This window comes from Schistocerca americana, chromosome 1 (assembly GCF_021461395.2).
Source record: "Schistocerca americana isolate TAMUIC-IGC-003095 chromosome 1, iqSchAmer2.1, whole genome shotgun sequence".
Classification (NCBI taxonomy): Eukaryota; Metazoa; Arthropoda; class Insecta; order Orthoptera; family Acrididae; genus Schistocerca; species Schistocerca americana.
In genome coordinates, this window is record NC_060119.1 from 791,931,805 (window position 1) to 792,003,893 (window position 72,089).

Here is a 72,089-nt window from a genome sequence, read left to right on the forward strand (position 1 = left end):
CATGCAGTCCAGCTTAGAGCCACTGTCACATCCGAGTGCCCCACAAATCTGGATATTTCGCGATTCGACCAGATGGCCAAAGGCAGGCACACAATGAGGCGTCTTTGAAAATATTTCAGGTGCTGATGACACTATCTCACACGAGCCCTGGCATCTCCTTATCCTTCGGTGTGTGTTTATTCAATATCCGAGTGTCTTCACGCTCCTAATTTACCTACCGGGCCTGGAAACATCATCAAACACGATCATGACTTAGCACTCTGGCGGACGTTCTACCTGTCACATAGGATTGCAGCTCTAGTCATTTACAGAGGCGCCGGTGGCGTGTACGTGTATGAAATCACTTCTTCATCCGACCAGGTCTTCCGGGTTCGTTACACGTCTTGTACTACAGAAATACAAAGCAGTACTGACGGAATTGCGCAAGACACCAAGATCAAGAAAGGCGAAAGTCTGCGTCTCTCACTGTCAGCAATAACGGTTAATTTGTGAAAAAGTCAGCTTGCTGATGGGGAAGCAGAAGTCGTGGAATGACAGCAGTTGTTGAGTCGCGCACTTTCTGATACGCAACATGGGGTAGTTGATAGCCACAATACGCACGTAAGCTACCGCGTATCATGTGGACAAGGTAGAGGGCTAAATGTTGAACTTGGAGAAGAGGCTCTTGATGAGGTGGACAAATTTGATGCCTCAGAAATGTAACAGTTGATGAAAGGAGACGCTAGAAGGACGTAGTAGCAAGGATTACAAATGGACTTTCTATAAAAAGGAAGAGCAACTAACGGCCAAAAATAAATGAGACCACAAAAAATTTAGTGGATAGATACGTTTGGGTCTGAACTTTGCGTCGGTGCAAAAGATGCAGAATGAGGAATACACTTGAATAATGATAAGCGAAATCAACAGCTGTATTGTAATCCACCATCGTTCATTCAAAACATGCTACCAGTTTCGACGCCACAAAACGTAATCTTCAAGCCTCTGTATGTGGAAACATCCATAGCATGATAATAAAGCATGAGAGTACAGACTACAAATATCACATTTTATAACTAAAATGTGGAGAATTCAGATCATAAAATTGCATTACGGAAATAAACCATCGTTATCCATCAAAACGAAATTCAGCATCTAACTGTTTTTTAATCCAATAATCATATACTCCAATCACGTAACGTACTTTAGGGGACCTGTGTGTACAACGAATTACACCAGCAAAGCAATCGAAGCCACATATATCTCAAACCGCAACACCTAATGTGGGATATACCGATCGAAAAAAACCTAAACAAAATAATAACATAATGCCAAACGGTTCGAATAAACAAATGCAACAAAAACCTAATGAACAAACGTTCATTGGGTAATGCAAACGAAATTAAATAATAACATATACTCTAATGGCCTCAAATACGTAAACAAAATAAAAAGTTCTAAAAACTAGCATACAATTAGCGTTGAGGTCACAAAAAACACATGCTCCATTATATTACTATAAAACAGCCCAGTCGTATGCCTAAGGTCCACGACCACACTAGCATACAAAAGAAATGTGTACCTTGTGTAAGTAAAAACCCTAAATGCAGTGTTTCCAAAGTAACAACGAAACAAGTCACCAATGTTTCTACTTATTCCTGGAAATTTATTGGACGTAAAACAATATTGTCAAGGCAGACTGAAGGGACTAAAAAGCTCCGCAGTGCGAAGCTACATGAGACCGTTGGCTATCACATAGATTGAACGAGTTAGGACTGAAGAAGTGCTGAAAGTCTGACAGGAGTCTACAGGTAAATATGGCTAATAAATAACGTAATGAATGGGAGAGATAGAATGAATGAGCGCGTATTGCAACGTGTATCGTTCTGGAAACTGTACAGAAGGGGCGATCAGAGAGAAGAATCGCATTGGAGGTCTACGAATGACTGTTCAAGGCGAGCCGTCAGTGATGTGGGATGCTAGAATGAAGGCAATGGCTGGTAAGTGATGGGGAAGCAAAGCTGCATTATGCCAACCTTAGGTGCGAGGAGCAAAACATCTGATTTTGTCCATTATAATTTGTGAAAGTCTTTGACTGTGAAAACAATGTGTTTGTTTATAAATAAATTTTCTGCTACTATTCACGATTTTCTTCTATTTATATTTTACACGTCGCCTTCCGGGAAATGATTCCCATTATCAAGTGCGTTTTCTCTTTGTGCTGTGCCATTTTTACGTAATATTTTCGATGTGTGAGGTTCTGCTATGTTTTGTTGACTTTAATGCAGTAAATAAAAACACGCAATTTTTAGTTAATTATCAATTTATATGTGTAGTCGGTAGCGAAGTTAGGAAGAATTTGTACTTACAGTTTTCTTATGGTCCATGCAGAGTCTGGAAAAATTGACCATAAGGAAACTATACGTACAAGTTCTTCCAAATTTCACCAGTAACTAAATATAAAAATCGATAACTAACTAAAAATTGGGCACAATCTCGGATTGGGGAAAGGTGGGGAAGGAAATTGGCCGTGTTCTTTCAGAGGAACCATCCCAGCATTTGCCTGGGGCGATTTAGGGAAATCACGGAAAACCTAAATCAGGATGGCCAGATGCGGGTTTGATCCGTTATTCTCCCGAATGCGAGTCCAGTATGCTAACCATTGCGCCATCTTGTCCGGTACAAAACAAAGCAGAACTTCAGACATCGAAAACATAATGTAAAAATGGTGTAATACAAAGAGAAAACACCTTTGAAAATGGGAATCATTTCCCGAAACACGTCGTGAAAAATATGAATAAAAGAAAATCGTGACTGGTAGCTGGAAAGATATTTACAAACAAACCACGTACAAAACAATATCAATTATATGAACGCATGTTCTTTCGGACGTGTTCGAAAGAACAGATACCATGCATTCACATAACTGATTCGCCTCGATGGGCAGTGAATCCACAACCTTCATAGCGGACGCACATTTACGTTAGACCTCCAGTAGGAATCTAAAATTAACAAATATGGAGGACATGTTCGGCGACTGCGGATAGGTGGCACTATTTTGATTGGGTTGATTTGGGGAGGAGACCAAACTGCGAGGTCATCGGTCTCATCGCATTAGGGAAGGATTGGGAAGGAAGTCGGCCATGCCTTTCAAAGGGAAATCACTGAAAACCTAAATATGGATGGTCGGACGCGAGATTGAACCGTCGTCCCCCGAATGCGAATCCAGTGTGCAAACTACTGCGCCACCTCGCTCGGCGTGGCGCTAGATGGAAGTAATAATCGGCCGGGGAGCCTGCAGAGATAGTCCACACATGTGCGATAAAAGCTGTATACGGGTTTCGCAATGATTAACGCAACTGCCCAGTAAGCAGGAGATCTCGGGGTTGAGTCCTAGTCCGGGGCACACTTTCACGAGTCGCCGCTAATTTCGCATGAATTCCCGATGCAGCTGATATCTCTAGTTCCTTCCCCTGCTTTTCCTTTCTCCGCCTCCCTCTCCAGTTTACTTAAAACAAGACAGGTTGGTGTTGAAGTTTCCACGGTGGAGACGAATCGGCGGTGACGCGTGTGAGGCTGGTTCGCGGCGTCCGGGTGAGGACGCGGGGCCCGGCGCGGTCGGCGGTGCTTGTGGTAACAGCGTTACGGCCGCCCGGAAATGAACAGCGTCTCCGCGCCAGCCGCGCGGCAGACTTTGTCGCGTCCGCTCTGCTCGCAGCCAGGCCAGCACTCGCCCAGCAGTCTTCACAGTTTTCCTTGCTACTGCTTCCGCAACCTAACTAAGTTCCACAGTACTGTACCCCAGCGTCACCGTCGCAAAATCTACGTTGTTACGTCCAACATTTAACTTTACGTTTCACTGGTAGGGTGCGAAAAGCTGCGAAACGAAACCTATTTTTTGTAATATTTGCTCAAATGAACTTTTGTCAAGAATTAATATTGAAACAGGAAACGTAATTGAGGGGTTTGGCGCAATAAGGAGGCAGCTCCACCTTTTGGCTCTATTGAGTTGAACATACTATCACATACCAAAAAAAAAGCCCCTTCGTTTGATGCAAGAAAGAGGCAGCTCCACCCACTAGTTTCAGAGAAATCCAACAGATGGAGCTGCCTGTACTCCGAGTTTGCATGAAAACAGAGGCAGCTCTGGGAGCTGCCTCGTTCTTCCCCCAAACAATAGCAGGAGGGAGGTTGTGTTACGTATTGCTCAGCAGACTGGTGCAAACATCGCGCGTTTCATGTCACTGAAGAGGACCAGCGAATTATTTTCCACTTTGTTGACACGTTCAAGAAATTGTTTCTGAAGAACCCTTACCTATCATTATCGAACAAGAAAAGAGGAAAATATTTAATCACTAACTATAAAATATTCCTCTATGAACAGCCATACATCGGTAAAGGGCTTATTCAAAGCAGTGCAACCGTAGGGATGACTGTCTTCGATCGGGTTCCCGGATTCGATTTCCGGCGGGGTCAGGGATTTTCTCTGCCTCGTGATGACTGGGTGATGTGCGATGTCCTTAGGTTAGTTAGGTTTAAGTAGTTCTAAGTTCTAGGGCACTGATGACCATAGATGTTAAGTCCCATAGTGCTCAGAGCCATTTGAACCATATGAACTGTCTTCGATAATGTGCAAATTTGCAACCAAGGACCTGCGAGTTTCATAACAATGGACAACCTTCATCAAGCTTATGACTGTCTCCTCCCGCTTAAAGGCGAAAAGTTTAAAGATGTCAAAGAGCTGGCCAGAAAGTATGTTGGGCAAAACGAAATGTGATTTTGCGACCAGTTGACGTCAGATGCTTCAAACGATCCTGAGGTGACTGGAAGGGGAGCTAGAAGACTGAAGAAGAACTGTAGAATTAATGTATTATGCCAATAATGTTGTATTTTCTTTATTTATAAATGTTTTTTAAACTTAAATATGGTTAATTATGGAGAAAATGGTCGTACAAAGGCCGGCCGGGGTGGCCGAGCGTTTCTAGGAGCTACAGTCTGGAACCGCGCGACCGCTACCGTCGCAGGTTCGAATCCTGCCTCGGGTATGGATGTATGTGATGTCCTTAGGTTAGTTAGGTTTAAGTAGTTCTAAGTTCTAGGGGACTGATGACCGCAGAAGTTAACTCCCATAGTGCTCAAAGCCATTTGAACCATTTGCCCTACAAAGAGTTTTTCATTCACTTTGGAGCAAAACGGAGGCAGCTCCAAAATTCAAAACTCCATTGCACGTTCCTAAGTGCATGCATTTGTGTGTATTCTCGTCAGTAGTATTAGATACCCCATACCCTCAAACAAGGCTGACAACTTTTTCGCTTTGGTGAAAACTGAATTTTTGAAACGTTTTTTTTTTAATTTGCCACAAACTGGAAAAAGTGGAGCTGCCCCCTTCTTGCGCCAAACCCCTCAATTCTCTTTATACATGGGTTCGACAAAAAGTAGTGGAAACTCTGTTATAATTCGCATCAGACTTTACTGACAGACGTTCACCGCATTACAAGCCCCGAGTATAATTCTCCCGCACCTCGATCACCTACCCCCACACAAATGGGAGGCGTCATACATTGTCAGCATGTCCATCTCTGCCGATGTCTCGCAAGGACCGCCGCATGGCACGGATCATATCTTCTCTTATATTGTAGCGCATGCCACGAAGAGATTCCTGCATTTTGGCGATTAGGACTGCACACTCGTATCGGGCGAATGTGATGGATGTTCCAGTATATCCCGCCCTCACATACGCAAAACCTCCTACACGTGGCTCGCCGTGTGGCATCGTGCATTGTTGTGATGAAGGATGATGCGATGCACTCCGTTGGCGGGCCACATGCAGCAGGGTAGGCGAGCTTCCCAACAGGGGCCTATCTTGTATGACTTCCCTACCGTTGCGAAACACTTTCGCCCAGCTTGCCGCCGTAAGATAAGGAGATACTGCATCACCATACGCCTCACGCAGCCCTGAAAACATGAGCCACCTGTCTTGATCCATGCACGTTGTTCGTGTTTCCTAAACATACTGTTAGGGTGCTTGAAACTGGCCTCCCTCACTTTCAGACAGTACGCGCGCCAACAGACTCAAACACATCCGCTGGTGCTCATTGCACTAATTCAACTGACCTTTTATCAGCCACAAACAGCGCGCAGGCCACTGAATACGCATCTTCATGTTACGGCAATGTTGCCACTATTTTTTATGCAATCTTAGAATTTGAAAAAAATATTTATTTTTCAAATTTTCGTACACTATTGAACCAAGAAGACTATAATAATTCCAACTGCAAAGAAAGCAGATGCTGGCAGGCGTGAATATTACCGAAGTATCAGTTTAAGAAGTCATGGTTGCGATATACTAACACGAATTCTTTATAGAAGGATGAAAAAAAAAAAATTGGTAGAAACTGACCCCGGGAAAGATCAGTTTGGATTTCGGAGAAATGTAGGAACACGCGAGGCAATACTGACCCCATGAATTCTCTTAGAAGATAGGTTAAGAAAAGACAAACCTTTGTTTACAGCGTTTGTAGACTGAGGAAAAGCTTTCGACAGTGTTGACTGGAATACTCTCTTCGAAATTATGAAGGTAATAGCGGTAAAATACAAGCAGTGGAAGGCTATTTACAACTTGTATAGAAACCTGGCGGCAGTTATAAGAGTCGAGGGACATGAAAGAGAGGCAGTGGTCGAAAAGGGAGTGGGATAAGGTTGTAGCCTGTCCCCAATGTTTCTCATTATGTACACTGAACAAGCAGTAAAGGAAACCACAGAAAAACCTGGAGCAGGAATTAAAATTACGGGAGAAGAAATAAACTTTGAGGTTTCCTAATGACATTGTAATTCTGTAATGACAGCAGAAGACTTGAAAAGCAGTTGAACGAAATGGGCAGAGTCTTGAAAGAAGGGTGTAAGGTGTATATCAACAAAAGCAAAACAAGGGTAATGGAATGTAATGGAATTAAATCAGGTGATGCTGAAGGATTTAGATTAGGAAATGAGACACTTAAAGTAATAGATGAGTTTTGCTATTTGGGCATCAAAATCACTTATGACGTTCGAAGTACAAAGTATATGAAATCTGGACTGGCAATGGCAAGAAAACCGTTTCTGAAGAAGCGTTTCTGGTTAGATCACGTAACTAATGAGGAATTTGTGGCACAACTTCACTAGAAGAAGAGATTGGCTGATAGGACAAATTCTGACCCATCAAGGGATCATCAGATTAATACTGGAGGGAAGTGTGGGGATAAAAATCGTAGAAGGACCAAGAGGTGAATTCAGTAAGCAGATTGAGAAGGATGAAAGTTGCTGCAGTTATTCGGAGATGAAGAGGCTCACGCAGGATAGAGTAGCAATGAGAGCTGCATCAAACTAGTCTTCGGACTGAAGACCACAACAAACATTGAGCTAATAAACTATGACCATTACTTACCGCGGGACTGAATGAGCCTGGCAGTGCAGCAGGCAAAGGCAAGTATATAAACTGAGCAGAGTCTGGAGTGGGATCAACGATACACAATGGAGAGAACTTTTGTAAGACCTGACATCTTCAGATGATGGAGACATAACGATCTGATTTATTTGGTAATATTTTTTAAATAGTCCCGAGCGGAATAATATACAATTTGTGGATAGTAATGTTTCTTCTGTTTAAACAATCATATATAAAAGATCAGTATTAAAGATTTTATATTCGCATCTAAAACCAGAGTTTCGCTTGTGATATGTAAGTAGATATAAGAAGACGTGTATTATTCATAAAAATTGCAATTATCTATCTGTTAATTAGCACATGTTTAACAAATTTTATATTTAAATGTCGTAGATATTCGAACTGAACCAAAAACGAAAGAAATGAGAGAAATGAGACTCGATCCAGCACTTATAAGGCTCGAGCGCTACTCATTTTTGCCCATCATTATGTATTTTAAACTTATCGGAATTGCTAGTAGGCCGGCCAGTGTGGCCGAGCGGTTCTAGGCGCACGACCGCTACGGTCGCAGGTTCGAATCCTGCCTCGGGCATGGATGTGTGTGATGTCCTTAGGTTAGTTAGGTTTAAGTAGTTCTAAGTTTTAGGGGACTGATGACCCCAGCAATTAAGTCCCATAGTGCTCAGAGCCAATTGCTAGTAGAACACGCACCTCTATTTGTTTACGATTTTTTTTCAGCTGGGAAGTGAGCATGTAAGCGAACATTTTACCAAACAGCCAAGCAGGCTGTCGAGAAAAAGGAGACATTGCTTTAGCTTCAAAGTCGATGATTTTTTTAGAGTTGTATCAAACTATTTTGAGACATTAGTATTTGATTTGTGAGCTGCATGTACCGTAAATTATGAAAATTACAAAAATTCTATTACCGCGTGGGCCCCTTGTTAACGGCAATCGTGTTGTTGCCAGCAGCGTACGTAGAAAAATGGTTCAAATGGCTCTGAGCACTATGGGACTTAACATCTGTGGTCATCAGTCCCCTAGAACTTAGAACTACTTAAACCTAACTAACCTAAGGACATCACACACATCCATGCCCGAGGCAGGATTCGAACCTGCTACCGTAGCAGTCGCGCGGTTCCGGACTGAGCGCCTAGAACCGCTAGACCACCGCGGCCGGCGCGTACGTAGGCAATTGGCCTTCAGTAAGCTCGATCCGAAGAGGATAAGTATGTATCCGGCGACATTGGGCAAGTGACTTTCAAGTAAAATGTCTCCCATTGTGCGGGAATATACATAATGGATGTACGAGTACCTGTTATAGTAACGTGGTTGACGACATATGGAAGTTTGGGGCGAGCCGAAAGTCGTGCTCGGATGGGCAAATGGCAAGGTAACCACTCGCGATAAGCGGGAAACACTTCGAATCCCGGTCTGGCACAAATTTTCACTGTCGTCATTCCATTGTACAGATGATGGTTGTCCATATTCGCAGCTCTGAATACATTTCATGATACGAAGACTATTGCCAGTCAGACGAAACCGATTGCAAATAAACTGCAATTTCATGTTGTACTGCGATCAAAACGAATTAAAAAAAATTTAACAAATCAGAGACTTTGAAAAAAGACAGATTGTTATCGCTCGGCACCTGAAAACGCTCGTCTCGGAAGAAGGTGGTCAACTGTTCGCGTGCTACTATTGTGAGCATTTGTGAAGAGTAGTTGGAGAAGGCGAAACCATGAGAATGCGGCAACGTCCTCACCTCATCACAGAACGTGGAGGTAGGAGCTTTCCAGCTTTATAAAGTAGGATAGGATGCGATCTGTGTCCGATCGGACGACACAGTACAATTATGGTTCAGACACGAGTGTTTCGGAGCACAATGCACAGCGCACTTTTGTTGATCACGGAGATGGGGAAAAACCCTACGTGTTCCCATGTTGACCCAACAACATCTTCATTTACGACTGCAGTGAGCACGGGATCATCGAGACTGGCCCGAGCATCGTTGGAATCGTGTCGCCTGGTCGCGTTAATCATGTTTCTTTCATACCACGTTGATGATCTTGTCCCTATACGCCGTAACCATAGTGAACGGTTGCTCGAAACGTAAGCTGCGTCAAGGGCGGAGTGTAGGAGACATTCAAATGGGCTTGCATGGGGCCCGTGGTAGTGATCGAAGGCACCATGATAGCTTTGGACTAAGTGAACAAACCGCTGAAACGGTAACTTTGCAGGTTGCTGTCGTCTTTGTTTGCTACCACAACTCGGGTTAGGACTGTTTCATGAAAGTTTGCGAGTTTGTAAAGAATTGGCGCTCTTTACAATATGCTCCCAGTACAATCAACAAATATGTACGCAGCTTCAATTCTTCCCACACTGGTTATAAACTTAGATTCTCTGAACATATGAGACGAAGCAAGTTAAGTATCCAGCTTTTCCGCCTCATAAAATTTTGTACATTTTTTCCTAAACTATGATAAAGACAATATGGTAGTGTACCTACTACCCAGTGAGTGCATAGTAATTTCAGATTCATAAATAAGCTTAGTCCCATTGAAATCCATTGCTCATTACGTATTACTCGCTAATATAGTTGCAATGATCTAGTAGTTAACTCAGAAACTTTGTTAATTAGAAAACATTTTTAACTGAGTAGGTTAATACAATACCACCTTACATATTTAGCCAACGGTATACAACAGATTTCGGCACATTAACGCCTATCGTTTGAAAGTACATATATCCAATTTTTTACCGGAAGTTATCTAAAATTGTTTGAAACTAATTATCTTCCGAATTAATTAACATTAAAGCTTTAGATCATTGCTAACTTCATTTACAAATTGTGTCAAAATTATTGTTAGATTCTGAACTTTGCCATCATAATTTCGTTGATACAATTTTTATGTTCCATTCGACGTGTAGAATTTGTTAATTAACTTACAAATTAGGAAGTTCAATGTTTTCAGGGTCATAAAATATTTTTCAAAATGGCCGCCGCCAACAATAAGTAATGTAAAACATATTGTTCATGGGCGAAACTATACATAGGGCTAGCACATTTCAGGTCAGGCAGTCTGCGGCTGAGAGTAAAGGGAGCAACATCTATGCCTCTTGTCGTGAGCAGTATGTCGTAGTCCGATAGCTAATATCCTGAGATATTAGCATATATTGCATACAGTTCGCTTTCTTCACTTGTGGGTTTAATTCATGACTTCTGTGACAGTAATTACTAATCGATTCTGAGTGAGAACTTACTGGACGAACACAGTGTTTATTGACTCCTACGCTCCGTTTTGTCGCCCTCATGACAAGCCATTCCTGGCTTACGTTTCAGCAAGATAATGGCCGCCCGCAACACGGCAAGAGTTTCCACTGCTTGTCTTCGTGCTTGCCAAACCCTACCTTGGCCAGCAAAACTGCTCGATCTCTCTCCGATTGAGAGCGTTTGGAGCATTGTCGGCAGGGCCCTACAACGAGCTCGGAATTTTGACGATCTAACGAGCCAATTGAACAGAATTTGGCACGATATCCCTCTGGAGGACATCCAACAACTCTATCAATCACTGCCAAGCCGAATAATTACTTGCACAAGGGCCAGAGATGGACCAACGGGCTACTGACTTGCTCAATTTGTGAAGCTCGTTCTCTTGAGTAAATAAATCATCCAATTTTTCTGAAATTGTAATAACTTGTTTGTCTGCACATGCATATCACATCTACCAATTTCCACCCCATTCGGTTAATTACCTCCAAGCGCGTCGTTTCTTTTACTTTGGAGTATAGTATGCTGCGGGGATATTCATGTCGTCTTCCGTTGGACTATGGTAGTAGCTGAAGGCACCACGAGTGCTGAGGACTGTGAGAACGTTATTTTATAAGACCTGCATCTCTTTTTGTTTAATGTGTGGTCTTCTCCATCACCGATGGCGTCTTCCAACAGGATAACTGTCCACACCACAAACTCAGACTGAAGCTACAGTGGATTGACAAGGATGATAGTGAACTTATTCTGACATCTTAGCCACCAGATGTGCCTGATCTGGAAGTGATGGAAAGCGCCTGGGACGCTATTGGGGCGACAGTCCCGCACCCACAAACTACCAGCCCAAAACTTACCGTAATGGGATGACTTCTGCGTTGGCATGTGGTGTCACCTACATTCGGAAACCTACCAGGGACTTGTTTAATCGAAGGCACGCAGAAGCGCTGCTCTATTGCTCCTCAAAGATGGACCAACATACTGTTAAGCAGATGGTAGTAATGTTTTGGCTCGTGAGTGTAGATGTCAGGGACGCAAGAAAAGGAATAAAGCCTAAAAATCACCTGTATACTTGTAATGGAGGCATGTGGAATAATGCTACTCTTCACTGCCGGGCAAATAAGACTATAACAACCTTGAAATCTTCTCGACGGTGAAATGAGAATTTCGATGATCGCAAACTGCAGCGTTGGAATTTTAAAGCCATGGTGGCGCGTATGATAGCGCAAGCGCTTTTCTCCATCTCATGTATTCTGCAGTTAGTTCGAGGTCAGATTACAAAGGAATAAAAATTACGCACCGCTTAAGGCGAAATCTACAGGGCGGGTGAGAAGTCCCCGTAACCCCCTAACATCGAAATCTAATTGATTTGATTTGTTTTGGCTCAGGTGACTACTTACGTATTACCGGTCCAGAATATAGGAAGTTCACCATCATGCTGTAAACACATTTTAGACGACTCCACGTTCTCCTTAACATATTTTTGAGCATGTCCGGTGTTATAGTGCGAAATGCATTGTGACGGGGCAAAGGTTTTTGGGTGTGATCACGGACTTTGATTCGCTTCAACATATTAACATAGCGGTCGATGAATGGTTCTAAATATATGTACTATGTTCTGCAACTGAAGTCTCTTTGTGTTCAACTGTTGTAGAAAAGCGAGTTTGACCGCGCTTCACAGAACGACCAAGTTGCGGAAAAGCCTCCTGCGGGCAGCAGCAGGTGTCAGCTGTCCGAGCCAGAGATATCATCACATCGAGTTCGCCGCTATTCAGCGAGACGAAGGCCGCCAAACAACTTACATTTTAATAGTTAAAAGCAATGGAACTGTGAAGTGATTGTCTAAATTGGTTCCCCTTTGGTTTTTGGATTTAGAAGTTCAGTTCTGATTTGAGTCTTGTTAAGGAAGCCTACGCTAGAGCTGGTAGATGCAAGTTCTAATTAATTATCATCTCTAACAGTCACCGGAAAAGACAATAGATCGCGGATATAGGTGAATCGCGACTAACAGGTTTTGTGAGAATACCGTCAAGAAGCTTTATTGAATTATTAAATTAGTATTCGGCCGGTGATGCAGATCAGAACTTAGTGTGACCGAGTTCTTAGACGTACTTAGCAGTGTATCTGATTCAACTTATATTGTTCCGCGAGAGAAAGTAGTGTACCTTAAACTAATTGATTTGAGTTTATTTTGGGTCGTAGCGCTGGAGAGTTTTGCTACGATCGTATATGTGGAGGAAATGGATAACCGACGCTGCAATGCGTGAACACAGTTTATTAGTTATCATGTTGTGTAGGAAGTAACGGGCAAGCGTGCTGTTGTAAAATTAGCTCTAATTTTGGTGAAACTGTGTTCCATACTTAGGGAAGTCGATGTGCTATTCGTGGTATTCCTGGCGCTCACAAGACTCTTAGAAGTCGATGTGATTAAAGCTGGTAGAGGCTGTATTCACGCACGCTCGAAGATAATTGAGTGGTTGCGGTATTTGTGTGATTTTGGAAGCCCACTCTAAGGAAGTTGAGTGTTGAGCCGTTTATATATATTGTATATTTTGAGTGTGCACTAGAGTGTTAGTGCCGTAATAAACGGTGATTTTGTGCACCATTGAGTTTAAGTCTCAGTTGGTGTTTTATAAAACCAGGAGCCAGGATCTGCACGAGTTACGTAAAAGAGGACACTGTTATTGTTGCCCGTAAATTTTGTGACCCTGATCTTCGAAGACAGACTTCGTACCTTAGTGGAACCAACTAATATTATTCAACGATATTCAGTTACATTGTTTGGTAGGGCGACGAGTATCAAAATTAATTTATGGACTGTTAGAGGTAACGCGGCTGCCAACAACTGAAGAGGATGAACCTTGATTGCTGTATTACAGTCAGTGCAAAAGTTGTGGCGGCGCGTAGGATTTTTGTTTGTATTTTTGTTTTGTCAGGCCTATCCCGAGTCACTCGTTCAGATGAAAGTAGTATGTGAGATACTAATTTGATTCAAATAAAGAAAAGTCAAACTTAATTCTGAGTTCAGAGTCTAATTCTGCAGTGGAAAGGATTGCATCGAAATTGAAAGATAACAAGTGGCGTAAATAACAAAGAGTTACATGGATGCAAAGCAGTTAAAAGTCAGTCTGGCGAAGGTAAGTCAGTTATTCCAGGTTTCAAATAGCTATACTTAAAGAATCAATTTCTTATTGAGATTTTATTACGATTTAAAATCAGTAATTAAAGATAAAGGATTTAATTAGATTTCATTTAAGAAAAGGCAAGATATTATCTTCTTTACTGTCTTAACGGTTATTTTAAGGATTTAAAGAGAAAGAAATAAGAAAAAGGAACAATAAGAAACAACGTTTACAGACAGTAAAAGAATTATCAGTATCGCAGAGAGGGCTACCGGTATAACGCTGGTTTTAATGAAATTATGATATTGGTTGCTACGTTCGGAATGATCATAATAAGAAATGGTTTATTAGATTTTACTGAACAAGGGTGATAGAAATTGAGATTTATCGTAAGTAAGTGAAACGTTGGCCACGATAAACTTTTATTATGCAATTTATTTTATAGTAGTGAGTGAAACTATACCGATCGTTAGCGTGAATATCGTAAATAACCAGCGATAACTGTAGTTATTTTGGGATATAAAGTTATTTGCTGTCACTAATAGGTTCTAATCATTTATATTAAGAATAATTACACGATAGTAGGCGCTATAAAACGGGTTATAAGGACGCTGTTTTACTGAGAGTTGCTGAACTGTTGTTGTCAATAGCAACCCACGTTACGGCTCACTAAACGAGCGAGTTAGTTTCAAATGAAGTGCAGTGGGTACAAGCTTTGATCGAATTATAATTACTATAATGAGAAATATTAATAATAAAGCGTGTTGACCATTCACCACTTCAACGCATTGCAACACTATTGACGAGTATTGACAGAGTTTGTACGTTGTAATAGGGCTGTGTAACCTGCGTATGTTTTAGTCGGATACGTGGTGTGTGCGCAGTTCTTATTACATTTACACGAGTAAACATCTCGGACTAGAATTTGACGAGTTGTATTAGTACCGGGACAAGGTGTGTCTAGTCTTGAAGGTAGGGCTCGCCACGGCACTCTACATAGATCAAAGTGGCATAATACAGTACACCATAATGAGATTTTCACTGTGCAGCGGAGTGTGCGCTGATATGAAACTTCCTGGCAGATTAAAACTGTGTGCCGGACCGACACTCGAACTCGGGACCTTTGCCTCTCTCATTCTGGAAACATACCCCAGGCTGTGGCTACCCCATGTCTCCGCAATATCCTTTCTTCCAGGAGTGCTAATTCTGCTATGTTCGCAGAAGAGCTTCTGTGAAATTTTGAAGGTAGGAGACGAGGTACTGGCAGAATTGAAGCTGTGAGGACGGGTTCTGAGTCGTGCTTGAGTAGCTCAGATGGTAGAGCACTTGCCCGCGAAAGGCAACGGTCCCGAGTTCGAGTCTCGGCCCGGCTCACAGTTTTAATCTGCCAGGAAGTTTTACAGTACACCATCCTCAACAGCACTGCACAGTTCTCCGTTTGCAGCATAACGACGTGCAGATACATGCGCCTTAATAACTCCAGATAACGAACTGTCACGTGTGGTGATATCAGGACTTCTTGGTGGCTACATCGTGGGAGCTGGTGCTCCTGACGGACCACGACCTATCCACCGTCCTGGAAAGTGTTCATTTAGGTACTCGTGCATTGCAAGAGCGTAGTGAGGAGGTTCTCCGTCCGATAACGCGGTTACGGACGTCAATCGAAAAAGTCTGACCTGAAGGTCTTTTTTCATGTGATCTCTCGTTATTGTCCTAGGTATACCGAGTTCTGTAGCACAATTTTATAAGGACTTCATAAGAGATCGTTCAATCGAAGCAGAGACTCTGGCACATGTTCCTTTGGGTGTCTTCTTCCTTTTACTGCGCGGCCTGTCTTAAACATTCCCAAAAGAAAAAGCACGTCTTTCCCTCCCAGAAGTGTTACCTTTCGTGGTGGAGCCTTTTAAATCTTTCCTGGAATGCTCCCATGAGCTGTCTCATTGTCTGCCCTGTGTATTGTCGTTCGTACACCGACACATTTGTCACTAAGCACTCCTCAATAGTGTAACTATGACCTTTCACATCTGCCATGGCTACAAATTAAAACTCGATTGCGGCTGCGGAAACATATAAACATGAACTCCAACAATTGATGCCAAGAACTCGCAAGAAGTAACATAGCTACCAACCAGTATAACAACATTTGATACTAGACATGGGGTTACAGGGGTACGGTGACTTCTCGCTCATCCTGTACAACGGAAGTACAGCCGATCATGGCACCACAGGATACTGATCGGACTCCCATACTTACACACGAGCATGAAATACGATACCTAATCATAAAGCTAACCGATGTCACTGAGGCAGGACTGCAGCTTGCCAGCCCATCAGGTGCTGTTCGAAAGCAAGGAACTACGTTGCAGCACCAAGTATCACCCTCTTCCTTTCTTCCATTCTGTACATACAGATAGCAATAAACGATACAGTACACGAACACACTCCTCAATCAATCACACACTACAGGTACACTCCAGAAATACCAGCGGTGGATAAAAAAAAAGTGGAAAGCTACATCCACTGTGACCACTGCGAGAAGAGTTCTTCTTAAACATTTTTGCCGAGGTTCATGGAATTTATTGCATCATTTAAACACTTTCCTCCATCTTAGGCTTTGAATATTGGCATAATCAGCCAGCTGCTGTCACGCATCACGTTCGGCAACTCATCGCTTACGGCAACTGGTTTTCTTTCCCCACGCCCTTCACTGTACACTAGATTAACGTCAGCATCCTTTAAACACACTACCTGCTAGCAGCCAGCATGTTAGTGTAGAAGTTCATGTGTTCAGTGTAGCGTGGCCTATCGAGGATTCATGATCAGGGTAAGCCGCTGCAGAGGAGAGGTACCTCGGGTAGAGGAAATAACGTCTTTGCCGAAGCGCAACGTTCATTTTACACAAAAAAAAAAAAAAAAAAAAAAAAAAAAAAAACCTCAAGGCAGTAGAGAAGCTCGGTACGAATCTAAATGAAAATATTTTTGAGAGTCTGAAGACAGAATCGATCATGGTAATTAGAAGGTTGTGTGAGGAGTACGAGTTAGGTTTCGCATGATAGATGTTTTTGAAATCCGTGCTGTATTCCTTGGAGAAGGTAAGTTTAATCCTCCAGAACCCAATAAAAAGAAAAATCAAGGCGAAATTTGGAAAGGAAGTTGATGTCCAGGGAGGTGAAATAAAAACTTTAAGGGCTCCAAAGACATTATAAATCTGTCAGAGACGGCAAAGAGCTCGGAAGAGCAACTGAATGCAGTGAACAGTGTCTCGAAAAGAAGTTCCAAGATGAACATCAACAAGAGTATAGCAAAGCAATGGGTTCTTGTCGAATCAGGAGGTGCTGAGAGAATCAGATTAGGCAATGAGACTCTATAATTAGCAGACGAATTTTGCTGTATGAGGAGCAAAATAACAGAAATGACAGTAGGAAAGAGGATCTAAAATACAGATTGTAACAGGAAGAAACGAATTTTTCAAAAAGAGAAATACGTTATCTAATATAAATTTAAGTATCAGAAAGTCTAGAAGTCTACTTCGAAAATATTTGCCTGGATTGTAGCCTTGTATGGAAGTAAAATATTCACGATGAACGCCACAGAAAAGAAAAGATGTGTGTGAAATGTGGTGTTACACAAAAATGCTAACGTTAAGATGTTTAGGTTGGATAACTAACGAACCGATTTGGAGAGAAACGAAATTTGTGGAACAGCTTGACTTGAAGGAAGGGGTCGGTTGATAGGCTACATCCTGAAGCATCAAGGAAAAGCTGATTTGGATATGGAAGGAAGCGTCGAGGTGAGAAGGGTGGTGGGAGCGGGGGTGGGGCGGGACGGGGATGAGTGGCGCCCGAGATGAATATATCAGATACCAAAGCCAGTTTTCACCCTCTCATTCGCTTCAATTCGACATTCGGTGACGTCAGTTCACAGAACCGAGGCATGTGGCGCAATGGTAAGACAGTGCTCTGTCATTCGGGAAGATGACGCGACGGTTCAGACCCCCGTCCGTACATCCAGAATCAGTTTTTCCGTGGTTTTAATAAACCACTTAAATTCCGGTGCCTTTGAAAAGAACATTGGTGACATTCATTTCCGTCTTTCACCAAACGGATAATGTACTGCGTCTCTAATGACCTCGTCGTCAACGAAACGTTAAAACTTGTTCTTCCTTTCTATAACTCCACAATCATAATATATATGCTTTTTACTATTCATGAGCAAAACATGTAGAACGAGCGTGTTTTGTATGATCCGTGCACGCTGCCGTTTGTGATACAATTTTATAATCGAGTTTCGAAGCGAAGTTGATCACATCATCTAGGAAAAAGCTCTTTGACCCTAGTCTAAATTTATATCGATTGAATTCGATTTCATAAGATATAGTTATAACTACAGCACAACATTACTGATTGCTTGCTGATTCTATAGAAGCAATAAACACTTCCGAAACGGTGTTTTAGGTTTCATGCAAGATATGCATATTTCGAATGTTGAAATCATTTCAGTTCTTCACGCCATACGTAGCTCGATGAGGGTCTACAACAACTAATGACCTTAATAGGATAATAGTTTCCATGGGGGACCTATTCAATTGGTTAATTCCAAAACTGTATCACATATCAACAAAGGGAGCATCAATCAAAAGATATCTTTGAAAAGTGATATTTATTTAACAGACCGAGAGTAGAAAATGTCATCTTTTGCAAATACAACTGTGACCTAAATGCATCAACTGAATTAATGCTACTAAAATATCAATCACAATATTAAATTCTCCAAAACTTCAGAAATGTTACTGATTCGCAAAATCAAAGACAAGTTTTTGAATCAGCACAAAATTTGCTATATGGTGAGACACTTTACGCATGGATTCTATGACGATTAAAACTTCATAAAAATTTCACGTATTTTATTTTGCTAAGATGCCAACAAGGCTTGTGGATATAATAGTGGACTCAAGTATGGTTGCCACCCACGTTATTTATACATTGAAACAAATTTAGTATGCTAAGGAAAAAGTATTTTACACTAATTCTAATAGAAATTAAAAGCGAGGCCAGGCGCCACTTCAGGAAAACTGATGTTGTGCTTGGTCGTGTAGAGCTGTAATACTCTTAATTTCTGTGAAAGCCATCCAAAAGTAGATCATAAAAAGTCTGTTAATATTTTCAATGTCCGTTGTTACTGTGAACGTCTTTTATAAGTTGTTTACGAAATAAATATTGTATTATAAAGAAATGTTTTGACTTATTAGTATTTTGGTGGCACATGGTTAGAAAAAGTTGACAACACAAGAGAACTGTGGATCCAGAAACCTGGGACTGACTGCCGCCATTAAAATTCGTTACATGATGTTGATGAAACACACAAGCTGGATTTTCAGCATTATTTAACGGGGCTCAGACTGTATTTTTATCGACTCCGAGTGTAGATAACGTGACATTTTTCAGTGTATTCCAGATTTTTAACTCGTAAATGTTATGTTTCTTCATATTTAATGTAAGAATTTGTTAGCGTTTAAATATCATCTGTGAAAGAATAATTATGAAGTACTCTCGTGTGAAAGACGTAAACACTCTACGTATATTGAGAAGAAAGAAATTCTTCAATTAAATGCCGTGAAACGCAATGAGGATTTCCCAGTCAAAAATCGTAATAGAGTGTAACAGCAGACGACGTAGTGATAACATGCAGTGTTTAAAATGTGAATGCGGGAATGTTAAGACGGTTATTTATGCCTCAAATCAGTTATGACTTGAATTATAAAAGCTAACCCTTATAAAATAATGACTGCTATTTTCTCTCAGTATTCAGTCAATACAGTCACAGCCGTTCAAGATAATGTATAAAATGATGTTTTTGATTACATGTTTTATTTTCTTTCATTCATTTTTGCGTGTCGGTACAGCTCATACAAACAAGTAATAGAAATTCTCGGGGAACTTAAATGAGAATCTTTGTAAGAAATACGAAGCAGTTCTCATAAAACCCTGTTGGGTAAAACAAAAGTATCTGCATTTGAAGAAGACTGTGCAAGCATTTGTTGTCACCATTGTATATGTCGTAGAGGCATCGTCAGAATAACATAAGAGAGACTAGAGGGGATACAGAGGAATATACTCGTTTCTCCCCCGCCCAACGCGCGAATGTAATAAGGCAGTGGACCGACAATAGTGGTACGCAGTACTATCCGCTATGCCCTATACAGTGGTACGCTGAGTGTAAATGTACATTAAATGTCGATTTACGATGTGTTCTACAAGACCGTGTTACCGTTCCAAATTTTTTGGTGTTCAGTAGAATGCCCAAAATTTTTGGGTGTGCATATTAATAAAAACTTGAACTGGAAGGAGGATATTACTGTTATTGACAAACTATTAAGTTCTGCTGCTTTTACTCTTCGCGTAACTGCTAATCTTAGAAGCAAACGTATCAACCTCCTGACATATTTTGCATATTCCCACTCAGTAATGTCTTGCGGATAATTTTCGGGGTAACTCATGACGTAGAAGGAAAGCATTGATTAAACGAAAGCGAGCGGCAAGAATAATATGTGGTGTTCAGCTAAGGACGTCATGCACACGCCTTTACAAGGAGCTAGACATTTTAACTGCACCGTAACAATACATATATTTCCTAATGAAACTCATCATAATTTGAGAAGAGGGAAAATGATCTTTATTACCCATTGTTGTAGCTGTCAGTAGGTCATAAAGGAGTTCAATATGCAGTGAAAAAAATTTCTGATCATTTTAAATCTAATTTCAAATAATTTCTTCTGGATAATTCCTACTATTCCCCTGATGAATTTCTTCTTAAAAACTGGCAGCCGGAAAAAATCAAAAAAGGGCAGTTACATGAGTAGGACTAAAAATACTAATGTATTCATTAATGTTAACACTAACCATGTGTACATATCATGTAAAGTGACTCGTTCCACGTAATTTCGGCAAAACAATTCTTAAAATGATCTATGGAACACGCAACTAACTGAAACGGGGGTCAGATGAAATAAAAACTAAGAGGATTATTCGGAATGCAAGGTCAGATTGATCGCGAAATGGAAACCTCAGTGAAAGTCCGATAATGCTTTGCAGAGATGTGTCGGACAGTGTCCCTAGTATGCCTCTCGACCGCGTGACGTCGATCTGTCCAGTTCTGAGCACACAGCGACCACGTAAAGGTGCCTAGAAAATAGTGTACCCCACCTGCTGTAAGATTTCGCCCGATTTCATGCAACCCCACATAACGTAAATGTCATGCATTTTCTTCCTCATGACAATTCTCGGCCGCACGCTGCAGGCATAGAGTTGTAAAACTACCGTAGGATACCGTAGCTTATCGTAAGTAAGCGTAGATTACGTTAATTTTCCTAGTACACTTGGTCAGCTAAGGTCGTATCGGCGTTACCTGTACATTAGGTATGTTGCATACTTATCGAGCGTTACCTCATAACGATCGCTTTATTACGTATGCGATCAGTGTCTTACTAGATTCCTCCAAAAACCGGAAGCTGTAATCCGTCTAGAAACTGAGTGACAGCATACTAAGGCCGCGTAACCTACGAAACATTTTTGTTCTTCATAGTCACCCTTCTGTCTGTTAATTAAAAAAAAAAAGAGCAGTATTTATAGCGAAATTGAATTTGTCAGTGTTTAATTAAGGCTTCATTCGGAAATTATTGATTTGTGATGTCAAACAGAGGGATGTTGTAGTAAAAAAATAGAAAACAATACAGATTATGATACAGCGCTAGAAAACACAGTTTCCTCAACACAAGGTAAAATTAATAAAAAAGAAAAAAAACGCAAAACAAAAATGTATCAAACATCATTTCAATACTACGTAGAAATTATATAAAACATGTTTTTCTTATTCATAAACAAGTTTCGCATTTCTCAGTAATAACAGGAAACTCTTGCCTTTGATCATGATGAGGAACGTTCTGTTGAGTTCGAAATAACATCAATAGTTTTGTATAATTTATTATGTTTGTTTATGTAAACTGCACTTACATCAAAAATAATTGCTTTTGCTATATAAAAACGCAGAAGTTAGCGATCAACTAACTTCAATTATTTATAAAATGCGAGTTATATTCTGTAATGATATAAAATACGGAATAGACTAACACTGAGTAATGTGCGGCTCTAATTATGTGGAAAACAAACAAAAAAGAAAGAGTTTCTCAGTTACACATTTATTTGTGTTTGTTCCCCTACCAATGTTACCAATACTACCGGTAATGCTACAATTTACTACGACATTTATGTAATGTACCAAAACCATCGACCCATAGTTTTGGTACAGCGCAGCTCTACGCAGGGGCAATGAGGAAGCTCCCGCAGCGTTTTCGATGAGAAGTGTTTGTCACCTATCATACAGCCCGGACTTGGTTCTCTCTAATTTTCATCTTTGATCCCATGAACCGATGGCTGTGAAGACAACACTTTCACTGCAGGCCATCGCAGAGAATTGGCAGAAAGCACAGATAGCTGCCTTCTCTGACGAGATTAATAGAAAACTGGTACAACGCTACGACAAATGTTCAACAAGGAGGCCATCAGACCTATTAATCACGAATAAGTCTCAGATATATTCTAGAGGGACCTGTCCTGATCATCTGTCTAGCAGCGTTTCATATGACGCTCCATATTCCCGTAAAAATTGAGGTAGAAGTTTTTGTGCGCACCTTCTGTACTTGCAACGTTGATCATAGTTCCACCAGGCGAGCGTGGCGCAGCGGGTACGGTTGACCGATACCACGTTGGAGGTATGGATTCCAATCCTGCCTTCGTACGTTTCTTTTTATGGCACAGAATATCATTAAATAGTACACGCAGTTACGGGAGGGTTCTAGACACAATCGAAAGTACCCATCCCTAATTTTGGACTCGATTATGCGATTAGTATCGAACAATCCGGCTGCCAGTACCAGTCGACGCACAATAGATCCTTGCGCAACAAAGAGCGAAAACCGTTCCTAAATAAGAAATAAGATTTGAGCAGGGTCAGTCACCCCTTTACAGTGCAGTATACTATAACTGTACAGGAAAGATATTCCCTTACGTTCTCTTTTGTAAGCTAGAACTCAAAAAAATTTGGTCAAATTGTTCGAAAGGAGATGATGAGTTGATTCATAAATTAAAAATGTGACTGTCACCTGCACGAAATGGTAAATTCACGAAATTGTTGAAAGAAGAGTCTTTAAAAGCTGTCAGTTTTCCGTACGTGGAACAAGAAAAATTTCTTTAGATACGTGGGGAGGGCAGACTAATCACACACATACACACTTTCCGTTCAGATCTTCGTAGATGAAAGGAAAGCACGTATCTGCAGCGTAAAAATTATCCCATCTAAATGTTCTACACTTTTCCATTGCTGTAATGTTTACTTTTACAGACAGGTTAAATTTTCACAACAAAAATGCCAAACTGCTAAAGACTAATAGTGAAATAGCTTGGAGGGATGGTTCGACAAAAATGCATTCTTTAACGCTGCACCAGTTTCGTGCAGTTCATTCACAGGAATGATCAAATACGCGTGGTTCACATCAAAGTTGACTGAAGAAACGACTTTCTCAACCTTTTTTCAATTCAAACGAACTGTGTTTTCCAGTATCGCTTCTGAAAAATTCGCGTGCCTACAAAGCATTAGCTTTCATTAAATATGTGTCGTGCCTTACGAATTTGTGTTTCCGTTGCTTCTACGACAAATAACTGTACGGAATTCTGTTCCAGTACGGCAAACGATGCAAGCGATACCGAGCAAGGCGCTTTTGTACTTCGAAGAAATTATTCTAGAATGTTTGCTTTCTTAATTGAATTACCACGACGAACGCGACTATTTTTGAGTAATTTTTCATGACGTATAATATTTATGATATCCTGGAAGATAAAATTGAAAAAAATAAAAGAAAAAGTACACGGGCAGGATTGGAATCCATACGGAGCAAGGCGGCGCAGTGGCTAGCACACTGGGCTCGCATTCGGAGGCAGACGATTCAATCCGACCATCCTGATTTAAAACTTCCTGGCAGATTAAAACTGTGTACCACACCGAGACTTGAACTCGGGACCTTTGCCTTTCGCGGGCAGATGCTCTACCATCTGCGAGAACGGGGCGTGATTCGTGCTTGGGTAGCTCAGATGGTAGAGCACCTGCCCGCGAAATGCAAAGGTCCCGAGTTGGAGTCTCGATCCGGCACACAGTTTTAATCTGCCAGGAAGTTTCACATCAGCGCACACTCCGCTGCAGAGTGAAAATCTCATTCTGCATCCTGATTTAGATTTTCCGTGATTTCCCTAAATCGCTTCAGGGAAATGCGGGGTTGGTTACTTTCAAAGGGCGCGGCCGACTTCCTTCCCGAAACCGATGAGACCGATGACCTCGCAGTTTGGCCTCCTCCCCCAAATCAACCCAACCCAACCTCAACCCATACCACCGCAGTGGCAGCCGCGAACCTTACCCAATACGCTACGTTCCCTTCGTCGGAATATGATTAACGTTTCGGGTGTAGGAATTGTGCGTAAAATTTCAACTTCGATTTTCTCGGAAACTAGGTGCTGTCGTACGAAAAGCCACAAGCCAGGTGCTCAGGACAGCTCTCTCTGCAACATACCTAAGACTCATCAAAACTCGTCATTAACAGGTCTAATGGACCCCCTGTAAATTGGAGCGGCAAATATGCGGAAAAGTAGCTATTATTATTATTATTATTATTATTATCGTGTTCAGGACAGTATAGTTATTTACGATTTCAAAATAATACAACACAGTATATACATCAGACCATGTACGTGACGGACTGATGTTGAGGTCCAAAATTCGGCAGTCTTCATTGCTGGGAAATTTGCTAAAACGAGGTCCTCCAGCGTGCAGGCTTCAGGCAGCTTCGCGCAGACTAAGAAATCCTCACTATCTTAAAGTTTTTCATGTTCGCAGATCGCATCTCCAGTAATGTAGCCCCACCACTTCAAGTTTTGTTTGCACCGCGTCACTTCAGTTCGTTGTCTGTTCAAAGTCTTCCACGTCTGGGAGGGTAGTTGGAAACCAGCAGCCGGTTCTTCCTATAGGTTTTGTTCGTTACTTCCAGTAACCATGTTTCGCCACAGTTCTATTCGGTGAGCTGAAGGTGGCGATGTATTTGTTTGAAGAAAGCTCTTTCTCGACTTCTGTCTAGGACATGATGCTTCACTTCCAAACGTGGGATGCCCGGAATCATTTTGCTGTTTCTTCTTGTCAACCTCTGCAGCTGTTCTTCATCTGACATCAGGAGGTTCTATCCCATAAAATTGTAGATTTTTTCAACTGTAGTTGGTCGTAGGCAACCAGTTATAATGCGACCTGCCTCATAAAGAGCGGTGTGAACGTGCATGCTCTGTGCGGAGTTCTGCCAGACTGGTGCACCATGTTCTGGCGCAGAGAAATATAGAGGTAGAGTAGACGTACGTAGAACATTTGGTTGAGCCCCAGTACGTGCTGTTAGTGAGCTTGCGTATAATATTATTTCTGCTGCAGACTTAATAATGTAAGTGTAGACCAGATGTGGCTTAAATTCAAAGAAATAGTATCGGCAGCAATTGAGAGGTTTATACCAAATAAACTAACAAACGACGGACCTGATCCTCCTTGGTACACAAAACGGGTTAGAACAATGTTGCAGAAACAACGAAACAAACATGCCAAATTTAAACAGACGCAAAATCCCCAAGATTGGCGATCCTTTACAGAAGCTCGAAATTTAGCGCGGAGCACAATGCGAGACGCCTATAACAGTTTCCACAACGAAACTTTGTCTCGAAACCTGGCAGAAAATCCAAAGAGATTCTGATCGTATGTGAAGTATGTTAGCGCAAGAAACAATCAATGCCTTCTCTGCGCGATAGCAATGGAGATACTGTCGAAGACAGAGCCGCCAAAGCAGAGTTACTAAACACAGCCTTCCGAAATCCCTTCACAAAAGAAGACGAAGTAAATATTCCAGAATTCGAATCGAGAACAGGTGCCAACATGAGTAACGTAGAAGTAAATGTGCTCGGAGTAGAGAAGCAGCTCAAACCACTTAATAAAATCAAGTCTTCTGGTCCAGACTGCATACCAGTTAGGTTCCTTTCGGAGTATGCTGATGCATTAGCTCCATACTTAACAGTCATATACAACCGTTCGCTCAACGAAAGATACGTACCTAAAAACTGGAAAGTTGCACAGGTCACACCAATATTCAAGAAAGGTAGTAGGAGTAATCCACTAAATTACAGGCCCAAATCGTTAACGTCGATATGCAGCAGGATTTTAGAACATATATTGTGTTCCAACATAATGAATTACCTCGAAGGAAACGGTCTATCGACACACAGTCAACATGGGTTTAGAAAACATCGTTCCTGTGAAACACACCTAGCTCTTTATTCACATTAAGTGGTGAGTGCTATTGACAAGGCATTTCAGATCGGTTCGCCGGCCGAAGTGGCCGTGCGGTTAGAGGCGCTGCAGTCTGGAACCGCAAGACCGCTACGGTCGCAGGTTCGAATCCTGCCTCGGGCATGGATGTTTGTGATGTCCTTAGGTTAGTTAGGTTTAACTAGTTCTAAGTTCTAGGGGACTAATGACCTCAGCAGTTGAGTCCCATAGTGCTCAGAGCCATTTGAACCATTTGCAAAAGATTTAGAAAAAATATCGGAATGGTGCGAAAAGTTTCAGCTGACCCTAAATAACGAAAAGTGTGAGGTCATCAACATGAGTGCTAAAAGGAACTCCATAAACTTCGGTTCCACGATAAATCAGTCTAATATAAAAGCCGTAAATTCAACTAAATACCTAGGTATTACAATTACGAACAACTTAAATTGGAAAGAACACATAGAAAATGTTGTGGAGAAGGCTAACCAAAGGTTGCGTTTTATTGGCAGGACACTTAGAAAATGCAAAAATGGTTCAAATGGCTCTGAGTACTATGGGACTTAATATCTATAGTCATCAGTCCTCTAGAACTTAGAACTACTTAAACCTAAATAACCTAAGGACATCACACAACACCCAGTCATCACGAGGCAGAGAAAATCCCTGACCCCGCCGGGAATCGAACCCGGGAACCCGGGCGTGGAAAGCGAGAACGCTACCGCACGACCACGAGTGCGGACTTAGCGAATGCAACATACCTGCTAAGGAGAGTGTCTACACTACTCTTGTACGTCCCCTTTTACAATAGTGCTGCGCGATGTGGGATGATTACCAGATAGGACTGACGGAGTACATCGAAAAAGTTCAAAGAAAGGCAGAATTATCGCGAAATATGGGAGAGTGTGTCACAGAAATGATAGAGGATTTGGGCTGGAAATCATTAAAAGAAAGGCGTTTTTCGTTGCGACGGAACCTTCTCACCAAATTCCAATCACCAACTTCTTCCTCCGAATGCGAAAATATTTTGTTGACACCTACATACATAGGGAGGAACGATCACCACGATAAAATAAGGGAAATCAGAGCTCGTGTTCATTGTTTCCACGCGCTATAAGAGATTGGAATAATAGAAAATTGTGAAGGTGGTTCGATGAACCCTCTGCCAGGCACTTAAATGTGATTTGCAGAGTATCCATGTAGATGTAGATGAGAAGTAGCTAGAAGATGTAGCTAAATGTTGTAAATGAAATGTTTTTGATTTTCACTGCGGTGTCCATTTCACGACCGATCGGACCGTACTTTCCGAATAAACCTCATATATAAACAAATGAGAACGACAGGTCTGTCAGCAGCAGTCTTTGTACTCGTCCTAAGAGACCTGTCTGTCTGGAGCTACGGAAAGCTGTACGCAGTTGAAGGGCGTCCATCGTTTCCAGAGACACAAATCGCTTACTACGACGTATGTGGGCCTGTCACGCGGCTTTTTCGCTTTTGAGCTTCAAATGGAAACGTGATCAAAAGACGACAGTGTGCCGCGGCGGGAGTGATTTAGCGCAGGCGTGCGGGCGACAGGCCGTCGCGTGCGCGCACGCCGCTGGCAGTGGCGTCTGAAAGGCGGCGGGCGCCGCCAGACATTCTTATTTTGCGGCGCACGTCGCGCGCGACTTACGCGACCCGCAAATTACTTTATCCCAGGCCGCGGCGCGATACCAGAGCCGCGGGGCCCCGCGCGCCACGATATTTTTATTTAATACGATTACTGCGCTCCTGACGAAGCGTTTGTGGCGGCGGAATGTTTTGGCGCCCGCTGCGCGTGTATTATAAATGCAAAGGCTGCCTCCTAAATAAAGCCGGCGGCATATTCGCGTCACGTCGGCCGCCGCTCAAGAGGCAAAATATTGGCAGGAAATTGTCGCCGCCGTAGCGTGGCGGTGCTGGGGGGCCTCCCACTGACCTACAAGTACAGCACGCCGTCCCGCCCCACGCCACAGCAAACATCCCACGAACAATCACAGCACTGCGAAACTCGTCTCGAAACTCCCTTCAAGCTGGATTGAACTCACTAAAACCCAAGAGTCTGCTTATCACGGGATTAACCACTTTCGCCAATCAGTGTCGTTAGTGCTGACGACGTGACAGTGGAAAAATGGTTCAAATGGCTCTGAGCACCATGGGACTTAACATCTGTGGCCATCAGTCCCTTAGAACTTAGAACTACTTAAACCTAACTAACCTAAGGACATCACACACATCCATGCCCGAGGCAGGATTCGAACCTGCGACCGTAGCGGTCACGCGGTTCCAGACTGAAGCGCCTAGAACCGCACGGCCACACCGGCCGGCTGTGACAGTGGGGTCAAGCCTAATAACTTGACGGAAAAATGTGCCTTGGTTATGTACGTTGTGCGTGGTCACAGCTTCGTCTATGACTCTCCTTTGATTATATCGGAATCGTTAGAATAATAAATGGGGTTATGGCACGTGTCAGTCAACTCGAGCGACTACCTTTGGGGTTTCAAATTAAGTTTCAGAAATTCTTCCAATCCATATGTGGCATACAGCAAACCAGTGCTTAACAGTATTGGTTAAAAACAGTCTTGGTTGCAATTTTAGTTTTTTATATTTCAACGACGCGTTTCGCCTTATTTAGGAATCTTCAGGTTATCTTAATTTGGTATTTCTTAGAAGAATCCTTTAGTCAGTGTAGCCAAAGGGAATCGTCGTTGAAAAATAAAGAAACTAAAATTGCAACCAAGACTGTTTTTCACCAATACAATAAAGTAAGTTTTACTGGGCTGGTTAATGTTAACGCGAGGACCGTAAGAAGTTCCCCCCACCAATATGAGTCATGTTGACAGGATGTGTAGTAGGGCACGACTAGGACTTCAACATACATAAACAGCAAGACGAAACTCTCGACTGTTTTCGAGAAAATCGAATTTGAACGTTTTACGATTGATTACAAACTTTTTATGGTCGCCAGTAACCAAGTTTTCTGCAGCCAAGCGAGTAAGCTCGTAGTTTCATAGGAGCGACGTCTCTGTATCGAATCCCGCTTGCGGTACTCCTTACTTTCATTTCACTCCCACGTAATTCTAACAACAAGTATTCGTGGTACGCCGCGAAATTGTGTGATGACCGAGCGCTGCTTACGGATGTAACCAAGGTTTTTTTTGTTTTTTTTTTTCTAAAGACGCAATGAAAAAAAGCATACACATGCAAAGATTCGGTGTTCATTACGAATGCTGTATGTCGCAATAACTTTCGTTTCCTGTGTTTCTATGATCTGTACCATTCTCATTCGTACAGTGCTCCATAGGTTACACATTATATTTGCCACTTATATAGATAAAATAATACAAATAAAACCATTGTACTGATTTGATTGAAAGTTCTTATGTATCCATTTTTACAATGTGATTTCAAAAATATTTCTCTCCTTTTCCAGGATAAATATTAGGAAAATCATAAATGAATCATTCAGTAATCACAATTTGCACAGTCATAATAACTGAGTGGGAAGAAAGAGAAAAGAAGTGCAGGCAGGGATATTCGGTCCATAGACTTCGCGCTCCTGAAAGTAACCACTTAACACGCTTTTTTTATTATTTTCATTTTTGTATCCCAAGAAAAAAAGAGTGTACGGCGGAAGTGGTATCCTCGTCACTTCCCTTTGAGGCATATCCTGGCCCGTGAGACTACGCAAACCGGGGACTCACCACCGCTCCGAAGAGAGGGTCATGAAACATGCTGCCTAGAAAGTTCACAAAGGGCATTTTGCATTCAGAGTGACGTCGGATGATCTCATGTTGTTCTGGTAGCTAGAACCAATAACTCATGGCTGATGTCACGGTCCGCGAGAGCACATAGTGCAATGCTACGGATTACCGAGGTTTTCTGTGAAGGGAAAAAGACCACGTCCGGGAAAAATCAAGCGTACGACGTGATCGTGGACTCGTCGATGCGTTGGAGTGTCATGATGCGTTGCATCAGTTGCCAAACATCCTTCCCCTCACCGCACTGCGGACAATGTTCGTCGGTGTCTTGAATGCTACATATATGGCAGAGTGAGAACCTACCACGTGAATGTCGCACAACCGTCGGCGGATGAGTGCCTTGCGGGTGATAAATATATACCAAGACGATCTCGCTGCCGTGGCGAGCATAGGCGTATGAACCACTCGCCAGATTTATCGCCAATCCTCGTTAGGTATTTACGTTCGACAACATTGCTGCCGCCGGACGGAGTGGCCGATCGGATCTAGGCGCTACAGTCTGGAACCGCGCGACTACTACGGTCGCAGGTTCGAATCCTGCCTCGGGCATGGATGTGTGCTATGTCTTTAGGTTAGTTAGTTTTAAGTAGTTCTAAGTTCTATGGGACTGATGGCCTCAGAAGTTAAGTCCCATAGTGCTCAGAGCCATTTGAACGATTTTGAACATTGCTGCCATGATGACGCCTTAATTATCGCTATATCTCACAGGTGGTGAAGATCCTCTTGGAAGGTATTAGTAACTGAACAAACTAAAATCGACAAAGAATCGCGTGACGTGAAAAAAGGAGGCGCTGTTGTGCCTACCGCCACCGGCGGTTCAGAGGACGGGGAAAGGAGAATGTCCAGGATCGCCGATGTGATGGCGTGTTGCCGTTGGTTCCAGCTCTGTACTGTCACTCGTAGGTATAGAGCGAGAGCCTTGTTTCTAACATTCTTGAGATTAAGTCCTCCAGGACGGAGTGGGAGAGTTAAGGCCTCCTATTTGATCTTAAACAGCATCCCCTGGCTGACATAGTTTCCAAAGGCCGTCATTAAACTGTCAGCAATACCATGTGGCACTGGCAGTACTGTGGCAGGTGTGGTAGTCGTTAGGCAAGATGAACATTAACATATTCCACCCTTTGGAGCAGGTCGTGGGTTCGGAGCGAATTTTTGCGTTTGTGCAATCAGACGTGCTGGAGCAGTCGCCGGTAGCTCGCCGCCTGTGATTGCTGTAGCGATAGGGTAAACAAAACTCCTAAGCATCGCATAAGGTCCATCGTCGTAAACGGACTGTGCAGAGCGTCCAGCCCCTGTCCGATATGCATAATCTTGGTTTTATTCATTTTGACCCTGCTACCCGCCGCCGCACTGTATGTAGTAAGAAAGGTAACCACCTTACATACTTAGTTCTCCGATCGGCATACGCGCGGCACGTGAGGGATCTGGCTCGGAGCCGGTCGCCTGTAAAAGTCCCTAGAAGAATCTGCATAAACGGTTCGGCACTATTGCAAACAACACCATGGCCAAGGACATCCTTGCCTAACTGGGCTGTAGCCAGGAATCGTTCCTGCCTCATTGCCAATGACTCTCACCGTCGAAGGAGCGCCGCGGAGGAGGCGTGTGATGACGGTAATGAAGTCCTAGGGTATCGCCATGTGTCGCGTGGTCGAGTCAAGGAAATCATCGTTGATCCTGTCAAAGGCACGATCGAAATTCACTGATATGAACGTTGCTCGCATGCGACATGCTTCCATCAGCGCAATGATGTTTCGTTATTCACCTAGGATACAGTGGATGCTGCTCCGAACCCCTAGGCAAGCCTGGTCAGGTGGTAATGTCTTGGATGTTACTGTCTTAAGCCTTGCCGCCAATTTTCGATCTAAGATCTTGTAGTCAGCATTAAGCATCGTGAGCGGTCGAAATTGATGGCCTCTGACTCTCCCTGCCGGACGTCCACGTTATGACGCAATAACTCATTATACATCAACATCCATTGGAACATCATCAGGTCCGCAAAATCGTGATAAAAATCGAGTGTCAACCCATCTGACTCAGGGGATTTATGCACCGCACCCTTCTGGAGTACCATCCATATGTCATCTTCCGTCAGAGGATCCAACAACGCCACTGCATCCGAACCTCCACCCCCGTGTGCATCTGTTGCAATTCGTCTTCTCATATTCGATCACCCGTCGGCGTCCCGGCGAAAAGGAGGCCGTAATGATCCAGAAAACCAGCAGCAATGTCCTGTTGGGACGTCAAGGACCGATCATACCCATCATGGAGCACTGTCATCAACGACTAGCGATTACATGATACATGGAGAAACGCCTCCATCGTCGTTGTCCGAGCTCAGAGAGTTGATCGAAAAAAAAAAATGGCTCTGAGCACTATGGGACTTAACAGCTGTGGTCATCAGTCCCCTAGAACTTAGAACTACTTAAACCTAACTAACCTAAGGACATCACACACATCCATGCCCGAGGAAGGATTCGAACCTGCGACCGAAGCAGTCGCGCGGTTCCGGACTGAGCGCCCAGAACCGCTAGACCACCGCGGCCGGCAGTTGATCGAAAGTCCATCCAATCGATGCCACGTGACTGATAAATGCACGCCCTAATGCGATGGACTTGACGCATGACACTCGGACAATGGAGCACTGAAGGATAGTTCGTGAAGCACCATGCAGTAATATTCAAGTGTATCTGGGAGCCATCGCGCTTTTGCTTGCCGTAAGTTATGAGAGCTCTTCGTATCGCCGGCTTTGTACATTCAGCCACCACGAAAGAACCGTATGGTGCATCGGGAGACGGCGAGTGCATGTCTGCCACCCTTCTTCGATCCGCAGGCGATATTCACGCTCCACCAATAAGGATGAATTAAGTTTCCACGAACTACGGCTCCACCACACCTGCTGCCGTGGGAGGCAGAAATATGCAAAGTGGTCCGTAATAGCTGTGGGCCAACGTTTAGCAGGCAACACAAACGTGTTCTTGTAATCCGTCAAAAACATAAATCTGATCCAGCCTGATCGTCGAGTGGCTAGTAAGAAACGTGTATCTCTCCGCTGCCCGTGGGTCTTTTCTCACTTGTCCACAATAGAAGTAATATCCGGCGTTCCCCAACGAAGTGTTATAGGCCCGCTATTGTTACTGATCTATGTTAACGACAAAAAGGAGACAATCTGAGTAGCCGTCTTAGATTGTTTACATTTTCTGTTTGTTTGTCATTTACTGTCTTGTAAAGTCATCAGATGATCAAAACGGGTCGTGCGGTAGCGTCCTCGCTTCCCGCGCCCGGGTTCCATTCCCGGCGGGGTCAGGGATTTTCTGTGCCTCGTTATGACTGGGTGTTGTGTGATGTCCTTAGGTTACTTAGGTTTAAGTAGTTCTAAGTTCTAGGGGACTGATGACCATAGATGTTAAGACCCATAGTGCTCAGAGCCATTTTTGATCAAAACGACTTTCAAAACAATTTAGATAAGATATCTGTATGGTGCGAAAAGTGGCAATTGACCCTGGATAAAGAGAAGTGCAAAGTTATTCACATGAGTACTAAAACAAATCAGCTAAATTTCTATTACGCGGTAAGTCACACAAATCTGAGGGCTGTAAATTCAACTAAATACTTAGGGATTACAATTACAAATAACCTAAATTGGAACGATCACATAGATAATACTGTGGTTAGAGCAAACCAAAGTCTGCGATTCATTAGCAGAACACTTAGAAGGTGCAACAGGTCTACCAAAGAGATTGCTTACGCTACGCTTGTCCGCCCTATTCTGTAGTACTGCTGTGCGGTGTGGGATCCGTATCAGGTGGGACTGACGGATGACATCGAAAAAGTACAAAGAAGAGCAGCTCGTTTTGTATAACCGCGAAATAGTGGAGATAGTGTCGCAGACATGATACGTGAATTAGTGGCAATCATTAAAACAAAGGCGTCTTTCGTTGCGACGGGATATTCTCATGAAATTTCAATCACCAGTTTTCTCCTCCGATAGCGAAAACATTCTGTTGGGACCTACATAGGGAAAAATGATCGTCACGATGAAATAAGAGAAATCAGGGCTCCCACGGAAAAATTTAAGTGCTCGTTTTTCCCGCGTGCCGTTCGAAAGTGGAACGGTAGAGAGAGAGCATGAAGGTGGTTCATTGAACCCTCTACCAGGAACTTTCTTGTGAATAGCAGAGTAATCACGTAGATGTAGATGTCCGTTAGTGTCATGTCTCGGCAGATCGAGCGCAATGCATAGCTGGAGTTAAAATTCGTAGTTTCATTCTTCGGCGTGAGAACACAATTAAAATCCTTTAGTACCAAGATGTGATCATAGCTGCCACTGAACAGGGGCGCAATCTCGAGTAGAATTGGGCACTCACCCGTCGACTGTCAGATTCTGATGGTGCATAGGTGTTCACAATACGAATGCCATTCACGGTAATCGCCAGACCCTACTCCGAAGGGAGATAATCGAGTTCACAGACCGGAATCCCTTCCCGGATCAAGATTGCCGTAGTACATCCTACGTCAGGAGTCGACGTTAGGTAAGTATTATAACCGTGCTCGTTTGGAAAGGCAGCGTTGTATGTTTTCTGCAACAGCAGAATGTTCACGTCCGTGGCGTAAATCATGTATCGGAAAAGTTACGACTTTGCAAGCGATCGTACGGTATTAACGTTCACTATATGCTTGGTTCGCTGTCGCCGTCATGCTCGTGTCATGTAATAATAATCTCCTAAGGCTATAGTCTACCATTCGTGATAGAAGGTTGCCCGCCAATGGGATTCCCTCCATTGTTTTCGCTCTGTCGGGTGCGTCCTGTAAATGAGCCGTCATCAAGTGGAGGAGCCAACTACGGTATGTCTTCGACTTGTTCTGCCCAGTCACATTGGTCATCAATCCCAGAAACGCCCTCTGCTGCATGCCGATGTCACTGAGTACTCCATCGCCATCACTGTGCCAATCCGTGCCAGTGAAGAGGGACCATCTGAAAGCAGGAAATCTGGTCACCTGAGGTCCTCTAAAGGCACATGTTCCATGTCAGACGTCGCGTCAGGTCGAGGAACTTCCGTGTCCCCTAGGCTAGGGGAGGACGTGTCACCAGAACTACGGCGGCGCTTTTTGCGACGCTTCGGCGATCGTTGTTCGCGCGCCCTGCTCTCTGACGCCATAGCCGACGCCCCACTTTGTTCATCGGGCGCTCGTTGGTTTTTGCTGCCGCCACAGTCTCGACCGCCACATCGACGCCGCGTGCTGCTTGTGAGGGTGCGGAAGGTTCCTCCCTCATCTGCCGTAAGGTGTGTGTAAGGGCATCCTCCCTGTCACCTCCCTGCTCCCGTAAGTCGGTCCTCTCTTGCATCAACACATCAGTGTCACGCTCCTTCTGGCGGGCCACCTACGCGCACGTCTTCAGCAGTTGCGTGGGAACTTCTCGCTGTGACGCTTTTCCTCGTGGCAGTTACATGATGCAGTGTTGTATGCCCGCCGAGGAGGCATGTCTTTCTCCACCGCAGCCAGAACATGTCCGCGTCTGGCCATCGTAAATCACAATAGTTCGACGTCCTCCAATGTCATATGTTTGTTAAGGATGATCAGCACCTGTCGGACGCCGTTTAGCACGGGACAGGTGCTAAAACTGGCCCAGCGTTCAGGTGTATGACTGAATACCGTCCCATATGGTCGCAGCGATTCAGTAGCCATTGGTTCTTGTACTTCAAACGGCGGTTCGAAGATCAGAATGACCCTCACTCCAACGCCTCACTGTAACATTGCTGGTATGGCCATCAGAGTGTCCAAATTTAAATCCCCTCTGGGCAGCGGTGGTAGTTCTTTTGCATGTAGCTTCATCGGTCATCTTGTAGTACATTGTGCTGCTTACAATACGTAGGTGTATCCCAACTAGGTTTGTACCAAGTAAACGAACTTCTTTCCTCAAAAGAGGCTCTATTTCAAAAGCACTGGGTGTGGCATAGTCGTTGTCAAACGTAAATTGGATCGTAGCCCTTCTGAAACTATGTGCCGTGGCGTCGCGTTCAGACAACACGCACGAGTATTAGAAATACATGGACATCTCATTTAAAATCCTGAAAGCAGGCGTATTTTACTTCTGATGAAGGTATATTTAGATATACCGAAACCGTGGTCAAGAATTTTAATAAATATAGTACCTCTTTTCCGAGAGACGCATTCTAACGTTCAAATTACTGATAACGCTTACTTACTACCGTGTTCCACGCTGCGATACTGCAGCCATCAAAGATGAGAACGCATAAATACACCTTCAAAGAGTTAGTGCGCTCACATTTCACACAGTACACAGCCGCATCGTAAGATATTTCAGCTAAAGTCAAATAACAATAACAGTAACAAATGGTTAAAATGGCTCTGAGCACTATGGGACTCAACTGCTGAGGTCATTAGTCCCCTAGAACTTAGAACTAGTTAAACCTAACTAACCTAAGGACATCACAAACATCCATGCCCGAGGCAGGATTCGAACTTGCGACCGTAGCGGTCTTGCGGTTCCAGACTGCAGCGCCTTTAACCGCACGGCCACTTCGGCCGGCAATAACAGTAACAGGTACTACCAAAATAACAAATATAATCCAGAAACTACTTTAGATTGCGGGCAACCGCAGCCAGATTTCCAAATTTTGAGTGATATGATCCGCAATGGCTGTAAAATACTTTTTATTATAAGTCACGAGCGGTTTCGCGTCAATTGAAAACGCATCCTCAGGTGACGGAGGAAGGTGGATGAGCGGCGGCAGGCAAGGCAGTACTGACCTCCCTGGTTGTGGTGCTGTTCTGCTGTCGCCTTCATTTTAACTACAGACTACCGCTTCTAGCGCCCTATTTGTTTATAACTTGACGTTAAAGATGGATAGTGGCTCTAAGTCAGTTATCTTTCCGCTATGACTTGTCAAAAAGGATTTCTGACAAGTGAGGATACGTCTTCAATTGGCGCGAAACCGGTAGTGACTTTTAAATAAAAAATGTTTTACAGTCAGTGCGAATCACTTCAATCAAAAGAACACAGAAACTGGGCAATAACTGACTGGAGGTACGCAGTGTGGTCCAACGAGTCGCAATTTTTGCCTCTTTTTCAAATTATACAAGGCGTCGTATGCACTGGTGGCCAAACCAGGCGCTTAATCCGCGCTGTGTGGAGGGCGCAGTCGAGAGCGGTGCTGGTTCTGTGACGTTTAGCCCGTGTTTTTCGTACCATGACTTGGACGTATGCATGCAGGTTACCGTGCACGCCGACCAGTACGTTTATTTCAACATTCTATGTGTCTAAGTGTTGCCCTTTCTGCTACGACATCACTTGTCCATTAGTGTCATGTTTTGGCAGATCGAGCGCAATGCATAGCAGGAGTTAAAATTGGTGGTTTGATTCTTCGGCGTGAGAACACAATTAAAATCCTCTCGTACCAAAATGTGGTCATAACTGCCAGTGAACAGGGGCGCAATCACCTCCGAGTAGAATTGCGCACTCGCCCGTCGACTGTCAGATCCTTCAGTGCCAGCGTCCCGGCAATCGCATCGGCATGCAGCAGAGAGCATTTCTGGGATCGATGACCAATGTGACTGGGCAGAACAAGTCGAAGACATACCGTAGTTGGCACCCCCACTTGATGACAGCTCATTTACAGAACGCACACCACTGAGCGAAAACAATGGAGGGAATCCCATTGGCGGGCATCCCTCTGATCACGCTGCGATACTCCAGTCACCCAAGATGAGAACACTCGCGTTTACTGGTCTGCATGCGTGTGGGACTGGTTTGAGGAATGCTCAAGTGTTTCCCTTTCTGCTACGACATCACTACGAGTACGCTGCGATACTCCAGTCACCCAAGATGAGAACAGCCGTGTTTACTGGGCTGCATACGTGTGGGACTGGTTTGAGAAATGCTCAGGTATGCTGTCTCATCCCGACTGCAACGCTAAATCATCCGATCTTAAACACATAGGAAATTTAGAACAGCAATTGAAACGTAGCCCTTAACATCCCCGCAGTTAAATAGTTCTACAGGATCTAATCATCAGCGGTGTTACACGGTATTACCATGATGTCTTCTGGGAGTGAAAAATATGTTGTCCGGTTTTCTCATATAAAATGGTTAGCAAATTGAAGGCTATCGGAAGTTAGAACCTTGTTTCGGCATTTGTGTGCCTTTGTGTGCGTCCAGGAAGTAGTTGTTTAGAAGGCTGCTGGAGGAGACAGTTTTAATCACCATTGGTTAGATGGTCGTGGGAGGAGAACTAGAGTTTCTGATTAGCAGGCTGTGCGTCATTTCCGTGAGCTAAGTGCCAAACCTCCTAGCAGCGTCTCCTAGAGTCATATCCGTCGGATGAGTGAGTTAAGCACGAGGGTCGCTAGTAAGATGTCAATGGAGCAGGATATGTGCACTGCTGAGTATTAAAATATAACACCAGGGAGGACAGCAAATGAATAAATTACATGTTGTTTGAACACAATGAGGTGACAAAAGTCATGGAATAGCTCCTAATATCGTGCCGGGCCTCCTTTTACCCGGGGTAGTTCAGCATCTCCATGTACCATTAACAAAAAAGTCGTTGGACGTCCCCTACAAAATGCTGAGCAAGCTGCTTCTGTAATTGTCCATAATTCCGGTGTAGAATTTTGTGCACGAACTGACCTCTCAATTATGTCCCATAAAATGTTCGATGGGATTCATTTCGGACGATCTGGATGGCCAAATCACTCACTCATATCATCCAGAATGTTCTTCAAATCAATAACGAACAATTCTGGTCCGATGACATGGCGCATTGCTAACCACAAAAATTCCAACCTTTTTTTGGGAACATGAAATCCATGAATGGCTGGAAATGATCTCCAGGTGGCCAAACACAATCGTTTCTAATCAATGATGGGTTCAGTTGGTCCAGAGGACCCAGTGTCTTCCATGTAAACACAGCCCACACCGTGATGGACTCACATCAGCTTGCACAGTGCCTTGTTGATAAATTGGGTCCATGGCTTCGTGAGGTCTGCAACACACTCGAACCCTACCATCAGCTCTTACTAACTAAAATCGGGACTCATATGACCAGGCCACTGTTTTTCAGTCGTCTGGGGTCCATCCGAAACGTTCACGAGTCCAGGAGAGGCGCCGCAGGCTATGTCGTAGTGTTAACAAAGGCACTCGCGTAAGCCGTCCGCTGCCATAGCCCATTAGCGCGAAACATCATCACACTGTCCTAACGGATACGTTCGTCGTAGGTCCAACATTGATATCTGTGGTTATTTCACGCAGTGTTACTTGCCTCTTAGTACCGATAACTCTACGCAAACGCCGCTGCTCTCGGTCGTTAAGTGAAGGCCGTCAGCCACTACGTAATCAGTGGTGAGAGGTAATGCCTGAAATTTGGTATTATTAGCACACTCGTGAATTCCCTAACGATTTCTGAAATGGAATGTCCCCTTGCGTCTAGTTCCAACTACCACTTCACGTTCAAAGTCGGTTAAGTCCCGTCGAGTGGTCGTAATCACGTCGGAAACCTTCGCATGAATTCCCTGAGTAGAAATGACATTGCATTGCCCTTTTATATCTTGTAGACGCGACACTACCGTCATCTGTGTGTGAGCATATTGAAACCCCGTCACTTTTGTCACATCAGTGTATACTGCAGTAGGAATTGAGGTTTGTAGAGTGCAAACTTTAGTACACAGAGCTCTGACCTCTCCCAGCAATAATGGCTCCAACTCGGCTGGAGATCGTGTAGAGCTGACCTTGAGTGACAGAGATAGGTACGTAATTGCAAGTCGCTTCATCGTTAGGCCAGAGTTCATCAACAGTAGTGGCTGGCGAGTGGTGGCGTGCCAGTCTCTCAGTAACCCGTGAATGGATGTTCTCAGTGGGTGAGAGATATGGATAACATGGTGGCCAGAGCAACAGTCGAACACTCTCTGTATCGAGGTAGGTTATGACTGCAGGGCAAACATGCGGTCTTGCGCAATCTCGTTGAAAGAATACGTCACGGATATCTCGACGGTAGGGGACAGTCACCGACATCCACACATCAGAAATCTACCGTCTGCCGCCAAAATTATCGATTATGCGAACCGCTGGCGATCATGCTGTGTAGCCAATAACTACACATGTCGCCGCGCCTGGTGCTGAGTCCGTGTTATGATGACGGAGTGCAATATGACAACTTTCGCTCTCCTCAGTCACCACACATGGATACGCCCATGGTGATACTGTACGTAGAAACCGTCGGAGAAACGACGTGGTGTCAAGTGTTGTCGTCGGATGTACCACTGTCGGCGTACCTCTCTCTGCTACCACGTCAAGGAAAGCCACAGAAATTGTCGCCCGCAGTGCTCCAGGCGTCGTCGCACTGGCCATGTGGATTCTTGCGTTGCTGCGGACAAGCCCATTTCTTGTGCAAGATACGTCACGTGGCTATGTGACCTCAAACGCGTAGCGAACCGTATGTCTGCCCTCTTGGTGCTGGCCCTGCGGGGCGGTTTAGATCCTGCACGGCGTTGATTATGACCTTTCTGAACCCGTCTATTCCATATTCGCATGACAGTTGTCAGTCCCCATTGAGTCCCCAGTAAGGTCCCTGCCGTTGTCCAATATGTTGATAGCGATACTCGCAATACTTTTGCGGATGCACTGACATGCTAATAGTGTAATTTGTATACACAAGCATACAAATTGGACCTGACGTTCCTGATCGGTAGACTGTGCGTCATTTCCGTTGGTTAAATCTCAAACTCTTCAGCAGTGTCCCCTAGGGAGCCGTATGTGTACGGCAATGGAAATTCCGTCTTCATGGTCCTGCAACTTAAATAGATAGCAGAGTATTTAATTTCGTCTGCGACCCCAATATGATAGTAGCAGCCTATACTCACTCACCGCAGTTATCATCACAGAAAATATGTGCTCCATACACAAATTCATATTTCGCTATGCATGGGCGTCCATTGACACGCGAATGAAGAAAATATTTCGGATTTAGGCATCTGAGACCTTAGGAGACTTCAAGATCTATTATGAAGTACTGAATGTAAAAATTTATGTTGGTATCATTAACGAGAACGATCTCAACAAATACCACTTTGCGACCACTTTTGGTGCCAGACTGTGCCATCTAGTGCACTGTAAAACACGTGTCTACATGGCTAGAAGTAGGTGGCACCAAATATCACGAAGTTGCTGTGGATGGCATGGTGGTGGTCTATGAGATACGAAATGGTATTTGATGGCATTACAGATGCGATAGACATGTGAAAACTCGAGGGACCGGAACAACAACTAAAATGCATTATTAATTTTTTCAGCATTCTGATTGTACAATTAAAAAAAAGTCGCCTCCAGTGTGGGAAACATCTGCTCATAAATAGTATGAACAATTATAATGAAGTATTCCACAACTTTAATAATGCCGTCTGTTGCAGCGACAAGTCACGGGGAGTCCCAAGGGAAAGCTTTCCGTAACGTAAAATTGCCACCACCGACGCTTCCACGTTGCAGCTACTAAGTGCAAATTCTTGAAGAAGGTCTGTATTGTTGGATGACTAACCCGCTGCATGGTCACCCGGTCACAGGTGCAGGTTGCGTATCTAAAAGCCTTAAAGTTCAACAAAAATTTAATTTCCAGTATTTCATATTATTTTTAACATCATTTAAAACCTTAAAATGTCATAACCGCTCATTAAGAGGTACAATATTGTGTTATAGGTTTGACACAGCAAGGAGAGTGTGTATATACTTGACGCGGTGCAGCTAACAACGCGCAAACTACCAAGGCTATATTCATTCAGTATTTGAGAATTTGGGAATGAGAGCACTTGGCGACTTCCAACAAACTTCACACATAATTTGAAACATTTAAGAAGCTTTTTCTCACTGTCGACCACTTCACATAATGATAAAAGGAAAAAAAGTTTATCACTTACGACATTTTCCCTGTTCATGCAATAAAACGTCGGCTTTAGGCATGACTTCTTAATTTAGTACTTCATTAACATTAACTCTACTCTCAACACATTTTGTAGTGCATACGACGTGTACCACTGAACGTATCTGCAAAACTATATCATTGTACGAAACACAGCTGACGAGAGACGACGTCGTAAGCATTGAGAGGCTTGAGAAACTAGCTTTTGCTTAAAATGGACTATTCTGATGCAGTTTTTGCTAAGAGCACTTTGAGACTTCCAACCAACTTTAAACATAATATGAAACCTTTAAGAAACTTCCTCTTGCTTACATGCTTATCGTCAAATATTTAACACATAAACTCATTTTTATTACACGTCTGAAGCTGTACTATATACAAGAGTTCGATTCCTTAATTATGGGGTTCGCGAACTTGTCCTCTGACGGAACGCTCTGAGAATCCTGGTACTTTGATGGGACACCATTTTTATTTTTACAGTTAATAAAATTTAAAAAAATAAGAAAGTCGTGTTTTATCCTGTGATTACTTCAATTTTAAATCATAACTAATAACACAGATATCATAATAAAATATAAAAAATAATTAGTACCTTAAAAATTTCGAAAAAAGTCGCCATGTAATTAGCATTTTTTCTTTGGAGTACTTCCTCCCTTCAAGCGGAACGACAGTGCTTCGCGAGACACAGTTTGGGAAAACCTGCTTTAAAGAATCGATGGTTCAAATGGTTCAAATGGCTCTGAGCACTATGGGACTTAACATCTGTGGTCATCAGTCCCCTAGAACTTAGAACTACTTAAACCTAACTAACCTAAGGACATCACACAACACCCAGTCATCACGAGGCAGAGAAAATCCCTGACCCCGCCGGGAATCGAACCCGGGAACCCGGGCGTGGGAAGCGAGAAAGCTACCGCACGACCACGAGCTGCGGACTAAAGAATCGATGGTTTACTGGTTCAGCAGTAAAGGTGTATGTTGAAAACTTATCAGATTACAACTTAAAAACACAAATTATAGTCGACTATAACAGAGGAAAGACAGTTGTCAACACATCCGGCCAAATGAATGCCAATAGTAACCCACTACAGAGATCTATGAAATGTTATAGCAAGCCAGCCTTTGAGGCAGAGTCTAGAACTGCAGTTTTAGTACTAACTCTGACTTAGAAAATAGAATACACAAGCAACAAAAAAATGTCCGTTTAACTGTGGCGTGGAGCTTCTACTAACAGTTACTGCTCCTCGAACTTCTGGTAAGCTCAATTGGCTGCTAAGATTGACCGCTACCGCAGCCCATTCCCCCCATACCGTCTCGTCTACATTTAGCAGGACAATATCTCACGGCGTGTTTCTGACGTATTTCATGAAAACTGTAAAATCAGCTACAAGCAGCTTCCTCTTACACCTTGACAGCATACCCAGTCCCTTGTATTGCAGCTTGCCCTCAGGCAGCCATCTTCGAGCCTACCGCTAAGTAAATCGGCGCTAGCGTCCTGACGGAAGTCTTGGCAGTAAACAGACTCTGATCACCAGAGAGGTCAGAGAGAGCTCAATCGGTCTGAGTGGACCGCTAATTTGTAAGATGGACGTAACAGGCGCAAACACATGGACTACCCCTCTAGCGTACATAACAAGCCGCGTCTTGATCTTCTGCGGCACCTAAGCAGATTACTGCGAATGGGTAGAGGAGTGGAGGAATACAGCCAATACAGCATTATAAGGCATTAGTTTTAGTATCGACAAGAAAAAGCCTCTACAATTGTTCCAGCACAGATCTCGAGAAAGTTATAAATTCGAAAAAGTTAAGTCACGTCCATTTTGGTTATAACTTACTTATTCCAAGCACTAATAGACGACAGACCGACCGCTTCTTTCGACGCTGGTCCCGCACACTTGCTGGCTGCTCGTGCGTCATCGATGGAGACTGGGTCAATTGTGGACTGGTTTCGCGTTCCGGCCGAGCAAAGAATTAAGTCGTTGCTCGGTAACGGAACCAGGCAGATTTGCGATTGTTGCACGTTTGAGTAGGTCTCTCTGAGTGTGGTATAGGGGAACGTAAATAAAGAGTTGTTGATAATTCTAAAGTGATGAACAACAAAAGATTAAAACAGAAAAAATACAAATCGTGTGAAGGAGGTCAAATACATCACAGCGACATAAACATAAACAAAGGGAAAAGGCTCGAGCGAATAGGGTTTATGTAACTGAACAAAATTAAAATCACGTCAACGGAACGAATGAACAATTATGCAAAGCATTCATTATTTTTTGTAATAAATACATTCTGATGCATAAAATTATCAGTCCTCTCCTCACTGCCATACTCATCTAGACGTTTCCCATTTACACGCTCATCTAGACGTTTTCGCGGAAAAATAGTTAGTACCGCACCTCTGACTTATGCAATCACGTTTTTTTCAACAGTGCTGATGTCATCTATAAGTGAGTCAAAAGGGGTAACGCACTTTGAAGTGGGCTATTTGATTTTATAATCAGCTTTCAGCTGGAAGCAGTTACTTTTCCGAGACACTGGTCCAAACAAATGGACACGATAGTGTCCTAGAGATTATCAAGCGAGGCGGCAGAATGGTTAAAACATTGGTGTAGAATTTGGTATGCGTAGAGTGCTGCAAATTTATTTTTCTTCGTCTCTGATGTTTCTAGGACAACATTCACGGCTCCATTCACCACAGAGAATATTTCTTTGTTTGTCTCAAACTGATGGAATCTCTCTTTGAGGTACATTGCTGATCATGTGTTTGATAGAGGGAGTATTGTCACGATTATCAAATGTTAAATTCAGCAAAAGTAGTTGACATCGATCCAACAAACTCGTTCTAAGTCATTAAAAATACAGAAGTTAAGCTTTCAACTTTTATTAGATTTAGTAGTAAACGTTTCCCTCTAAGAAAGAAGGACAAACCTGGAAAGGCATTCGCGCCGTATGTTGCATTTCCAACTATAGTTTTCAGATTATGTATCCCCTTACGCGGTCGAAAGACGAAAATCGGTGATATTCGTTGTATAAGATTGTTCAAGAACTATATGTATGCATCCTAAGAGAGCGATGAGATCGTACTTGAAAACATCATGATCGTAAGAAGAGGAATAGCAAAAGTTAGCGAGAAACTCTGAAGCTGGTCAGCATATGGTCATGTCGACATCTAGCTTTATCCGGTTAAAGATTTTCTGGTGCATTTTTAGCCTCATGTTACTCCCATACTAAGCGTATAGGCCGATAAGTTGTACTAGTATCGATTTTTTTTTCTAGTCAAGTTCCGTTAACCCAGGGCCGGCCAGAAATTCTGCACGCGTTCGGTGCTCCTGCACATGTGCAATTTCCGGGTCACAGCGTGCACGCCGCAGCCGTCAGCGTTCAGGTAGTGCATGTTTCTACGCACAGATGTCACTTTAGCCACTTGCTGGATACTCTGTACCGGCGCATTCTAGTGCTCTTTCCACAGCGTGCAAGCCAACCATCGGAAGATATTTCACGTATTAAACATTTAAGATGCTGTCACAGTCTACGTATTGAGACGTCTACTATTATGTTAACAGTTTAATCCAGTAAGACAAGTAATACAGTTAACAACCGTGGATTTTTATTAAGGCAGCTTGACTGACGGCACGTAAATACGCGTAATGTTTTTTATCTAGTATTTAAGAAAAAGAGCACTTTGATACTTCCAACGAACCTTATTCATGATTTCAAATAAAATTAAACTAATGCAAGGTTTCCTATAACTATTTCTTCGTGCCTTCAATTACACCCACATAATTTCTGTCTCACTGACCTCTGAACAGAATGATAACCGCAGACCTCTCGATGATCACCTGTTATTTCAACACCATTATTGCTATATCCTTCATCAGTTCCGTATGAAATCTACATAATAACCGACAATTAGATGAATGTTATGTTTTATCGACTTCAGCTGAGCGTAGCCCTTCACACATTAAAAAAAAGCCCTAAATATAAGTATACATTGGAACAATCGGTTTAATGACCAATTTTCCTGATAATACGTAACATGGAGCAGAATGAGGCAATAATGCACAGTTAGTAAACAACAATTTTTAATTATGGAAGGAATAAATTCAAACACGTTTATCACTGGTCATGAGAAATGATATAGTTAATATCGGGCACAAGCACGGCTCGTTGACAAACGCAAGCAGTTGCGAAGATTTTCATCACTTATGCTTGATCGAAACCTTGATTTATTCATTTTCATTACCGAGAAAAATCTTTCACAAATATATGTCGACCCGAACTTGGACATAACTCTCGCGGCTTCTCGGTGCAGGCGTGGGAATTCTCGTTGTGAAAAATTTTCGTAGAATTCTTTTGTACTTCGCACTGCAAAGAACCTGTCCTTCAGTCTTGTATTGGACTGTAGGTCGATCAGTTCCATCATTCGGAGCATCTTCAACTGATGACGAGAAAGGTCGAGCAAAGAGGCGAATGACAGGAGACAAACTCGTAACATTTGCAAATCGTGCTCGAAATTGTTCCTTAATTTTTACAATTATTGACACGTATTCTTGAAATCAAGCACTTTCATGGACCAGTCCAAGAGTCGGGAAATGTGCAGAGTTTTCTGTCAATAGCTGGCTCTCCAAAAGCGCAAGCTTCCTTTCAAAGGCATTTACTTTTTCCAAAATGTCAGAAATTAAATTTTCACCTTGCAAACTGACGTTCAGGCTGTTCATGTGAGACGTAATGTCCACGAGAAATGTAAGGACTGATATCCAACAAGGGTCTTCCAAAACAGGTTCACTTTTTCCCTTCTCATGTAAGAATGTTACTATGATCAAACATAAATCAAAAAATATTTTCAGTATTTTACCTCGACTGAGCCAGCGTACTTCGGAATAGTAAGGTATGTCGCCGTACTCCGCTCCTAATTCCTCCAAGAACCGCCGAAACTGGCGATGCGTAAGCCCATGTGTCTTCATATAGTTTACACTACGCACAACAATTTGCATGACGTTTGCTAACGTTACTGTGGTCACTGAGACTAACCGATTCCAGTCCATACCGACACCATCAATAGCTTGCTCGACAGCTTGGAGTAAATCCGCACCTGTAGTAGTCCCGTTCAAAGGTACTAAGTCAAAAACGTCGTCTGTTACACAAAGTGCGTTATCGACACCTCGTATGTATATCACAACCTGGGCTGTATCTGTGAGATCTGTTGCTACATCGAGCGCAACAGAGAAAGAAACAAAGTCTTTAGCCTTATTTATTAGCTGCCTGTGCAACATCGCCAGCATAGCACTGATACGTCTTGTCACTGTTTGTTTGGATAGACAGATTTCGTGAAACCTGCTAACTTTCGTGGGACACACAAGTTCTGCAGCATCAATCAGACACCCTTTCACAAACTCCCCTTCGAGAAAGGGTTTCCCAGATTGTGCAATTCTTAATGCGATTTTAAAACTTGCTCGCAGTGAAGATTTAGTGTGGTTGTCATTCTGGAAAATTGAAAACAGTAGGTTGTACAGCGTACAGTAAAATAGACATGCATGAAACAAGAAACTTTGACGTACAATAAAATCGAGTTGATGTGTCTCATCCATTTTCTTAAGGACATTTAATTTTGCTTGCCGTTCTTCACTGTTGAGAACACTACACTGGTCTTTGTGCTATGTATTGTAGTGTCTTTCAATTGAAAACTTACGCTGGCCGCCTATTATTCGGCGGCACAGCAAACACTGAATTTTCGCCAACGGCTACAAAAAAGAATTGCAGTTCCCACTCATTTTTAAACAACTGAGAACATAGATCTCCCGTCCTTTGCTTTTTCACAGTTCCTGTCATTTCTCTGTACTTCTCTGTTAAGGTTACGGTCACCAGGGGTAAACGAGACTGGGTATGTTGCACTCTTGTTTGTACCACATAAACAGGGAAGTCGAGCCGCCGCCGTTCATTTAGGACACATGTCTAATAACAGATGTGGCTGTCGCTCGCTGTCGCACGCGTGCGCACATGTGCAGCACTTCCGCACGTCTGCACACTGTGCAGCGTTTGGCCGGCCCTGCGTTAACCTAACAGTATGGCGAAGACGTTCCCAAGTGGAAATTAACACACAGTTCTTATACTATTGAATAAATATTCAAAAGTGATGCATTAATTATACGAATTGTAGTGAAAACTTCCCATTCGGTACTGCGACTTCACATCTCAGAACTGAATTTCTGAGATCTGAAGTTGTTACTGCAAGTCGTATACAATTAATTAGTTGCATCACTTTTGAACATTCATTCTGGAGTATAAGGACTGTATATTAACTTCCACTTGGGAATGTCTTCGCCACTCTCGTAGCTTAATGGATCTGGACTAGAAAGAAAACGACCTTAGTATGAGTGATCGCCCCACGTGCTTGAAATGGGAATAAAATAAGTCTAAAAATCCATCGAGAAATCTCTAAGTGGATGAAGCTAGATGTCGATATGACAACGCGCAACTTCACATCCCAGAACTGAAATTCTGAAATGTGAAGTTGTTGTATAATTAATTAATTGCATCACTTTTAAATAGTTGTTCTGTAGTATATGAACAGCCTATTAATGTCAGTGACCTTGGAATTGACATTTTTACCTTTTCTTCGCACAACGGTTTTATTTTTTTGTGTGACCTAATCTGACTGATAAAGGAAACGTGAATGCAGGAACCTGCAACATGCAGTGTGTATTTCTGAGCACTGCGTCCCGTAGGATTTATTTTAGAGTGTGTCCTGATATGTCGTCTACGCCTGAAGTGGCGGCTTTCGGGGCATGCCAATAATGTGGTCTGTTTTTCCTGCATCATGGTGGTGAACAATACGTCGAGCGCATCGCTGCTTAACGTTGCTGTAAATTTTCGTTGCAGTAATTTTTGTGAAAATATGATTACATTAAAGAAGAAACTCACAATTAGGTGCTTTTTTATTTTTAAATTATCACTGTTCATTTAGCTTCTCGTATGCAACTCTGCATCCACGTGGAATAGTCTTTAGACAAGCAGTTGAAATGTATTTTGTGTTAAACACAGCTTCTACGTTTCTAGAATTCCTTGCCATTTTCGAGATACAGTTTTCGAAGTACTTTATTTCCGACACATAATACGGAAGTTTGTAGATTGACGTACGTTAAAATATAAACGCTTTTAGTAAAATGTTATTTGAGGATGAGATGAGACTAAGTGTGAAACTTGAGAAAGGTTGTGTATTATCCCGATATCATGGGTATGACCATAGCTCCTACACGGTCTGCTTAAAATTTCTTCACGCAATACAACAAGATCATAAGAAAAATATGCATGGCAAGTACAACAGCAGGAAAGTAATGTTACAATTAAACTAAAGTTTACTGCCGCAAAGTGTCCGATCACCTTCTCAGGTGTGTTTCAAATATCCTCTCTCCATTGCTATCTCCAGATATCAAATGTAATGCCAGTTCCGTCATAGTCTTGTTTACTTGTATAATGAAATATTTTATATCAGTACAGTAAACTCAGAAATGTAGTAAATGTTCCAGTAGCATCTTGCAGAAACGTGTCTACCAACCGCTTAGCAATCTCGTTTTGCATGCTTGGAATAATTATGTTTCGCCCATACTCTATAAATTTTCCCTAGGACTGTTTAGTGTTTTTTAGGATCTTAAATGGCTGAAATTCGGTGATGATGCAACTATGATATTTAATTACTTGTACAAGTTTGAAAGTGAACTCTTATTTCTTGGAAGATACTAGAGATTACATATACACAACAATATTTTAAGCATCATTCATAGTGAAATATGTATATTGCTTGAGTTGTTATCTGAAAAGTACAGCGCCTGATTGTCTTCCAGACAAAAATTTTAAAACTGTGCCATCTTATATGGACAGTCAAATTAGTTGACCAGAACGTAAGTATCTACTACTCACATAGAAAATATTTAACAGCAATTTCTCTTTTGTTTTCCTTATTCCAGGCTTACATCTTTCACATTATACCAACAACTTATTATCCCACATACGACATAATTATAAGAAGTTACAATGCTTAAACTAAAATCTGTATTATACTTTCGTAGTACAGAAACTGCGGGGGTAGCAGTATAAGAAACACATGAATGGAAAACTTGGTAGAACTCTTTTGTTCTGCTATACATGATTATCAAGTTAGAACGTTTTCCGAAATAGTAATGCCGAAAGAGTACGCTAAAATACATGAAGAGTAAAAGTAAACGCGTCTGTTTTCTTCGTTGATGGCTAAGTCTCGGCTAATTCGATCATAGTTGGAAACCATGGGGAGTTGGTACTGCTATTTTCTGTAACGTGTCATCAAAAATTAATACAACAGTCGATTACAAAGAGATATCCAGAGTCGTTTTTTGATTTAACGACAGTTACCAAACGACCAAAAGTATTTATTTACTTACTTTCCGTGCTAGGCGAGAACATCTAAACCCTCTTCTGCCAAAACTGTGGAGATTTAATGGCTTCGTAACGGCATAAAAATAGATCTTCCACTGTTCAAACATTCTTGGCCACATGAGCAAATGTTCCATGGTCTGTGTATTTAATAAAGTCTTTCTGCGTTCCTCCTCAGTTCAAAATTAAGTACATTGCTTAACACACAGAACTGATTGTCTGAGGGAATACCACAGGCAAAACGTTTATACTTAATTCATACATAGATCATGCCTGAACTGTAATATATCAAAATATCGTTGTTTCAGCAAGTACGTACAAGAAAATCACCTTTCTATAGATGATGATTTTCACGGGTTTGCAGCCGGGTTCCATCGTCCTGACGACAACACGATATTTCGGCGGACCATCTGGCCGCCATCTTCAGGTGAGATTGAGTGCATAATCACGCCGTTATCACGTCATCACACCTTTCTATACGTTGTACTTTACCAAAATTCAGAAGATAAGTGATCGAGGAAATGTGGAGAAGATCAGAGAAATTATCTGTAATTACATTTGTAATAACTATCAGTCAGTTTTTCGTATCCTGCTTTAACAACCATTCCGTTCCTCTTGCTAGATACCTTTCCATCCATGTCGTTCCTCACTTACTCTCCACATACTTTCGTGCGGTCATCCTCTTTTTTTTTTTTTTTTTTTTTTTTTTGAAAGTTTGATACTTCATCAAAAGCTTCTTTGGCAATTAACTATTTTAAATCGATTGTCAGCACCATTCATAAAAATCGTAGTCTTTTCCATTTTTTTCTGCAATCATCCAGCACATCTTAATAATTCATTTTCTTCATTTGAGACTTACATGTATCTCTCGCAGGACTTTTTTTCGTATTTATGATCCTCATACAGGAGCAGTTCAGAAAGTAGCTTCCGAAAGACACTCCACAGGAAAGAGGACACGTACGCGTACGGAAAGTTGTTGTTGCCACGTTCCATTTGTGAATAAAACACGAAAGGAGGAAATTATAGCTGGAAACGAAGTAACCTCCGCCACACATCATAAGTGAACCTACAGAATGTAAATGTAGTTATACTCCAACATGTAGCTTGAGCCACTACATATCCGTTTTTGTGATTGTAAGAAACACTAGTACACACATACTATTTGTGTTTTCGAACGGGAGATGCGTTCTGCACGATCAGCTTCAATGTGGCCGACGTTCCATAGCCGTCGTAGAATTTCTGCAGAAAGTGGTGGAAGCAGTTGCAAAATTTTGACAGTTGACAATTACGAAAATGTCGGACCATTTTCACACGTTTCACAATCAGTTTCGTTCATAACAACCGATAAATTAGATTGGTGTAAATTTAATACTTGTTAGATGCCAACTTTCTTTCTGACGAGTATACGGCTCACAGTCTTGGTTTTTATTTTACATTGTTGCTACAAAACGCAGGCGAACGTGATTATTTTTATCGCCATATTCTTGCGACTGAAAGTACATGAATTTCATATGTGAACTCGAAGCGAAACAGCTGCCAGTGGACTAGGCTTACAACAGTTCACCAAAACCGGCGAAACTTCAGCAACTTATTTCTCCTTTCGCCACACGAAAGGCTTACTGCTAGTTATGGCTACGAAACAAGACACTGACTTCAGTCCCTGACGTACAGAAAATCTTTAATAAACTAAAACAGAAATTGAAAACAAACAACGAGATACGAAGTGCAAAAATAATGTTTTAATTATCACATCGTTGATGATAGTGTTAGTTTTTCCCAACGACTGATGATCCGGCGGAGACCTTGCTTGGAGAAGTCTATATTTTAGTTGTTCATGAAAAGTTACGCATCGAAAATCAGCTCGTCGACATTCTGGAAATGCCTGCAACGCAGTCGTTTCGTAATCCGAGGAAAGAGGGAGAGGTCACTGTGTACCGTTCCAGAAGAATAGCGTAAGGTGAGAGGGTTTGGAGGAGTGGGGACGGGGGAGGGGAGGGGGGGGGGCAAATGGCAAATCTGATAGCCCAAAGAAGCAGGATGGGTCTTGCGCAGAACGAGGTGGGCCTTGTCGTGCTTTAAGACCACCCCCTTGGGTAGTTTTCCGCCACACTTCTCTCTGACAGATTCGCTTAACCTCATTAGGACATTTCGGTAGAATGCTCTGGAAATGCTTTGTCCATTGAGAGCAGAACCTGTCTGCATCACACCAAGGCAGTATAAAAAAAAACATTCGACATCACCTTGCCTCACAATGCTGGAGACTTGGCCTCTTTCGGCGGTGCTGAACTCACATGTTTCTCTGCTGCGTTTCTTCGGGATTGTAGTGATACACCCAGCACTAGCCAATGGTTAATTAGAACGACGAAGACGTCATTTGGATTGGCCTGACGCTGCTGCAACATTTCCGCTGTCGTCCCGGTTCGGTGGTCTTGGAAAAATTGGAAATTTGTGGTAAGGACTATGGGACCAAACTGCTGAGCTCATCGGTCCCTAGGCTTACGCACTACTTATTCTAGCTTAAACTAACTTACGCTAAGGACAACTCTCACACCCATGCCCGAGGCAGAACTCGAACCTCCGACGGGGGAAGCCGCACGAACCGTGACAAGGCGCCTGAGACTGAGCGGCTACCCGCGAGGCAACGGTTGTCTTTTTGGGTAGATGTAAGCAGTCGCGGTACCTAGAGGGCGGCAACGTTTGTTATGTTCATGATGTCGTGCAAGACGTTGAAAACTGGTCCTTGACTGATTTTCACATTTTTCACTACCACTTCGATTGTAACACACCGATCTTGGAGGTCCAGCACCATCCGTTCTCTCGCGATTCTCGGTTTTCCACGGAGAGACGGTCTACAACGTCATTTTTCGCCATTCAGAGTTGTTGGACTACAGTGGAAGCCCCTGTGCCACCTATTCACTGTGTCATATGATGCAGTTCCGCCGTACATTCCGACCATCGTAGTAAGGATTATTGCAGGGTTATTCCCCTTAAAATGCAGAAACCGTATCAACGCTCGATACTCCATTTTACCACTGGTCTTCGCCACGTTGTTTTGCCTCCTGTTGCTGCGTGTTGCGGTGCTGTGGCGCGGGGATTTGAATTGTTATCGAGACTGCAGAGATGTACCCGCGAACAACGAAAAGTTAATTATGTTATATTAATTTTTCGAGGTATTAATTAAAACTTTATTGAGTTCGTCTGCACATTGCCGTAAAGATTCAAGAACCCTTGACCAGTATCAAATTGGAGTTGTTTGACATCCTCTGTACAGCTATGATTCGTTTCTCAAAGTTTACCGCTTCGTTCATAACGAGGAATAGTGGCTGTAACTTGTCTGTTTCACAGCGTTCATGTGTTTCTCAAACGACGAGGAGCTTCAAGATCCCGTCGAATCGCGGTCATGGACGGCGGAATTATACAGCGAGGGTAAACGTAAGTTCGACTAGCACAGTTATAATTTAATTAATAACGCCAGAAATTGTAAAAGAACATTATGAAAGAGACTCCATAGCCTCTCAAGATCTGAGATGGTATAAAAAACTGCAATTTCCGTGTAAACTTTTCGTTGTGTTTTTGTTTTAAAACTTTTGCTAGGACTAGCTCAGCTTCTTGTTCCACTTACTTCTTGAGCCTCTTCTGTCTGCACGAAAAGCAGAAGGTGATGTTGTTAATCGTTGCACTACTTAGATTAATTGCATATATTCCAAAGCTCATTACTTTTGTTGAATATTATTAACATTTGGTGCCCTAATATTGTTTTTAAATTTTTTTTTTTCAGGGTTGTAACAGTGAGTGCCTAACGAAGTTGGGTGTTACTAACAGTCTGATGGTATTGATCGGTCGTCATAGCTGTAGCCTTAAATGCATGGTGCTTGATTAATAAAACTGCCTGCGTTTATTAAAAATTCATTTCACGAAGTCCGATGCTTTTAAAAGAAGCATTGCTATGCTACGCAAAAACTGGCACTGAAATACTTATATTTCTGTCCACAGTCACGCATCACTCTGTAAATGACAGACTATAACGATTTTTATCGCCACTTACATCATTAAGTGCCAGCCGCGGTGGTCTAGCGGTTCTAGGCGCTCAGTCCGGAACCGCCCGACTGCTTCAGTCGCAGGTTCGAATCCTGCTTCGGGCATGGACGTGTGTGATGTCCTTAGGTTAGTTAGGTTTAAGTAGTTCTAAGTTCTAGGGGACTGATGACCACAGATGTTAAATCCCATAGTGCTCAGAGCCATTTAAATCACTTTAATCACATCATTAAGACAGTTCCACTTTCTCTTCTTGCTAATCACAAAAAACAAATAACGCTTCATGTTTCACCAAAGAGATGAGGAATTGTAAAATTATGTTAAGAAGTTGCTAAGGCGCTAGATTTAATACACATTCTCGTGTAGTAAAAACTCGTTACTTATATTAGCGTTTCTTGAATAATCAAATGGAAAATACAATCCACATTTCTATGTGCTATAGTTTAGAGTAGTTTTTTTGTTTGTGTAGTTGGTTGCTTAGAAAATGTACGCCTCATAAATTTGAGTCGCGACAGTTGACTCATGCCTCATCCGTTTCCATCTACATTTTAAGGCAGTGAAGTTATTTTTCTTTTTTTCACCGTTTGGATCCGAATCTACCACTCGTGGTTAGCAGTTCCTGGTGAGAGCACAGCCCTTAGAAGATAGAATAGAACCTGAGACTAGAGAGCCTGTATAGGTAGAGGGTGGCCCACCGGACGATACGGCTGCCATTTTTCTGCCAAACTGCGAGCGGGACTTTTGAATGGCAAGTAGTGGAGTAGTAGAGTACACACTCACCGAATCAAAAGCACAAGACAATATGGCGAAATCATTCGTTAAATGTCTTTCTTTACAGCGATAATACACTCATAGTAGCTTACTACGTACAGCACAGGAAAATTTGCTACAGTGGCTGTAAAAATTATTCGTTACTTGCATTTATCTCCTTTAAAATTCGTTTACTAGACATACTGCAATGAAAGTAACGTAAATAAAAAAATATAGTGTATAGCCTTTCTTTTGTATCGGATTTATGCCAGCCCTGTTGACTGCGACTGCCCACTGCTTTCGTCTTTCTTCATTGCGTGGAAATGCTAACATGCAAAATCCACCCTCGCCTCTATTGGAACAACCAAATGCAGTACAACCTGGCATCGTTTACGAACGTCTGCAGAACGAATTACAGATGTAAAAAACAACACTGTACAATATACTAACGTGTTTACTTCAAACATGTAGGCCTACCGACTTCATCACAAAACGCTTCATTATTTGAACTCGTATTTAAGATCGCAAACGCTAATTACGTACTAAAAACGATATACAACTCAATCGAATATGCATGCACAACGCATAACAAGTCTCTCAGTAATTCAAATACCTTTTAATCGTTTCCAAAAGTCCTCTGAACTTCAATTCAACTCAAAAGAACGGCGAACATAGGAAGCTCGAGAGACGTTTGGCAGAAAAATGGCGCCAAAGCTAATCAACCAATCACGGGCAACTTCACCTACGGCCACTCTATCTGTATACAGGCTCTCTACCTGAAACATGCGCCTGCTGCCATCTGAGTGTGTGCTGTACTCACCGAGGTGCACTTCGTAGCCGCGGTCGGAGGGCTCCTTCTTGACGTGCAGCATGCCGCTGCCGTAGGCGCCCTCTGGCGGCGACGACCTGAGCAACAAGTCGGGAAGGTTCAAGTCAGAGATACACTACACTTCATAACTACCAAACTTCGGATATTTGCTCGGAAGGAGCCTGACACAACACGTGATGGCTGAATGAATTAACCTTGTCTGTAGTTCACTTAAGCTACTTACGCTTTGTGCTCAACTGAGTAATCAGTAACAACGCCTGACAGCAGCTGTATCATGATGGCACAACAGACGTACAGTCATGGCGCTACAAGGTCTTAAGGATCGGTTCAACAATACTTCAGTGTCCTCCTAACAGCAGAACCGTGCACCAACAGTCAGGTAATCCTGTTGTTGTTGTTGTGGTCCTCAGTCCTGAGACTGGTTTGATGCAGCTCTCCATGCTACTCTATCCTGTGTAAGCTTCTTCATCTCCCAGTACCTACTGCAACCTACATCCTTCTGAATCTGCTTAGTGTATTCATCTCTTGGTCTCCCTCTACGATTTTTACCCTCCACGCTGCCCTCCAATGCTAAATTTGTGATCCCTTGATGCCTCAAAACATGTCCTACCAACCGGCCACATAAATTGACGTAAATATGAAGCGATAGACCATGACACCTTGACTGAACGGTACGAGACTAACACTCCAGCACTTCCATGCCTATACGGTATGTTGATTAAAATTTCACCTTCGTGCGACCTTATTTTGAGAACAGAAAAAAGCCATTCCTACATATGAAGAATAGTCTATGTATATGCACGCTGTTCGGTGTGTCTAACGTTACTGAACTTTTCATGTGGAGACCGCTAAACAGACTCTTAAGTGTACGTGTACGTACAACTTACCACCATATTTCGGACTTTAAGAAAAGCAGAATCATTGGAATGGCGAACATGGGAGCGTCATAACAACAGCGCACAAACAGTTGACTGTAGCGCAATAAGTGCAGAACGAGTGGTGACGACAGGGACTAAGGACAAGATTGTACCAAAAAGAGTAGCTACGATTCCTACAAGACCATAGGATTAGTCTTCTGCCTCTGACGAATACGGGCATGGACGTGTGTGATGTCCTTAGGTTAGTTAGGTTTAAGTAGTTCTAAGTTCTAGGGGACTGATGACCATAGATGTTAAGTCCCATAGTGCTCAAAGCCATTTGAACCTCTGACGAATAGACGGATGACAACAGCTGAAATCCGAGCAGATGCCGCAGGCAGTGCGTCACCTTCAACCGTGGAGCATAGATTACTTTTCCACCGGGTTGAAATCTCCACTTTCCGTGCGTTGTTTACCCCTGACGGCAGGCGAGAGAGAGCATGGCGTAGAGCCAGAATCAGAGCAGGCACTGAGTGGCATTCTGCGATGATCGGCAATGAGTTTCGCTTCAGTTTTTACCCCACACCAATTCGAATAAAATTTTCGAGCTTCCGACGACTATTTCCGCCATCATCTTCAGGACTAAAAACAACTGAATGACACTGCTCGCACAGTCTGCCGCTTGTATAGGCACGATTGCGGCATCTGGCACCGATCAGAGGCGGATTGGGCAGCTCATAGCAGCTCCGGCCCGACGTCGGAGCGAGTGACGTCAAGTGGTTCGAAGGGCGGGTGCCACGTTTGAAACACCCTTTTCCCGCCTCCCTGCGCCAAGCATTCGTCTTTGCTCTCTGTCGATATACAAAGCCTGCCCCACGCCTTTCTACGTGTGTACCCCTGCGCCCTATTAAAATTGTTGCTGCTTATTCTAGTCTCAGCCGCTTCCTTTATGACCGGATCCGAATATGTTAACACGTAAGCCAAGATTCTCATCTTATCAAACTATATTTTGTCTCAATTTTCCAGGCAATGCTCAGCTATGGACGACTTATCAAACACGCTCTGTTTAATATGTCGCTTGTGCTCGGTACAACGCTCCGTAAATCTGCGAATTGTTGACCTATGTGGATGCTGCTGCTTTCGCAACGTTCACCATACACATGGAGAGCAATGTCGTTCTTAACAGGGCGCAGCATATCTCGTATCTTGCGGACGGGCCGGAACACTGGTCTCAGTCCAGGTTTCTGCAGCAAACGACCTAACTTGCTGCTCGTTGACCCACATGATGGCAGGAAAGCAGCCGGCTTGCCCTCTTCTACGTTTGCTACAGCCTTGCTAAAACCATTATCACTGAACACGTTAGTTAAATGATACAATTCAGACTGCAGGTGGTCGTCGCCAGAAATGGTTCAAATGGTTCTGAGTACCATGGGACTTAACATCTGAGGTCATCAGTCCTCTAGACTTAGAACTACTTAAACCTAAGTAACCTAAGAACATCACACAACAGAATCCTGAGGCAGGATTCGAACCTGCGACCGTAGCACCAGCGCGGTTCCGGACTGAAGCGCCTAGAACCGCTTGGCGACACGGCCGGCTCCTCATCAGAAAAAATTTTTGCTTTGTGTACATGGTATTGAAGACTATCGGCTTTCAAGTATCGATCAGTGTGCGTTAGTTTCCTGTACATTGAATAACCAAGCCGGCTTCCTGTCTTCCGCTCAGCTAAAACATCCAAGAACAGTTATTTTCTCATCGTTCTCCATCTTGATGGTAAAAGAAATTTTGGGATGGACACTTTTCGTGTGTTCGACGAATTGCTGCACTGCGTTTTCACCGTAAGACCATATCAAAATGGTTCAAATCGCTCTGAGCACTATGGGACTTGACTTCTAAGGTCCTCATTCCCCCAGAACTTAGAACTACTTAATCCTTACTAACCTAAGGGCATCACACACATCCATGCCCGAGGCAGGATTCGAACCTGCGACCGTAGCGGTCGCGCGGTTCCAGACTGTAGCGCCTAGAACCGCTAGGCCACCCCAGCCGGCTGAGACCATATCAGGAAGATGTCTTCAACGTATCTGAGGAAAGACGGACGCAACGTCCCTTAAAGAGCTTTACGAAGAAATTCGCGACTAGCGGTGACCCTATTGCTGTGCCATCGCTCATTTCATAGGTCTTCCTTTGCCCGGTGTGTAAGGTGTCCTTTGAGAATGTAGCAGCATTTGTATAGATCAAACAATTCGCAGAGCTGCAGAGCGTTGTACCGAGTACATGTGACATTAAATAAAGAGAACTTGAAAAGTCGGCCATAGCTGAGCGCTGCCTGCAGAACGGACACAAAATAGCGTTTGAAAAGATATGCAAAGCCTGCTCCACGCTCATTTAAGTCAACGTATTGGGATTCCGTTATAAAGGAGGCGGCTGAGATTACCGTAAACAGCAACAATTTTAACAGGAAACAGTGGTACACAGCAGTGCTTGGGACAGGTTTTGGGTATCGAAAGAGAGCAAAGACGGATGCTTGACGTTTGCTTTTAGGCGGGAGCGGTAGTTTCAAACGTGGCGCCGGCCCCTCGCGCCACTTCACATCACTCGGTCCCGCGGGTGGCCGGAGCGACTATCAGCTACCCAACAATCCTTCCGCGTACGCCTCGTTTCGGCCCTCTCTGATTGGTGGTAGATGCTGCGATCGTGCCTATATAAGCGGAAAACCGTGCTAGCCCCAACAGGCTATGTTTTTTACACCAGACTACGATGACGAAGATAGCCACCGAAAACTCCAGAATTGGGTTCGAATAAACTGCGGCGTGAAAACCGAGAACATTTCATTCAGATATGATGCCGCGAAGGGCTTCGAGGACACAATTTTGGTTCTGTTTGTAGACCGACAGCAATGTGTTTCATCAAAGAATTTTTGGTGAAACGTCACAGTAAGAGGCAATATATTACTCGAAATCCATACCTCTCCAATCCCTGACGTTACGGTGTGGGGAGCTGTTCAAAACGACAACAGAATGATTTGGAATTTTTGAATGTAGATTCAATGTCGCCAGTCAGTGACAAGAATGGTAAAACCTGTTGTCATTCACCTCATGACATGTGTACGAAATGGCATATACCAGCAGGATAATGCAATACTTCATATTGCAGATAAGACCACAAATGCCTTGAGGAATGTACGGCTTCTTGAGTGGTCGCACAGATATTGATCGGTCACCCACAGGGCATGCTTGGGACGCGACGAGAAGACGTATACTTTTATACCTGCTTTCAGCCAGCCATCTTCAGGAACTGCTACAGCGCGTATTTCAATCACAGCAAGAAATTCCTCAAAATGGCATTCAGAGGATCTTTGTTACATGCAAAAACGAGTACAATAGTGTATTCATGCCTGTGAAAATTACTTGCCATCGTGTCGTTGATGAAGTTTATCAGCTCCGAATACAATAAAAGTTTAGTACGTCATTGCTCAGAAACTGGATTGATGCTAGACAAGTGAAACCAGAAATTGGCTACTAGTAGTTGCATCGAGGACTGCGAGATCAGAATTGATGAGCAACAAGACAAAAAGTGGAAACATATTGCAGAAGTAAACAACATGGTAGAAATAAGAGATATATCGGATGCAGGTTGTTACATGCTTTCTCAAACAAAATGGCTCTTCGTATATCATATATTACCATTATACCGGGGAAGAAACTCCTGAAACCGTATGTGTGCAGCGGGGCTGTGTGTATAGCTGGAACGTGCAGAATGTGCCAAAACTAATGTACTGCTACACAAAGAAGAGTGGACAGATGAAGTATGAAAAGGGAAAAATGGAACCTCTGACGCCCGCATCTCGTGGTCGTGCGGTAGCGTTCTCGCTTCCCACGCCCGGGTTCCCGGGTTCGATTCCCGGCGGGGTCAGGGATTTTCTCTGCCTCGTGATGGCTGGGTGTTGTGTGCTGTCCTTAGGTTAGTTAGGTTTCAGTAGTTCTAAGTTCTAGGGGACTGATGACCATAGCTGTTAAGTCCCATAGTGCTCAGAGCCATTTTTTGAACCTCTGACAGAAGAACAGTCAGGTTAGTGAGCCATCTTCTACAGAATGAAAGAATAGTTAACTTTCGACTTTAAGAAGCAGTAAAGGAGGAAAACTGTGTCTGGGAAGATCAGAATAACTAACACAGAGAATCGCGGACGTTAGATGTGAAATAAGCTACCATACGAAAAGATTAGCACAAGACAGAGCAAGAATGGCATCAAAAATATACACTTCACTCATATATGTCATTCAGAACACCTTTTCTCTTGCTTTTCCGGTTCTAATTTTGGTCCGTGAACAGCCTTATTTATGAGGGGTATCTTCCGCACATTTTCCTATAATCACTGTCGTCAACAGGATAATGGCAACACAAGCAGATACACTAGCAGCATCTCCAACGACATCTTTTGCAGAACTTTTACGTCGTCAGAGAATCGTACTGAATTACTCATTGAATAAAATGTCCTCGGGTCTCCAGCCGCGTCATGTGCTTAAAATGCGACGAGCTTCCGACCAAGCACTTCTTGACCGTTGTCAAGTCGTACGACTGCCGATGGGCTACTGGTAAGCCGTTACATACTCGTACGCTACCTGCCGGCTGTGACGTCACTGGGGCTACCGGCATTGCCGTCTGTAAGCATCCACTGACTCGGCGTTCGATGAGCCCGCCTCATTCACGCGGTAGATCAAATCCCACGCCGCGCTGAGCTGCAGGCGGCCGTCTCGATTAAGGATGTTATCCGTGATTTTTATTTAGATGGCTTCTTTAATTACACAATCCCAGAAACCGTTAGTGCGAGCGATGACAGGGTTTTCATCAGATTTGATCTAGAAAACCGTCATCGGATGAAATTTGACGAAACCTCTGTCGTGGCTCCCAGTAGCGGTTTCTGAAACATTGAAATAGTTTTGATAAGGTCGCCAACCTCATAACGGCGGAAAAGGGTTGAACTGTCACTTATCTCATAATACAAATGCCCCTTATGAACGTTGTAGCTGTCATATTGCGTTCAGAGACACCCCACATTTGAATAAAAGAAAATCGGACGCTGTGAACCTCTCCACAACTTCTAAACTGGATTCTTGCAACTTGTACGTAATATCAGAAAAATAAAGTCTCGCTATAAGATACAAATGTGCAAGATCTCTTACTCACACAGAATCTAAGACTTTACTATAAGCGGAAAAAATACAGGTTTTTCACTTTAAAGAACCACGAAAAACTGTTTCTTCGGCTAACACGCCTTCGAGCCAGTTATTAGCTCCATAGCCTAAGGCAAGGCTGTCACTAAATGCCAACCGCTGCATGGACTAAGTCACAACAAAACAGTTGTTAAGAACTGTAGCTGCCGACACAGCACCTAGCGAGTGAAAGGAGACGTAATTGCGATTCCATAACGGACTCCTCTCCTCTTAAAATGCAACTTTTCTGTTTTCTGAGGTTCACAATTTACATCTTAAGAAACAAAAAATTGCCAAATACTATAACTGTATTTTGAATCTGTCCGGACACGAAGACCAGTGTTGCGCATTTCAAGAAGCTTCACGACCGACTCATGATTTTGGATATTAGTAGGAAATTCAAAAAGTTGTCAAGCGTTTAGGTACTTTTGTCAGTATTTAGGTACGGAGTGACTGTCTTTGGCCTCATAAATAGGACTTCGCACTGTTTGTGCCACTCTTTCAGTACTTGAAGTCCTCTATTTGGCGAAGCCTGGTGTTAGGACGTCTTGTACTATTATTTTCATCTCCACTATTCAGAAAATTTCCAATACTGCCATGAAAAACCCTCTGGCAACTGAAGCTATCCCATAAACTCTGAGAAATGCCATTATTCACTACGTGAAGCTGACAAAAGGAACTGTAGGCACTGAACCTTGCTGAAAGAGGCATATGACACACAGATTGGCTGTAAAATACCTGTAGCGGTCCCGCAGTCAGGGTAATAGCCCGTCTGTCCCTCCTCCCTCCCTCTCCCCGCGAACCCCCACTACCACAGCCAACAAAAAATGGTTCAAATGGCTCTGAGCACTATGGGACTTAACTTCTGTGGTCATCAGTCCCCTAGAACTTAGAACTACTTAAACCTAACTAACCTAAAGACATCACACACATCCATGCCCGAGGCAGGATTCGAACCTGCGACCGTAGCAGTCGCGCACAGCCAACACAATCTGTGCCAATCTCTAGCGCCACACTCAGTGTATGTAAAAGTAATCCCCAAACTAAAATCGGGATCACATAATTTCCTATTAGGAAAAAGTATTCTGTGTGCAGGTATGGAAATAATACACTGTAATCTAATTAAAATTACTTGATAGCTGACGCTTGTCACTTGTTGCTACATTGTTGCCACATCGGCTGCCGGCTACCGCCCGATTGTAGGTGTCGCAGAAACACGGCGGGTCACTTCACAGATGCTGTTAATGTGTAACGTGGAGCAATGTTGGATGCTTTGATAGCGAGATATAACGAAAATCCGAGGTGGTCTGTCGACAGCTGATTTTAAGCGACCACTGAATGAAATGCGGCAGACGACGTGTAATATAGCCCTGAATTTAAACTCATGTCCTAAACTAACCATAACCTTGTGATGTGCAATGTATCCGAGAAAATTGTGGTCAACAACAGAACTAAAACCACGGTCAATTTGTTTGCGGCAATTAAAGCTACACTCCTGGAAATTGAAATAAGAACACCGTGAATACATTGTCCCAGGAAGGGGAAAGTTTATTGACACATTCCTGGGGTCAGATACATCACATGATCACACTGACAGAACCACAGGCCATAGACACAGGCAACAGAGCATGCACAATGTCGGCACTAGTACAGTGTATATCCACCTTTCGCAGCAATGCAGGCTGCTATTCTCCCATGGAGACGATCGTAGAGATGCTGGATGTAGTCCTGTGGAACGGCTTGCCATGCCATTTCCACCTGGCGCCTCAGCTGGACCAGCGTTCGTGCTGGACGTGCAGACCGCGTGAGATGACGCTTCATCCAGTCCCAAACATGCTCAATGGGGGACAGATCCGGAGATCTTGCTGGCCAGGGTAGTTGACTTAAACCTTCTAGAGCACGTTGGGTGGCACGGGATACATGCGGACGTGCATTGTCCTGTTGGAACAGCAAGTTCCCTTGCCGGTCTAGGAATGGTAGAACGATGGGTTCGATGACGGTTTGGATGTACCGTGCACTATTCAGTGTCCCCTCGACGATCACCAGTGGTGTACGGCCAGTGTAGGAGATCGCTCTCCACACCATGATGCCGGGTGTTGGCCCTGTGTGCCTCGGTCGTATGCAGTCCTGATTGTGGCGCTCACCTGCACGGCGCCAAACACGCATACGACCATCATTGGCACCAAGGCAGAAGCGACTCTCATCGCTGTAGACGACACATCTCCATTCGTCCCTCCATTCACGCCTGTCGCGACACCACTGGAGGCGGGCTGCACGATGTTGGGGCGTGAGCGGAAGACGGCCTAACGATGTGCGGGACCGTAGCCCAGCTTCATGGAGACGGTTGCTTATGGTCCTCGCCGATACCCCAGGAGCAACAGTGTCCCTAATTTGCTGGGAAGTGGCGGTGCGGTCCCCTACGGCACTGCGTAGGATCCTACGGTCTTGGCGTGCATCCGTGCGTCGCTGCGGTCCAGTCCCAGGTCGAAGGGCACGTGCACCTTTCGCCGACCACTGGCGACAACATCGATGTACCGTGGAGACCTCACGCCCCACGTGTTGAGCAATTCGGCGGTACGTCCACCCGGCCTCCCGCATGCCCACTATACGCCCTCGCTCAAAGTCCGTCAACTGCACATACGGTTCACGTCCACACTGTCGCGGCATGCTACCAGTGTTAAAGACTGCGATGGAGCTCCGTATGCCACGGCAAACTGGCTGACACTGACGGCGGCGGTGCACAAATGCTGCGCAGCTAGCGCCATTCGACGGCCAACACCGCCGTTCCTGGTGTGTCCGCTGTGCCGAGCGTGTGATCATTGCTTGTACAGCCCTCTCGCAGTGTCCGGAGCAAGTATGGTGGGTCTGACACACCGGTGTAAATGTGTTCTTTTTTCCATTTCCAGGAGTGTAGTTTTGAGAGAAATAATCCGCATTGGCTGTAGATTACTTTTCATAAGTGTCACGACCGGTTTCGTGCCACTCTAAAACGCATCCTCAGGTGATACAGATTCTTTTTGTCAGGTCGTCGCAGCAAGGTAATTGCCTTAGAGCCACTACCCATCATTAGTTGTAAACAAACAGTGCGCTAAACGCGGTAGTCCTTATTTAAAACGAATGGGATAGCAAAACCGGACCCCAAGCAGGAGGGTTGTTGAGCGGCAGTGAGCAAGGCAGTACTGACCAAAATTTAAAATTACATACTCATTTAAAGCCAACCTCTACGAGGAAAAATAAAAAAGAAAAATTTCAGTTTCAGCGCTAAAAACGAGCTGTAATTTTTCGCTACCATTCATTGGTTACCTGAAACCATCCTTACGCTGGCTACACGAACTGCCGCTTTACCAAACGATGAGCAGTCCTGTTTGGTATTTGGTTGTTGATTGTAGATGATACTCGCAGATTCCAAATGAAAAAAAAGATAGGAAGAAAAATTAGGAGAAATAAGAAAGTCTATATAATAACGAAAATGACAGGGAAAGGATTGTAAATTTAAAAATAATTAAGTTTAAATCAGTTAACTGAATAAAAATAATAATGGAAGATTATTGGTTAGATTTAGAAATTAAAAAAATTCGCTCTTCTTCACGAGCTGTTCATTCGCTAGTCACTACGCTACGACACTATCGGGCTTAAAGTTGTTTCATTTATGACATACTGCAGTAGCAACCATGAACTGCAGTCTTCAAAAATTTGGTTTCACGTAATGCAGTGTGAAATTTTTCTTATATACAATAAGCCGATGTCTGTGATTATAATAACTGCAAATGTGACGCTGAATCGCGTCTTGTGTGGAAGGATCTTGCAGTGTTTGCTTAGTGCTGTGTATGAAACGCGTGTATATCGTTACCATCGTGTGTGTGTGTGTGTGTGTGTGTGTGTGTGTGTGTGTGTGTGTGTGTGTGTGTGTTTGTGTGTGTGTTTGTTTTGTTTTATGGTTATCACGAGTGATTAACTACGAAATTACAGTATGAATATGGTCTCTGTTTTTTCGAACATGTCCGAAAGAACAGATACCATCTTCATGTAGTTAAGGCTAACCGGCCATTGACCTTCTTCTTCTGTGCGGATGCACACACATTGCTGAACTTTTACGAGACTTGGTAAGAGTGTATGCCGCGAGTAATGAGTGTAGTGGGCAGGGTCACTACGAATGTAATGTGTGGAAATTAAGTTGGGAATGTGGGTATAACGGGGAACGTGCACGGGATAAATCCCTGCAGTCGCACTATCCTCTGTGCCCTTTGTGGCTCAGATGGATAGGGCGTCTGCCATGTAAGCAGGAGATCCCGAGTTCGAGTCCTGGTCGGGGCACACATTTTCAACCCTCTCCGTTGATGTATATCAACGCCTGTCGACAGCTTAGGGCTTTGATTTAACTATCATTTCACGAAATTATAGGGCCAGATTCAGGATCCAAACACAACAAGAGAGTAAGCCGGACAAAGTGAACAGACCAATTGTTATGGCACTTTGGCAACGGCGAACGGTCAGAGCGCGACGTTTAGCGCTCTGACAGGAGCAAACCAGCTCCAACACGTGAAGAGTCAGCTATTTATTCAGTCTTTTTAATCATACTGTAATGCGTGACCAGAACCAGTGCGCAGTTAATTCTTTGCTGAACTTTATGTACGATTGTGGCTGTTTACAACTTATGATATGCCCAAGTACAGCCAACACGCGTGCAGCGCCGTGCTGTCGGCTAGGCGAGCAGCCGCGGAGTGCGGTCGCCTAATGAGGCGGCGGTATGCAGGCGGCAATCAGGATTAGGCGAGCGCCTCTGGCGGCCCTCCTTGGCACGGGCCGCCCACTCCTTTCTTTCCCCGAAAGACGCGCCGCCAGCGCTGCCTTTTAATAACTGTTTAAATTTTCAGGGCCCATCTCGCTAGGATCCGCGCAACTGTTTTCGCAAACTGCGGGCATCTTATTGCCTCTGGATAATAATTTATCGTCCCGGAGCGTAATGAGTTGTTGCTGCCTGCAGGACCGGCACGAGGCCTCGCTCAGTCTACTCGCCGGCTTCTCTATGCCCTCCGTTCATGGCGTGTTACCACGGCTGCTGATAGCTTTTAAGCGAGAAGCGAGAGAATTTTTAAGAAAACAAGTATAGCTTCGTGCTATCGAATATAAGGTCTATAATGTAGGAAAACATTCTTTCATCTTAACACCACGCAAAAGAAGCTGCACATACTTCTCAGACGATGAGTAGTGGAGCATCGAGGGAACTATTTCTATATTTCACTTTGCGACAGCTGGTGGAATTCTACTGCATCACTTCTCTCTCCCTCCTCCCGGAATGAGAATGTCATGAAGTTTCTAGAGTTTTCGCACCACGCGACTCATCGTAATTATAAGGAGACAGTAACAAGGACCCACCTGAAGCATGTTGAAGGAAAGTTGAAGGCCGACCGGCTGCTGTCATCGGATTTGCTGTCGCTGCGAGGAGGAGAGTACCTGCAACACGGAAAACACGTGGCTCTGTACGGAGGAGTTACGTGAAACACTGCTGTCTCGTGAAAATACTACAAGTGATTAGTTAATTTTGGTGGAAGGAGGAAAAGAAATACGCGGAGGTGCAAAAAGTCATGGAATAGCAATATGAACATATACAGAAGGCAGCAATATCGCCAACACAAAGTATAAAAGGGCAGTGCATTGGCGGAGCTCTCATTTGTAGTAGGTGATTCAGTGAAAAGTTTTCTGATGTGACAATGGCCACACGAGGGGAATTAAGACTTGATCATAATTTGGAAATAGACGTATGGGACATTCTATTTCAGAACACATTGAGGAAGTCAACATTCCGATGTCCACAGTGTCAAGAGAATACCAAATTTCAGGCATTATCTCTCACGATTGACAAGGCAGTGGCCGACGGTCTTTACTTAACGATCGACAGCAACGGCGTTTGCGAAAGGTTGTCAGTGCTAACAGACAAGCAATACTGCGCCAAATAACGGACGAAATCAATATGGGACGTACTACGAACGAATCCGTTAGGACAGTGCAGCGAAATGTGGCGTTAACGGGCTATAGCAGCAGACGACCGACGTGAGTAACTTTTCTAACAACACGACAACGCCTGCCGCTCCTCTCCTTCGCTGGTGACCAAAGCGGCTGGATCCTAGACGACTGGAAAGCCGTAGTATGGCCAGATGAGTTCAGATTTCATTTGTTAAGAGCTGATGGTAGGGTTCGAGTGTGGCACATTCCACTCGAAGCCATGGACGCAAGTGTATTGTGGCTCCATATTAGTGTGGGCTGTGTTTACATGGAATGGACTAGGTCGTCTGGTCTAACTGAACCGATCATAAACTGGAAATTTTTATGTCGACTACGTGTAGACCATATGCAGTCATTCATGGACTTGATGTTCCCAAACCACGATGGAATTTTTATGGATGACAAATCAGCATGTCACCGGTCTCCATCGTTCTCGATAGGCGTGAAGAACATTCAGGACAATTGGAGCGAATGATTTGGCCACCTAGGTCCCTCGACATGAATCGCATCGAACATTTACGGGACATTATCGAGGGATCAGTTCGATGACAAATTCCTGAACCGGCAACACTATCGCAATTATGAAAGGCTATGGAGGCAACATGGCTCAATACTTCTGCTAGGCACTTCCAACGATCTGTTGAATCTGTGCCTCGTCGAGTTTTCTGCACTACGCAGGCAAGAGGATGCTCGACGCGATATCAGGAGGTATTCCACGACTTTTCTCACCTAAGTGTATTCTTGATCTAAAGCGATGAATCACCCCAGCTAACCATTCGAGTAATTTCATGCAACGACTTTGGGAAACCACGACATGTCCTAGGAACAGACATCGAGTTTTTAAACCCGTACATTTCACAAAATCTGCTGTCGCGACCATGTCTTCTCCTTATTCAAAAAATGGTATTTGTCGATAGTTAGTGATAGTCCCGAGCCAGCGTAGCCCTCGTTATATTTTATCTAACAACGTGAAACTTCAAGACAAAGCAGCTCTCTTATTTCTAGGGAATCAGACGGGTCAGCAGCAGCATAGGACAGCTTCTGTGTATTACTGAATACTGAAGGAAAGGAACCGTGGAGGTGAAGAGGAGCTGTTCGATAGCGAATGGCCACAGAACCTCAGTAGGATGATTGCCTGTCATAGACTTGTCACGACTCGATGGCGTCCTCGTGATCTAGCCCTCGTCGGTATAGACTTAACAATGGACTATAAACTCTGCCCTGCCTGTCGCATATGGCTTGTGATATTGTGTGGAACGCCTGCTGATACCTATACTCAAATGTCTAGCCAGCTCGAACGTAGCACAAATTAAAACACTACGGCTGGAAATCTCTCTAACTGAAATGAAATGTATAAAATAGAATAAAATGAATATGAACTGTGATAGAACTTGTCACAGCCGGATTCTGGTATCAGAAAACACGATGTTGAGCGGATTGTACCGATTCCTAGAACAATTCGAAGTATAGATCGAATACGAATAAAATCCCAACGACGAAGCCAGATTAAACCAGTTTAAAAGGGGGTCAATAAATCTGTCAAAGAACTGAATGTGCAACTTAGAATAGCATGATCAAGAGGAACAGAAAGGCACGTCCAATCAACCTTCATCAACTTCAACCAGGATGTCGAGAAAATATTTCAATGTGGTAAGGGAATTTTTCAAATGAATTAAAAGCATGATATCTCTTACTCCACAAAAAGTGGTTCACAAGATTTTGTGTACTCAAAAAACGGGCAGCAGCGGCAGATAGTTTTTATCAGCCACTCCTTTGTGATCTACTTCGCAGCGAAGTTATTAAGTGGTACTCTCTGCTCTGCTCATTATAGCAGCCACACTCTGATTTCACTTGCGCTGTGATTTTCATTTTCTAGTACATTTTGCGCACTGTTATGTGAACGTCGTTTTAGCTACAAGTGCTAGTATCTAGAATGGCTTGTTACACTTAACAAAATATCATTCCAGAATATCATGCTGATTCGCTTCCGTTTGTCCCAGCCACGAAGTTGAAGAAACGTCACAGCTGTTCCGCATGTAGAAGTGTTAGAGGCAGTGAAGCTGTCGGCGTGGGTTTCGCAATACACAGGCCAGTACCACCTTCATTTAATGGAGATTTCTGAAATGAGGGTCGTGTGTGGTTATTTGTTGTACATATTTCGATTATTTTTCAAACAATTAAATGTGCTGGTTACTTAAGCCACTAAAGAATAGCCAGTATGCAGCCTTTTTCGAGGATCTGGATAAATGAAGGCCAGCATTTCACAAGAAAAGTGAGTCACATACTGCAAAATTGGTTTCATTTTCTAATTTACCACTCACGTCTTAGCTGAGAACATCATCTACACTCACTATAACAAAAATATTACGGGTTATCCTTTCATACCCTAATCGCAACCTCTACGGATATTATAGGTACCGTCTTTTAAGGACTAAAAACCCACTTTTATCTTCGAAAACTTGCCTCCAAAATTCGGGCGCGTCTTATACATGAAATTGATATACAAATATCTGGTGTTTGATTTAAAGTTCCCGCCAGTGTTAAAAATGGCCATATATTCAATGACGCGGGATACCTATTTCTGACTGGCAACATTAGCTTCAGCTGCAGCAGCAGTGCACCAACGAGACGATTGCGGGGTTTCACAAGCTTGCTAACATTGTCTCACTCCCGCCCCGCCAGCACGAACCCAGAACACAGTTTAGCCTATGATACTTCATTGCAGTCTACGGTGCCAGTGAACTTGAATTGAAAGTAATTACTGTTATCGGTAAGAGTACAATATTTTTGTTAGTAGCTAGTTCCGTAACAGAAGAAAATAAAAGGTATTCAGATGTTGCGGGTATAAATTGAAAGTAGTAGCATATGCAGAAGAATATGGAAACAGAGCAGCCGAGCGTCATTTCGGCCCTCCATCAACAGAGAAAAATTCGCAATTGGCGGTCTCGTAAAGAAGAACTGAAAAAAATGAGGAAGACTAAATGTGCAAATAGAGGACTGAATGCAAAATAGCCAAAACTGGAATATGACGTACTGAAATAGATTGAAGGAAACCGCAGAAACGGCTTTGGAATTAATACAAAAAATTGATTCAAATACACCCTCGTAAGCTCCGGCTACAGAGGAACTTAACAGGCATTAAGGGTGGAGATGGTTGGTGCCACAAGTTCTTGAAGCAACTTGGATTGAACATGCGAACAAAAATAAAAATATAACGTAAAATGCCACAAGAGTATCTTTCCATCGCTTTATTATTCATCATCGAAAAAAATCAGTGTGGAACTCAGCAAAATAACGATTATGGACGAAACACCTCTGACATTTAATGTGCCGAGTAACAGAACTATTGCCACGACAGGTGCTAAAACTGTAACTATAGAAACAAGTGGACATGAAAAAAATGCACTACACTGTTGTACTTTCATGTTATGAATTAACAGAGTATGGGAGAGAAGGAAAGATGCTTTATTGAAGAAGAGTTCTCTTCTTGTGCCAGGTCAGTTTAGTAGTCATTTATAAATTATGTGAAAGAGAAACTGAGACAGATACGGTCGCAGGTTCGAATCCTGCCTCGGGTCATGGATGTGTGTGATGTCCTTAGGTTAGTTACGTTTAATTAGTTCTAAGTTCTAGGTGACTGATGACCTCAGAAGTTAAGTCGCATAGTGCTCGGAGCAATTTGAACCATTTTTTTGAAACTGAGACAGGGAAATACAGAGCTTGCTGTTATTCCGGAAGGACTTACTTCACAATTGCAACCTCTTAATGTCTCGATAAAAAAAAAAAAAGTTTAAAGAGTATATGAGAGAGGTATGGAAAAAATGGATGATGGACGAAACCCAACATGAATTCACGCCGAAGGGAGCTTTAAACCGACCTAAAATCAAACAAGTGTGTCAGTGGACAAAACAGTGGAGTCTAGAGTGAGAGAAGACATCATTGTTAAATCTTTCAAGAAGTACGGCATAAGTAACGCTCTCGATGGCAATGAAGACCATCTTATATATGAAGAGGACAACGATGACGACGAAGAGAAAGAAGCAGAAGAAGATGAAGAAGAAGAAGGACGAGAAGAAGAAGAAAGTTCAGATGACGATTTTCAGGGGTTTTAAAG